The following is a 72,089-nucleotide window of genomic DNA, read 5'->3' as shown; positions in this document are numbered from 1 at the left end:
TTTTTTCATTTAGTGTACTGTTTGTTTATATGCCAAAAAACATACTAAACCTCACATATTCTAAAACATAGGATCATCACTATTACAGGTTCAGATGGTTGATCAATACAAAAAAAGGTTTGGGATTAAAAATTTGACATCCAGGGCATCTAAAAAGAGTTGTCAGTAACTTTGGGCGCTCAAAGATGTGAGGGCTAAATATCTCCTACAATAAAATAATCTTTGGGATCTTGGGGTTCCACCACTTTAAATTACCAAAACTGATGTGACATTCAGATATCGTTAATTAGAAAAGTAATTTTGTTTCCTTTTAATTTATTAAAACCGTATCCATTTTCAAATATATCCTAAAAAGGTATTTGGGCCCCAACCTATTTTAATTTTGCAAGGCAAATGCATCTCTAGTTATGAAACAAAATTTGGGGGCTTTGTCCAGTCATGGAGAATGAGGGGTTTTGGATTTTGCTTGTTGATACAGTATGGTAGTTTCTCTATAATCATATGAAATGCCTCATTTGTGCATACAAGTGCATAAATAAATTCTCCGACTTGCTTTATCCATATCCACATTAACACTGGGCCCTGTTTAGAGTTACTAGCCCATCTACCACATTTATTTTTGGGAAATTGGGAGGAAAAGTCATGCAAACATGTAGAACACATGCAAACTCCACACAGACGTTGACTGGATGCTGGATCTGAGTCTATAATGCTGGATCTATGAGACAGCAGGACTGTCCACACAAACACACACTTTACAGGTCAGGAATGTTTTATTTTATCTTTATTTCTTATTTGTAAATGATTTCCAGTCCTTTGTTATCCTCCAGTGTTTTTGTTCCAACCATTTTCTTACTTCCTGTAGCCAGTTAACTTGACTGATTAGAAATAATGAATCAGCTTTTTAACTGTTTTATACCAAACACAACTAGGCTGCACAACATTTTCAGGTCATTGACAGCGGAAGAGAGAAATAAAGGATACGTCCAACTGTAGCCCTGAATAGGTCAATTAAGATAATGGGCAGGTTAAGCTGAAAGGAAACGTTATGGCAATCAGGGAGTCGAAGCTACAGGACCCCAGACACATGTGGATTTATTTTTTTTAACAATGTAATGGAAAAAAGGAAAACAAAAAAAGAAAACACTTTCTTAACCAAAAAGGACACATATCACAAGCCCAAACACACCTATCAGTCTCCATTACGCTGCAGTAACCAAGTGGTACAGCACATAATGTAAATGTCCATTGATAAGCTGTCTCTCTGAAACTAGCTAAAGACATTGTGGAGATTAAACCTGTGCCACCGTGCCGCCGCGCATGATTGATACGAGCTGCCTTTGCGCAGCTGCCGACTAATATGAAAGCTCTTCTGGCATTCATGTCAGTTTTTTTTAGATATATTGACTGTTTGCATTTGGGCTTTGCTCAATCATATCTGTTACTTCACTACTTGCAGTCTACCTGTTTCACAGCACAATAATCCCCTGAAGTTCCATTTCACAAATTCAATGCAGTGATAATGGCTGCAGTTATTAGAAACACACAGACAGGAATGCTTGGAAAGGAGTGCCTGTTGATTTATCTCTGGGAAACTATTTTTGTTCCATAAAGTAAAATACAGTCTGCAACTAGCCGGAATACATGTGCCAATTAACACATATTATTACTGTTATTAATTATGAAGCTCTTGTGCCCTTAAAATGGAAACCTTCTCGTTAGCTATTAATAATTGTTACAACTGGAAAGCATTCTGCAAATAAACAGGAGAGACATCCATACATCAAATGATAATGAGAACAGAAAAAAAATGATAGTTTTGCCTATTATTTGCATGCACTACCTCACTTGGTATTGAATTGATCAGTTTAGACTAGAAAATCGTCAGTCCAACCACTGCCCATTCTTGGGGTCTTAGGAGGCCACCTTATGACCCAAAGGGCCTTGGAAAAGCTCCAAATGTAGAATTAATCAACATGGAGTAAAAGCAGGTGCTCCGGTTTCATCCCACAGTCCAAAGACATGCAGGTTAGGTGGATTGGCGATTCTAAATTGTCCCTAGTATGTGCTTGGTGTGTGGGTGTGTGTGTGTGTCCTGCGGTGGGTTGGCGCCTTGCCCAGGATTGGTTCCTGTCTTGTGCCCTGTGTTGGCAGGGATTGGCTCCAGCAGACCCCCGTGACCCTGTGTTCAGATTCAGCGGGTTGGAAAATGGATGGACGGATGGATGGAGTAAAAGCAAGTTTGATGACCTACATGCAAAAAAATAAAAAAAAAATTCAGCTACTGCACAAAACACAATATATCATTTTTTGTTTGACACGTACTATATTAACGACACAAGACTATGACACAAATGTATCCTGTTCACGAAAAACAAACTTTAAAAGTGAGAAAAGCTAAACCATAAGTTTGGTGGTTTAACTGCCACCATTGACTGACTGTGTGACTGTGTTAGAGTCACTGCACTTAATATCACTGCCAATTAAAATTATGGAATTTATTATACCCTCACTTTAAAGCATTAGCAACTTTAAGTAAGCATGTCAGTTAATTATTTAAAGGTAAAGAAAGAAACACATTAGGAGTTACTTTCAGTTGTTCAGCATAATTGTAACAATTTTAATCATCATTAATACATTCTCATAAAATAAAGAATGAATTATAGACATGTGAGGGTGCACAGCATTCCCTTAAGGTAGTAATGGTTTCATAGATTTCTTTCCTCTTCTTAGCTCCAACACATTTCCTTCCATTCATTTTCTGAACTTGTTTTATCCACTACAGTATGTCAGAGAGTTGGAGTCTATCATGCCAACCAAGTTTCCTGTAATGCCCACCCTAAGCCAATTCAAAGTTGCCTGTTCTCTTAACCTGCTCACCATTAAGATGTGTTGGTGGATGGGGCATGAGAACCAGAGAAAACTTACAGAGACACAGAGAGAACATGTTGGGTCCACACAGAGGAAGAAGCCCTTGGAACTAGGAGTCAGCTGTGATAAAGAAAAGAATCTCCATACTAATTATTTTATGCATAATACTTTTCTAGAACTCAAAATAATCTGGGGATAAATTGAAACTTTTTGTAAAATATGGCAAAACAAATTCATACTCAGGTGGACAAGTTGTTATTCTCGTTTTTTGCATGGAGAAGACTTTGCCAGACATGAGGTCCAATCCTATACTTAAGACAGTGGACAGTGAGCTTCGGACTTGTAGGATGGGAGGAGGATAATTCATATTTTACAGATCTTCATTTTAATTGATCCAAAAATGTTTTATAGTGTGTCATTAATGGCAAATTCTATTATAAAATCCTATATATAAATGTGTTAAAAATGCATAGACAAAAAGTCTATTATAGCAGCCAAGGACACAAAGCAGGAAAAATTGAGCTTAAAATTTACTGTTTATAAAAGAAGAAATGGAAAAATCCTGTGGTGTCAGAGTATCAGCTTAACGGAAGTGCAGTCTTGATAACAGTTCTAATGATAATGCTTGTATTCTAATGATAATATTTCTATCATCTGTTTAAAGCACTTTCTTACGGTGCTTATTGTGTAAGGCATCCCGGCTGGGAAGGAGGAGAGTTTCTTACGCAGACAGGAGGCCAGAACAGAAAGACAGACGGGTTTGCCAGCTGGATGAGGAAATAACTTTCCAGATGAATGTGTGGCTTGGACTAGCAGAAGCTGGGAGTTGGGAACAATTCCATCACCCATGTGGCAAGTGGCAGTGGTCCTTGTGTGGCAGCCCAGTCAGTACACCCGCAGGGGTGCTTGGGAGTTGGAGCCCAGAAGTGCAACTCTGTTGGGGTCCCTGGATGCCGGTAGAAAGTGTTGTTGGAGGACGAATTGATGTATCTTCTGTATAGCCTGGAAGTGATTCAGGAAGACATGGTGTGGCACTCAAAGCTTTCCCAGGTCAGGCTTAAAAAGAAGCCCACTCCATCATAATAATAATAATAATAATAATTAATTACATTTATATAGCGCTTTTCTCAGTACTCAAAGCGCTATCCACACAGGTAGGAACCAGGAAGCGAACCCACAATCTTCCACAGTCTCCTTACTGCAAAGCAGAAGCACTACCACTGCGCCATCTATAATAGGGAGCCAGAGTCGGGAGGCAGTGTTTGACATTCAGTGGGAGGATTTTGTGTCAGGTCTTTGAAAGGGTGAATTTTGGAAAGGTGCTTGGTTTAATAAATATTTTTTATTTAGCCTACAGGTGTGTCAGGCTTTATTGTGTCTGTGGTTTGGGGCTCAGTGGCACCCCCTGGAGGTTATATAGCATATATAAATAAATGATAATCCACTGGTGGTACAGTGGTTAGCACTTACACCTCACAGGTCCAGAGGTATGCATTTAAATGCTGGCTTGGAAGCTGCATGTGTGGAGTATGCATGTTCTCAATGGATCCCAGTCTTCCTACATCAGGAAGATTTACTGCATGGAGAAACATGCCCTTATCTTGTCTCAGAACATTACTGTCTCTGTAGTTCTGAAGTTATTTATAAATCAAGGAGGTTTTCATCTGTTATTTTCTGTGACATGGCTGCCACAAGATCCAGGGACCCCAAGTCTGCATTTAAATGCTGGCTTGGAAACTGCATGTGTGGAGTTTGCATGTTCTCAATATGTCCCAGTCTTCCTATTAGTAAATTTGTCACATTGTGCAATGAACTGGTAACCTGTCAAGGATGTTTTCTTTCATTCAGTGCTGTTGCGATAGACATTGGCTGAACTGAATGAAAAAGGTAAAATAATAAATGACGAATTGAGCACATGATTAGAAAACGAAAACATCTCCATTAAGTGTTATTCAGTCCAATTCCACTTAAATGTTATAACTGCGCCTGTCACAGTAGGACTGCCAGACAGAGATAGTGCGTGTTGAATCATGTGAATTCATGTAATACTCAGGTTGTCACTAAAGTAACCAATAACCAGTTTACCCAATAGCTAGGTCAGGGATTGGAAACATAATATAGAAAGGAGTACAAACTGAACCAGACATCAGGCCAAGGAAAAGTGATAAGTGAGAAAAATCAGAATAGTTCAGCGTTACATACAGTACAGGGTTATTTCAGTAGGTGAAGTTTTTTTTTTTATGAGCAGTAAAATGAAGATATTTGTCTTCACAATGCTGCACACAAATCTGCACATGTGTGTATGTGTAAAATATAGTACATGTGAACATGTGGATCGATACACACATAAAGCGTACAGAAAAGGGATGTAGTGGTGTGTGAACTAAATCCAACAAGCCACTGTGTGCTTGCGTGATTTTTTATTGTTTTACAAGTCTCTGACATAACCTTTTAATATCAATGACGGATATGTGGATTTTAATAGCTCAAACACATTGCTCCCACTTACCGTGAATAAAACAGATAGTGCAGATTTAACCCTGTAGCTCTGCAATTTTTAAACTGTAGGCAAGATGACAGAAAGAAAATATGTTATTTTTCAGCTAATTTGTTTTTTTTTTTCTCTTCCATTCAGTGTCTGCCCTTATGGCCTGTATGTGTTTTCAACAAGTAAGCTGATCAGATGAAATAAATAATACATTAGAATGGGTTTATTATTAAAAAGCTTTCTTAAGTGCCCTAGTATTATATAGAGTTGGCTTTATTAATTTATTTTCTGGAAAGTCTTCAAATCCATCAGATAAGAACATTTAATCATGAATTGTTTTCCTATCTTGTTTTCCTTTTCACCATTTATACCCTATCTTAATCAGTGTGCACAATTTAATTACCCAAAGCAGTGCAATCATTTTCTTTAAATTAGCAGATTCAAAACAAAATGCATGGTGTGCAGTTTTTTTTTCCTTAAAAACACTCTTGCAAATTTTCTAGTATATTTAAAACTGTCTATTGGTCTGTTAATGTAATCCAGTCCAGGAGATAAAGACAGGCATTTTTAAAGCTGTCATATTATATTCAGCTTCTATGCCCTACGTTTCCATATGATTAGGCCTTACGCTCCCCTTGAGTTGGGTGATCTGGCACTCCAAACAGATCAGCTTGAAAACATACATTTGAAGTACAAAATGCACACAAAACTACTGCTGTCAAATTAACGTTTAGGGTGTGTGGTGTGCACCACCAATCTTAATATGCTCAATTATGCTGTGAAAAAATATTTTATTTAGATATGGGGCAAATGAATTCTTTGTTTCTTTATTTCTAAACAACATGTTTTAAAAAGTTTTTGAAAAACATAATATTCATTTAATTATAAACAGTAGTTGCTCTCTAAGCTAATCCTCTTTAATAAAATCCCTGTGTGCGTCCAGGTGTCTGTGTGTGGGTGTCTTCTGGTGAAGTGCGCATGCGCGGGGCACGGTGCGATGCGCGATATTACTGTCAGAGAAAGTTACAGGCGTTTTACGGAAATACAAACCAGTATTACTGCGAGACGAAATTAAATGTACACAATACAGTGATTCATATTACAGCCACATACAAGCCAGTATTACTGTCACAGGAGATTAAAGGCATATTACCAACGCGCACGCCTGTATTACCACCAGAGAAAATTAAAGGTATATTACGGATGTACAAGCCAGCGGACGTACAAGATAGTATTACTGTCACAGAAAATTAAAGACACACAATACACGGCGGCAGCCCATGAAGAACGGTCAGCTCAGCAAGTAAACATCAACAAAAGAAAGGCTGAAAGAAACAAAAAGAATGAGGTCAAAGTCCCTTGCCATTTAATATAGACTGTTCCTATTAATGTTTATGCAGTACTGTTCTAGCGCCCGTTATTGTAACGGGCTAAATGACTAGTGAATATATAACATATGACGTTTGCATGGTATGTATTGTAGTTTGTGTCACTAATGGAGGGAATGGACTTTGTACTGAACTGTTGAATTTTCAGAGGCTGATAAAGATATCAAAGCAGTCATCCTGACAGCATAACATGAAGGCCTGACTAAAGAAGTATCTCACTTCATTAAATAAAGTATGTTATCAACAGAAGCATGGAAAAGAAAGGAAGGTCCAACAAAAACAAATCTATGATTACAAACAGTATACTTCAACAGCACAATTTCTCTAAAGAATACATATGTATTTGTAAAAAATAATAGCTCAAATATCACACTGACACAGTATTCAGGCCCTTTACTCTGTACTTATTTGAAGCTGCTTTGGTAGCGATGACAGCCTGGAGTCTTCTTGGGTTTGAATGAAAAGCTTCACACTTCTTCATTTAGGCATTTTCTGCCATTCTACTCAGCAGATTCTCTGAAACTCTGTCAGGAGACTGTCGGTGGTCAATTATTTTCAGGTCTTTCCAGAGATGTTCAATTGGGTTGAAGTCAGGTCTCTGGCTGGGCAACTCGAGGGCATTTCCAGAGTTCTACCTAAGCCACTCCTGTGTTTTCTTTGCTTTGTGCTTTAGGTCATTGCCCTTTTTGGATAGTGAACCTTTCGCTCAGTCTGAAGTCTGGAGCACAGTGGAGCAGGTTTTGTTAAGGATATCTCCATAGTTTGCTCTGTTTAGTCCCTGATGCTGCTACCACCATACAAAAACCAATAGAATGGTATTGCATATGTGATGAGCGATGCCTGGTTTCCTCCTTCATCAGATGAGAGAATCTTGTTTTGCATGGTCTAAGAGTCCTTCATGTGCCTTTCTACAAACTCCAATTGGGCTTACATGTGTCTTCTGGCTACTCTGCCATAAGGCCCAGATAAGTGGATTGTTACAGTGATGGTTGTCCTTCTGGAAGTTTCTTCCATTTCCCCACAGTTTTCTTTGCAGCTCAGCCAGGATGACCATCATATTCTTGATCACCTCTCTTCAATGGATCCTGTCCCAAGATTGTTTGGTTTAGTTGTGTGGCCAGCTCTAGAAAGAGTTCTGGTTGTTCCAGACTCTTTCCATTTAAGAACTATGGAACCTTCTATAATGCAGGATTTTTGTAGACTACCCGATATCTGTGCCTTGATACAATCCTGTCTCCAAGTTGTGTATGCAACTCCTTCAACCTCAAGGTTTGGTTTTACTCAGCTTTAGGACCATCTATAAGCAGTTGCACTTTTCCTAATCATGTCCAATCAACTGAATTGACCACAGGTAGACACAAAGTCTTGAAACATGTTAATGATAATCAGAATGGGATGCACCTGTGCCAAAGCAGAGAGTCCAAATACTTGTGTCAATGTAAGGTTTCAGTTTTTTTATTTTTATTAAATTTGCAAAAATTTCTAATATCCAGTTTCACTTTTTCAATAGGTTTTGCTTGATTTGGGAAAAAATGAATTGAGATGATTTTAGCAAAGGCAGCAATATAACAATATGTGAAAAAAATGAAGGGGTATGAATACTGTCTGAATCCACTGTATGTATATATAAATATATATATATATATATATATATATATATATATATATATATATATATATATATATATATACTGTATATACATATATATATACTGTATATACATATATATATATATATACACATATATATAAAGAGAGAGTGAGGGATTTGAACATAGATAGATAGATAGATAGATAGATAGATAGATAGATAGATAGATAGATAGATAGATAGATAGATGCATTCATACATGCATATTTACATTCTGTACCTGGAACCATTTGCAAATGTTATGCTTCAGCATATATAAAGCAGAATGCTGTAAAGGTAGTAATGTTGAAGCAAGCTACACTGTAATCCTTTATTTCTAAATGTTTGTAGGTGTTTTTGGCAGCCATGTATGCACAATGGTCATCAAACCAGTGTATCAACCAACTTTTGGTGTGCAACGCAGGGGTAATCTCTGAGAAGTCAGCAGTTGTATGTGTGTAGTCTGGAAAAATCCACATGATGAGTCACCTACGGCATGAGAGGGGATTGTCGCAACTGATATGATTGATAGGACATGGAGAGAAATACAACATTGAATTGATGTCTGCTTAGTGATCGCACTGAGATTTATTAAGGTAGGCAGACAAATTTCATCTTTCCTCTTCATTTCATGCAAAAATTACAGTGAATCATTTAGTATTTGTTCACCCCCTCCAGAACTAGATTAAGTGATCTTTAAAAAGGATGGATGGATGACAGGATTTATTGTTTCTTGGTTTGTAATACTTTAATATGGATCTGTACTTTTTTGGATATCTAGCACATTACATGAGAGACTTCAGATTTCTTCATAAGGGCAGGTGGCTAGATGATTGAATAGCTTAACATTTTGAGGATGTCTTTACACATGGAAATTATGGATGAGGAAAACTACAGAATATACGTAAGAAGACAGGTTTCTGTTGGACAAGTGAGTGTGGTTAGGGTTAAGGGTCACCAGGGTGGGACTTTTATCTAAAAGAAACTACGAGCCTTCCCATAATCCTGCATATGTTTTTGTCTTTTCATCCATCCTTACTTAAACCAATTCAAGGTTGTTGAATACATTTATGTCTATAAAATTCCCCATTCTCACTTTTTTTTTTCCCTTGCTCTGCCCTGCTGTTTCACACATCCATTAAAACCACAGAGGCAGCAGAACTAACCACTGGGCCTTGCTATGGTGCTGCCTCTCTCAGAACTGAATTGCTGTAAACTGTGTGCTGAAGCAAATTAAGTCTTCCTTCCTTCCATCTTCCTAAGTAGAACGACTGATGAATAGAACTAACCTCAGTTACTGAGCATGGAGAGCACAGGAGGTGATTCAGTTACTGTAGACAACTAATAGAGAAGCAGCACAAGTGGCCCATGTGTGGGCTCAATGAAGTAGATCTGACCTGGGCAAATGGACATGCTTTTCATAGTCATTTTTTGATTGTTGTTCTCGTATTACTGTCAAAATAGCCATACTGCTTTGTTCATATCCTTGACCAGCATCTAATTTGACTTTTTGAAGGGGCCAGACATTTTATAAAGGAGTTGTACAATTAGTGCTAGTGTCATTTGGTGACCAGGCTAGATAGAAGCCTATTGGGGGCTACAGCAGTGTGAGGTCATCAGTGGCCTTTCATTAAAAATGGCTGTCAGTGTTTGTGTCATGGATTTACTACATCCATCTGTACAGTACTGCAATTCATTTACATTTACATTTATTCACTTAAACCGTATTACATTACATGACTTATAGTCGTAGAATATGTCGAACTTGCTGACTGTAGTCACTGATCTTAAAACTTATATGATCTTGTATCTTGTAACTTACTTTCCAGCTTAGTTGTGAATGCTACTTTTTGTGACAGCAAATAATGTGTTGCCTGACAGAGCTGGCGCTGTATGAAGGGTTAACAGGTATGGCAATCTCAGGCCTTTTTTTCCATTTTGTCGTGGTGCATAAAACACGAGACATTAGACAGATGAGCTTGTGTTCTGGTTGTGGGGTTCAAAACACTTGTGTTCCTTATTCATCATTGCTGCATTATATACATTATATTTTTGGATTAGCATTCATTGGTTGTCAGCAGTCATGCCAACAAAATCAAAAAAGTACATTTTCCAGAAATTTACATCAAACCTATTTGATTTTGTCAGAGAGTGTTGTGTACTAGGTGGAGTGAGTCACTGAGTATGCCAGACCAGATGACTAAATTCACGGGTGCGCACTGCAACTATCTCTCTGTAAATGAGGGATATGACTGAATATTACTGGAAAAGCTGTCAGATGTGACACAGCCCTTAGCAGATGCCTTTATCCAAAGTGACGTAAGGCCTTGTCACATTACACAAATTTTCCAGACATTTACATGCGATCATTTGCATAATCCTTACAAGTTGGAGTGGTCATGTACTGTGGCATACCCAGTGACACAGTCCAAACAGTTGTTGATTTGCTTTGACAAAGTCATAGGGGTGAGTGGGCCATGCCTATGCAAGAGCTAACAACCAGTGAGCACTTACCTGGAAGTACAATGCATAGCAGTGACGAGGAATAAGGAACACAAGTGTTTTGGACTTTGCAAAAAGAAGAGAGGCTCATCTGTCTGATGTTTTGTCCATCCATCTATTTTCCAACCAGCTGAATCCGAACACAGGGTCACGGGGGTCTGCTGGAGCCAATCCCAGCCAACACAGGGCAAAAGGCAGGAACCAATCCCGGGCAGGGTGCCAACCTACTGCAGGACACACACAAACACACCAAGCACACACTAGGGCCAATTTAGAATCGCCAATCCACCTAACCTGCATGTCTTTGGACAGTGGGAGGAAACCGGAGCGCCCGGAGGATACCCACGCATATACGGGGAGAACATGCAAACTCCACGCAGGGAGGACCCGGGAAGCGAACCCAGGTCCCCAGGTCTCCCAACCGCGAGGCAGCAGCGCTACCCACTGCGCCACCGTGCCGCCCTCTGTTGTTTTGTGTATTATGTATTGTGATAGACTGCCTAGGGTTGTCCTCAATAGGATCCATGATCACTTGCTCACCTACCAGCGACCGCAACAGTCTGGTTTTACGCCTAAGAAGTCTACCATCGACCGCATCCTGGCACTGAGGGTTCTCATGGAGCGCAAATGCAAAAATCAGCAGAGTTTCTTTGCAGCCTTTGTCGAGTTTCGTAAAGCATTCAACTCAGTTGATCGAGCTGCCCTGTGGGACATCCTGAGGGTTTGCCGGATCCCCTCAAGGTTGCTGGATATCATGGCCAGCCTGTACACTGGTACTGTGAGTGCTGTGCAGAATGGAGGCAGAACCTCTGTGTTTTTCCCAGTTGATTCTGGGGTTCGTCAGTGGTGTGTTTTTGCTCCTAATCTGTTCAATGCTTGTATGGACTGGGCGTTCGGCAAGGTCGTGGGGTCCAGCGGCTGTGGGGCATCTGTTGGTGAAGAAAGATTTTCACAGATCTTGACTTTGCTGACGATGCTGTGATCTTCGCGGAGTCAATGGAGGCTCTGATCAGGGCACTCAAGAGATTGAGCGAGGAGTCTGAGTGTCTGGGTTTGCGAGTGTCCTGGATAAAAAACAACATCCAGGCCTTTACTGACCTCTTGGGCACAGCCATCAGCAGTGTGTCTGTCTGCGGAGAGAGTATTGACCTCGTCGAGATGTGTAGTTACCTTGGCAGTGACATTCATGTCTCTGGTGACTCTTCCTGTGAAGTCAGTAGACAGATTGGGAGAGCATGGGGGTCATGAGGTCGCTGGAAAGGGATGTGTGGCGTTCCCGATATCTATTCAAAAGGACGAAGGTCCAGGTCTTTAGAGTCCTGGTGCTTCCTGCCTTGCTATATGGCTGCAAGACATGGACGCTATCCAGTGACCTGAGACGAAGACTGGACTCCTTTGGTACTGTAAAATCCTTGGGTATCGTTGGTTTGACTTTGTGTTGCTCATGGAGTCCCAAATGAGGCACATTACCTGCATTGTGAGGGACCGTCAGTTACGGCACTGCGGCCATGTGGCGCCTTTCCCCAAGGGTGTTCCAGCTCATAAGATCCTCATTGTTGGGGACCCGAGTAGCTGGATCAGGCCAAGGGGTCGCCCACGTAACTCCTGGCTGCGTCAGATAAAGGGTCATTTCCGGAGGGTGGGACTGGACCGCGTGTCTGCCTTGGGGGTTGCCAACTGGGATCCCGGGTTGTTTCGTCGTGTGGTGGGTGCGGAAACGTGCTGTACCAGTGCATGCTCCCCAACTTGACTTGCCCTGATAGACTGAATAAAAGGAAAAAACAAGGGGCAGAGATTGTGGCTTAACTGCCTGAACCTGCAACATCAACTTTACAAAAGAGTTTAAACATAATTGAGTAGCATCATGTTAGGCACTATTTTCTAGTGGTCGTTTTCACCACATTCATCTCCAGTTTTGGCTTATGGTAGCATTACTTAAATAAGAGAGACCTACAGTAATCTGTCTTACATGGGAAACAGTAAAAAAAATAAAACAAAACAAAAAACAGCATTTAATCACTACTTCAACTTTAGGCTGAGTAAACTGGAAGCAGAAAGACATTGCTGACCCAAATTAAAAGATAAATGTCAAAGAGCTGAATTTTACGGTAGAAAGTGAAAAGCAAAAAACCTTAAATGTGTGGTTCTGTCTCCCAGGCATCAGCAAGGGACAAATTCTAGAAAAAAAAATGTTTGTAGCACTGAAAAATCACAGCCTAGAAGCCTCAAAAGATATGCCACCTGGGACAGCCTGTAAAAATCTCTGTTCCCTGGTCCCCTGTCCTGCCAGCAGTGATGACAGTTGTTTTGGCTGCTGTTAGCTAGTGGCAGCTGTGAGAGCAGCCATTGATATGAAACCAAAACCTTGAACGCTGAGCTAGGGCAGGAGCAGCGGGGGAGGATAGCCATGCAAAGAGTTAAAGCCAATCTGCAATCATCAGTTAATCACAGCTAAAAAGGAGTAATGGAGCTCTCGCCAGCAAGCCTTGGTGTTTTGCTGCAGATTAAGTAGCAATTTGCATATTACCTTTATTCATTTTCATCTACCGCCAAGGCAGTTTGTCCTTTTTGGACACAGTCAAGCGTAGCCTCCAGGCAAGTTTGACAAATGAATTTCCATGGCGCTGTTTTTAGGGTAGAGACAGGGCATCGGTCTGACAGTAATTGATAGCCAACGTGGTAAATAGTGCAGAACTTTTTTAATAGAAGAACAAGAGATATTTAAATATTCCAGTAATGGAGAAATATGAGGTCTGGAGAGGAGGGGCTGTACGCAGCACACGTGTGTACTTGTGTGTGTGTGTGTGTGAATCCCAGAAAGACTTCACTTTGCAAACCAGTTGAAGTTAAAGCACGAAATGAAACTGCAGACCCCACAAAATGTGCTCTTTTAAACCTAATTGAGGTCTTGTCAGCTAGCCTGGGAGACTTTTCATGCTCTTTCTTACTGTCTCCAGGAGTCTCTGTGGCTGTGACCTGCAGCCATTATGAATAACATAAACAAGAGTACCTCTGGTGGTCACACCTTAAGCAAACACCCAGAGTCCTGCTGGACATACTACTTAGTGCAAAGTATCATAAAACATCTTTAACACACCACTCTGTATTGCAACACAGTAACTCTTGCTGCAGGGCCACCCATCTTACTCAAGCCAGAGCCTCCTCATAGGAGTGCATCTTATAGGGCTGTTGCCTTTTCTCTTCCATATCTGAATGTTAAGCATTCCCACATACCTTCCTACTTCATCCATCTCTCTGTCTCCTCCATGCTTCCATTCGACATGCTTGTTGGGAATTGTGTGTATGAATTGGTGGATTTATGCAGCAAACTCAAAATGGTGGACCTAAGTGAGAGCTAGAAGTAAGTCTGTGAAGTGTAGAAATTCTGTCTTGTAGATGGCAACAATCACAATGTACTGTATATTTAATTCCAGAATGTGAGGTGAAGCCAATAAATTCAACTCAGAGTTGACAGAAACCCAAATGTACTTACTTACAGATCACATGATACAACAGATGAAGAGGCCCAAAACCAAGGAGTCCATACATTTGAGTAATTGTATACAAAATACCAAACTTTGCAATGTTTCTCAAAAAGTATCTTTTTCTTTGGACTTCATAATCAACAGACCTTACCATATGTGGACTGGCAGCATCACATCCATCATCCATGCTGACTCTCAAAACAGAACCTCCACAGGGTAGTGTGCTGAGACACCCTGCCACAACTGTGTGGGCAGAGTCAGCTCCCATTCTATCATTAAATTTGCCGATGACACTGTCATCATAGGCCTAATCAACAACAATGATGAGATAGCTTTCAGAGAAGAGCATGACCTATTAACTCAGTGGTGCAACAAACTTACCTTTAATATAAGCAAACTAAAGATCTGGTCATTGACTTTAGGAAGCAGAAGGCTGACCATACTGCCATCTACATCAGAGAGGAGGGTGTTGAAAGAGTGACCAACTTGAAATTTCTTGGAGTGACTGTCACTGATGAACTGAACTAACACAACACATTTTGGCTTTCATCAAAAAGGCTCACTAGTGAGTCTCCTCCCTCAGACATTTGATGGCAACTCATATTTCTCCATTTTCACAGTCTTCTACAGGTGCGTAATGGAGTCGATAATCACTGGCCTTATCACATACCAGCGCAGCATTTGCTTGACTCAAGTGCATAAAGCATTACAAAGAGTGGTGAATGTGGCACAGAATATGACTGGCGCCAAGCTACCTTCTAATTCAGTACATGCACAAGACTTGTTGCCTTAGAAAGGAAAACATGATTATTAAAGAGCTCAGCTATCCTGTACAGCCACTTATCTCACTCCTCTCTTCTAGACCATCGGCAATCATAGTAGCAAATTCAGGGACAGCTTGTAACTACAAGTCGTAAGGTTGCTTAACAGCCATAAGAACAAATATTGTAACATAAAATCTCTCACTCTCTCTCTCTCTTTCTCTCTCTCTCTCTCTCTCTCTCTCTCTCTCTCTCTCTCTCTATATATATATATATATATATATATATATATATATATATATATAAATACTAGGGGGATTTGCCCCCTGCTCGCTTCGCTCTCCTCCCCCCACCCCCCCCCCCCCAACGGCCTGCGTGCCAAACATTTCGCATCTCTGCCGCTCGCATATGTGGATTTCACTTTCACCAAACAACAAATCTTTTATTTCTCGCGGATACGCCTCTTTGTTGGGAAGAAACACTACTTTTCCCTGATGCCAACACGAATTAGACAATCTACAAGTCTCTGACTTAAAGTTTAAATCCAAACAATATATTTGTTCTCTTTTCGCTGTTCCATTATTTCACCGAGTAATAATTTCTGTTTGTTTGCGCTAATGCAATCTTTACTATCATTTTTTGAGACTTTCAAATTTTAGTACTTTCATTATCTCTACCCTGCTCTGCATGTGTATCGCGCCAATGTTTTTGAATTCTTATATATATAGGGCGGCACGGTGGCGCAGTGGGTAGCGCTGCTGCCTCGCAGTTGGGAGATCTGGGGACCTGGGTTCGCTTCCCGGGTCCTCCCTGCGTGGAGTTTGCATATTCTCCCCGTGTCTGCGTGGGTTTCCTCCGGGCGCTCCGGTTTCCTCCCACAGTCCAAAGACATGCAGGTTAGGTGGATTGGTGATTCTAAATTGGCCCTAGTGTGTGCTTGGTGTTTGTGTGTGTCCTGCGGTGGGTTGGCACCCTGCCCAGGATTGGTTCCCTGCCTTGTGCCCTGTGTTGGCTGGGATTGGCTCCAGCAGACCCCCGTGACCCTGTGTTCGGATTCAGCGGGTTGGAAAATGGATGGATGGATATATATATATATATATATATATATATATTTATATATACATATACACATTTATAATGGCTAACACGGTACAACACCTTAGTACTACAGACATACCTAGGTGGATGAGTTTAAATACTTGGGATCAACAATACAGAGTAATGGGGACTGTGGAAGAGAGTGCAGGCGGGGTGGAATGGGTGGAGAAGAGTGTCAGGAGTGATTTGTGACAGACGGGTATCAGCAAGAGTGAAAGGGAAGGTCTACAGGACTGTAGTGAGACTGGCTATGTTATATGGGCTGGAGACGTTGGCACTGACCAGAAATGAGGAGACAGAGCTGGAGGTAGCAGAGTTAAAGATGTTAAGATTTGCATTGGGTGTGACGAGGATGGACGGGACTAGAAATGAGTACATTAGAGGGTCAGCTCGGGTTGGACTGTTGGGAGACAAAGTCAGAGAGGTGAGATTGTGTTGGTTTGGACATGTGCAGAAGAAAGATGCTGGGTATATTGGGAGAAAGATCTTAAAGATAGAGCTTCCCGGAAAGAGGAAGGCCTAAGAGAAGGTTTATGGATATGTTGAGAGAGGACATGCAGGTGATGAGTGTAACAGAACAAAATGCAGAGGACAGGAAGAGATGGAAAAATCTGCTGTGGCAACCCCTAATGGGAGGAGCTGAAAGAAGAAGACTTTCTACCTATTTTTTGTAATTGTTACTGTTTAAGTGTACGTCCATTCCATGTATATGGTGGGTGGAGGCTCAGGAGGCTGGGTCACCTGACATCACTGCTGCTGGCCCCTCCCTCTGAATTATCTAGAGGCCAGAGGGAGAGAGAGAGACCAGGCCAGTACATCACTGTGTTTGTTTGGAGTTCTTTGTGAATTTTGCTATTTTCTTTGGATTTTTCTGTCTTTAGGATTTCTGCATTGCTTTTTGCAACTCTGCACTGGGATTGCCTTTTGGTTAATTCTTTTTGCCAATTTTTGCTCTTTTAAGCCTTTCCTTGTATCTTTCTATTAATAATTCCTAGTATATAAAGATTCTTTGTTTGGCTTTTTATGCACAAGCTGGAATTTTATGGTCATTCTCCCTTGTGGAGCTTTTTGATACATTTTGGGACACTTCATGTTATTTTTGCCACCTGCCCATGTTTAGGATCTTCTAGGCCAAAGCCTATTTATCTGAGTAAGCTGACCTTGGTGAATCTCTTCTGGTCTGGCCAGTGAAGCCCCTAGCCAGCTTTGTGTCTATATTTTGGAGGCCTCACTTCCATTTCAGCATGTTTATAGCTTCATTACATAACAAGAAGTCTGTTGTGGGCTAAGTTGTGAAAACCATCACAATACATCCATCCAAGATGGAAAACAGGAAGCAAGCGGTGCAAAAAAAAAAAAAAGCCTAATGTAATTGTATGCAGGGATGAGACAGTTGGACACATACAATGATAGATAACTGTAGGAGACATGTGGACTGAATGGTCACCTTCCATTCATCTCCTGAAAACACCCTGTCCATTAGTGGTTTCCTTTGAAGTTATTTTCTTTCACTTGGCATCATTTTTATTTATTGATTACAATATTTTATATTACTGCTTTAACATTATTTTAATGACATTATGTCGCTGCCATTTTCAGGTTGTTTTTAAATGCTATATATGTTGCCAGTCAGATGGTTTTGGTCCATGGTATGGCGTGTGGTGCCAAAGATGTCATGTGGGTGTGAACTGTGATGTCACTCAGCATTCAAGTTTTTGGATTGTGAAAACAAAATCTTAAGTCACTGTGGATATGTTTAAATAGGAAGTTCCTCATCTTAGTTTTGCTTAAGGCTTCAAACTGGAACTCATTTGGGGTTTTGTCACTTGCATCCTTTTTGACTTTTTGTGGACAGTCTGTACCAGTGCATTGTAATATGATCCTGGGTGAGTTAGCTCATCTAGTAGTGTCCATATTGTAGAACTGAGGAAACTCTTGTCAGTCCCGGGACAGAACATTGAAAAGATGTTCACTATCAGAGCATTTGACAAATGTTCACTAATTTGCTCAAATATCTCATCAAGGTGTTGTTGTAATGATGGTAAGGCACTATCTTACAAAACGATTGCCTGCTTTGTTTCATTTTCATTTTGGCCTCGATGCTGTTGCCATTAATAGAATTTTGATGGTGAGATGGCATGGTGGCACACTTGCCCAGTATTTGTATGAGTTTAGAGTTGATTTTTGGCTTTCCTGATGTCTTTGCAGGCATTCTTTGGATGCTGCAAATTCTGATCAGCTTCATTTGACAGACACTGTGCCCCACTAAGAGGCAGAGGCATTGCACAGTAAAGCATAGATTCAGTTCTCCACCATCCCGTGATCCAGAGTGGATCATTTTATATGTCATTGCCCAGAATGTAGAAATATGGAAAAATTTATAACGTGCACTTTGACTAGCAAGCCACATTGGAAGAAACGTAACATGAAATTCTCAAACTCATGTATCCTGGAAGTATCAACCAACCTTAGAGAGGGTGCCAGTTCTTACAGTGCCCACACAAAGGGCCAATTTGGTATCACTAATTATCCCAGTCTGCATATCTTAGGAGATCCATTCCATCCATACATTTCCCCTCCTTCGTATCCAGGGGAGTGTCACAGGGTATCTGGAGCCTATCCCAGCAGTCATTGGGCTCAAGGGAGGAACAACACCTGGATAGGGCATTAGTAGGGATAGGGGTAGGCACATCTCACTAGGATCCAGGAGCAGAATCCATGTAGGCAAGAAGACAGTGTGCACAACAGCTGGTGTGGGCTTCACGTTCTGAAAGACAGCTACTGGGCCAGCCATGTTGGTAAAACCCAAAGACTCGCCTCTTCTCTTTCTTTCATTTCAGTTAACTTCACTATAGCAACATGTTGCATGTTGATTAGCAAGAAAGAATTTCTATTTATTCTGTACATGTGATTGTAATGACCCTATAAAACGATATGCATGCAGTAAGAGCACGAACCACTATGCCACCATGCCACCCACTTTGTAGAAAAGTCTACATGAAGAAATACATAAAATATAAAAATCCTGCTTTCTCTGCTTGCCTGACAACTGGAATGCACCTCTTGTTATGTTTGGAAGAATTATATAAACAACATAAAATAATAAAATGGGCAAATAAATTATGAAATGCAACCTTAAATAATAACAAAATTATATATGAGCATAAATAATTAAATGTGTCATGAAATATGTTTTTGTTACTTGTTTCTTTATTCCTTCATTTATTTACTTCAGTGACACTGAATGTGACATGAAATACACCTTGAAATAAAAATGGTCATTTTCATCGGTCAGAGGTGAGAGGGTGGGCTCAGGTGAATACTGTGTTCTGATTGGTGATTTGTCAGTGGAGTCAAGTGAATGTTATTCTTTTTCCATCACATTTACAGCGGACTCTTCACATACAGACTCCCGAGGCTGAATTCAGAACTTCTTGAATTAAAGTAGCCACTTTGTGCAGTTATTCTGGGCAGCTTTTTCTTGCACTTATAACTGCCATAGACAATTGTGCCAAAGAGCAAAGTAAAGCGGACCACAAAGGCTAATTAGAGAGACGGGTCAGAAGCCTTCCTAAAGTTGAATTCATTTCAATCAGTTCTAATAGATCATAAATCATTTTAATCGTTAACTAAAGTCTTACACAGGAAACAGAAACAATCTGAGAAATTAGTATTAGACATACAGTATATACACCAAATACTTGTGTGTGTGTATGGAGGAGTCTTCTCTGCTCATGCTCAACCACAGCCACTATATTTTTGCATGCATGTACTTTTAAATTTTTTTGATGCTTGCATGCACCTCACTTCTCACTATGAAAGACCCATGTGCAGCAAATGCCTCCGCTCAACAACAATGTCGTGCTTATGACACAGATGAAGAGGCACAATGTCGCAATGTGGCTTAACGACGTGTCTTTCTGGAGGTTTTTTCTCAAGACAAGGATTAATAGGACTCATATGCCAGTGATACGGCTAAGATATGGTGTCTTCTTATGAAAGCCAGTGGGGCAGCAAGCAGAGGTGTGTCCACGTCCTCTGCACTGGGGAATACTTAAGAGTTAGTTGACAGCTCTCCAAGTTCATGAAAATAGTAAAACTACTAGGGAGTCTTTGGGGTTTTTTTTGTCCTGAAGACCGCATGCAGCTAGTTTTGAATAAGGAATAGTGGAGATCACTGCTAAAAATGTCTCCATCTACAGTATGTGCTTTATTATAACAAGCTTGAGGGAGCCTGCCGTGTTAACTCACCATGGAATGACTGAGGAGTATAACAAACTTACAATCGTAAGTAAGCACAAAAAATAGTTTGAAACCCAAAAGACATTAATCAAAAACACACTTGCAAAACTGTAAGTATAATATCCCAATACTAGGATGATGGCTGCTTTATGTTGCTGACTTATACCGTCGCTTAGATAACATCATTCACCATGACTTCCGAGTTCCATTAACTGGTAATTTGCAATTGTGTTCACAGTTGTCATACACAAAACGCACCTGTGGTAAATCCTAAAGATATAATTGTGTAAATTTTTACTATTACTATTTGCTTAAATAATCAAAAGTTCAAAATCATTGAGTTCAAAACTGATTTTCCACCTATTAGAAAATTGTCTAATGTTAGTAAAAAAAGTTAACAATGTTCTGAATTCACCATACAGACTTGCTTAGTTACAACTCTGAGCATGCGCTTCTCTGAAGATTAACCAATCAAAACACAATATACCCCAGAGGCCGCCCTCTCAACTTTGACAGTGTGGGGAACAGGCCAGACACAGACAGGCAGACATCGTTTTGTCACCCAACACACGTTTATTTACAGATTATTTACAATGGTCAACACGCACAAACCCAGTGCCGTAGCACCAATCACGCCAAAAGTCCACGCCCTTTCACAATGCCTTTCTCTTCTGGTCCACCTCCACTCCTCTCCTCCGAGCTTTGTCCTCTTCCACCCAACTCCAGCCATCGAATGGTGTGAGACGGCCCCTTTTATACACACCCAGATGTGCTCCAGTTATCTTCCGATGAGCTTCCGCCGGCACTCCCCAGTGTGGCGGAAGTACTGGCTCCGCACCCGGAAACACTCCGGGTGTCCCTGATCCTCTTCCCCCCCAGCACTTCCGCCACACCTGGTCCAGGGCTCCGTAGGCATCGGGGCGGTGGCATGGCGGTGACCACGGGTCCGTACAGGCCTGAGCTTCAAAGCTCTGTACCTGTGGTCCCCAAAGCCACCAGGGCGGTCGCCCCCTTGTGGTCTGGAGGAGGCATAAGCCCTCCTCTGGTCCTCTTGGGCGTCCCGGCTAGGTACCACCCCCAGCCACGTGCCACAACGGGTAAAAATGAGAGTTTTAATTTCAAGCTGTATTTCATGTTGCATGCAGTGTCACTAAAATAAACAAATGAGCAACAAAAATATTTCACAACCTATTTAATTGTTTTTGCTCACATATCATTTTGTTGTTATTTATTTATTGTCACATTTCACAATGCGTTTATTTATTTTTGTCTGAAATTTTCCTCCATTGTCATGCAGTCTGGCCTGGCAGGTATGAAGGTGGCCAGTTGAACCTTTTGGGTTGGAGTTCAATCATCAAGGTACACACACACCACTGAGCACAAGAAGACAGAAAAACAGCTGTGAACATAACCCTTCTGTTGAGTGACAGAAAGTCATATTCATCTAATAAAAAGCTGGACTGCTATCATTCAGTGAATAATAAAAACAAAATGCCCCCTAGCCCATGTCCCCACCTGGAGGGGAAACCACGGACAAAAAGACTTGTAAAACCCGTCAACTTTACTACATGCTTAGCAAAATGGAATCAGACTTTGCTTAAGGCAAACAACTAAAAAATGGATTTAGTGTGTCAAACTTTTTTTAAACTTTGGCCTCGTAATATTTTTATATGCTACAGATATTCTCAAGCTGTCGTGCTTGGATTCATCTTGTTCTTAATGGTGTTGACAGTTTCAAAGTAGGATGAACACTCATTGAGCAAAAGCAAAGAAATGTGCTTTTGCAGCCAGAATTGTGGTAGGCACCTACTGTAGATTAATGCCACGTGGGAGTGCAGTCTGAGGTGGCCCAAGAGCAGGTCTCTAAGACCTCACAAATTAAGACCCCAGAAGAGCTGGAGGTATGACAGTAGCAGAGCCGAAGCTGGTCAAGCTGTCATTCAGTTTGAACCAATTACTGCCTGTGGGCGGAGTCAGTTGCATAAATTCAAACGGGGGCAAATGTTCATGTCCTCCCAGGATGTCTTCACTTCAGCTGGAGGTATAACAAACCAATGAGGCCCTGAACTGCGTTTTCAGTTTCTGCTTCTTTTTTTATTTTATTGGTAAAATATATATATAGAAATGTCTGCTGAAAGACATGACACAGGGACAAACTTCTAGGCTGAGGTTGTTAAGTAGAATACAGCATTGTCTGGTGAAGGCCCGATAGATGATTAGTGTGTCTTGACTGTGCCAAACTGTTGACCCAAATCAGAACACCTAAGGAAGGAGAGATTTGAGAGCTTAATGCGTCTTCGAGAAAAAAAAAAAAAAAAAGAAATCCAAATAAGACACCGGCACCGCATTGGGGCTGGAGGAAGTACCAAATTGAGATTCTGTCTACATTCCTGCAGAAAGCCGAGGTGAAATGTTTGACATTAATTGATAGCAAACGTTGTAAACAGTTCATAACACCTTATCTATTTCCTAGTGAAAGTGCTCGTCTCTCGGCGGGAACGTGATTAATAGAGGCCATCACTCACTGTCCCCACACGCTGAAAGGCAGCCGGGGGACGTCCCTCACTTGGACAGTGATAACAAGCAGCAGGAATAATGAGGGATGTCATTTCACTTTTCATTCTGATGGAAAGTCGTTACGGGAGTCAAAGCTGGGGCCACGCAGCCATGAATCAAGCCGCTCTGCTATGAAATTAAAATAAAATCAGGCAGACCGCCCGCTTACCTGCTGCATTTAAAGAGACAGACTTCCCTTTTTTTTATTCATCCCTCAAGTCTGCCTGAGCAATCGTCTTGCAGTCCAGTTTGAGCCTTAGTGGTGCAAAAATATCAGCAGATTCATTAAGCAGACCATTATGTTTTTGTACTTGAGGCGTAACCTTAGAACTTTACTCCATGTGTAGGGGTGTTTAAGATGTGTGCAAAAGCCATTGTGTTTTGTAAAATAACATTCTTAAACTCACTTAACCCAATTCAGGGTCATGAGGGGCCAGAGGCTTTCCCATCACCACTGGAAACATCCCTGGATGGTGCAGCAGCATATCATAGGGATCACTCACACACACACACATCCACACTCACATAGGGCCAGTTTGGAATTGCCAATTAACTTAACACACGTCTTAAGGCAAGTGGAAGTAAATCCCACAATGATACAGGGAGAACATGCAAACCCCACATAGCCAGTGTGGCTTTTAAACGCAGGATGGTGGCTAGCTTCTGCAAATCCATGATTCCCTGTTTAGTTTTATTTCCTCTCTTATTTTGTTCTTGACAGAATCACCTTACCTCAGCAACCCGTATAGGAACTGGGAATGTCAAGTGGTGAAGGCATTTACAGTATGTAAAATAAGATGGGAGGGTATAAGGGAGTAAATTAGAACTAAGCCAAACATCACTTCTCCATCCATTGTCCATTACATATTTGGGTGCCTCAGCCTATCCCAGCAGCATTAAACACAAGGCAGTATCTGACGAGAGGGCACTCAGCAGCAAAAAAACCTGCAAAAAACAGGGGTACTGGAATGTTGATTTCGACAACTTTCTACATGAACAGCCAGGTTTTCTAGAGGATTCTCAAGGGTACAAGGGCAGTATGGTTGAACTTGATGTAGTCAAGTGTGATCACTGCTTTGGAACTGCACTACTAATTCAGTGACTGCATTTTCATTTTAGTCAGTTTTTTGTATAGCATTCTGAGCCCGCACTAATTGAAGAGAGCAAGTTCGGGTAAATGCAATTACAAACTTTACAAATTACTTATTATATAATAAGGACACATAAAGACACTGATTTGATTAAACAGACAGGAAAACAAAACATTAATTAATTGCAATGATACTTGAGGAGGTAGAGAAAGGTGATGAGGATGGAGGCAGCCACGCCTGTCCATCTCAGCCTGTCGTCATTACAATCCTCATCAACAAATGCTGAAGAAAAGTGAAGAAACCTTGTGGCGGAAGAGTGCTGAAGAGGGAACAGTGACACAGATGGGAGATAATAAAATCTCAACCGAAGACTTCAGTACCCGCAGCAGAGTGGTACGACAATGGGGCAATGTCAAAATGATGAGTTGACTGCTGCCAAGGTGTTCACATATTCTTTAGTGAGCTTGATACTCCTGAAAGTATTAAGCACAGGTCAGAGGCATCAGTTTCAGGTCACACTCATCCTCATGACCACACTTGTTCACGTTTAAATGTTGGTTAATATGATCTAAAAATCTTCAGGATGTCGGAAAGAAGCCATGTAGACAAAATAAGAACAGGCAAACTCCACACAGCAACCAAGATGGGATTTGAACTAGGGACTCAAGCTGTGCAGTAGCAACCCTCACTAGTGTGCTGCCATCCAGCTAAGATGAGTGAATCAAAATTCAGGTTACTGTAATGTACAACATCAAAGCTGGGTATAAGGGGTGTTGGGAAGATTTGACAGGATCTAGTATTCAACAAGAAAGAACTTGGAGTTGGAGTTCATATTTATCTGGGTGCTGATGCCACTGAGCCAGACAATGTGCAGCATGTAGATGGACATCATCAGCTGTGGAGTTAAATGGTAGGGAATGGTAGTGGAAGCCTAAAGACACTGAAGTGCAATAACCGAACCTTGATGACATAACAAGTACTGAAGGCAGCAAGAGATTGGATTTGTCATTTTGTAAAATGGACAGCATGGGCTGGAGAAGTATGAATGGAGGAAATGGAAAATGGAAGAAATCTTGAGAAAGGCAATTCAGAGAGAAAAACCATTTCCAGATAGGCTGGGCATCCAAAGGGTGTCAAAAAATGGGGTAAATACAATACAATACACAGAACAGAACACAAGTTATCCTCTTCTCAGATCTAGATGGCCAATCTGTCATTGCCACCTCAGGAATACAATTGTAATAGTACAAGTAGAGAGCAAATTGCAAGAGTAGATTATATCACATAAGAGAATTCAGATTTGTTCAGAGTCCTGGAGACCTCAGCCAACAAGCTTCCTCCCCATTACCGGCCATTCCACAGTCAATTCAGTGCTGGGCCAGCCAGTCTGATGAAAAGACCTTTCTACTCAATGATTCCAGTGCTCCTAAGAGATTCGGCTGCCAAAAATAATATAGAAACACTAATGAGAACCTAATATTTTCTTTGTTGTATCCACACATGTGGACAACCAAAAAGTCCATGATGCTGTTCTTTAAAATTCAGCTCAGTGATGTTACATGCCGCACACTTCCAGTTGGCCTTACCTAGCAACAACCTAGCCACTGTCAACAGAAAGTTTCTAAATTGGCAGTCCCCATAAGATAAACAAAATGGCACAGTGGAAAAACGCATTTCATTATTAAGATCATTGAAACAGAAAACTAAATAATTGAATTTCTTGGCCTCCAAAGCCTTGAAACTATTGTTTAAAATACTTATTGAGACTAAGGAATAGTTGTAAAAAATGAAAAATAAAAGGCAGATCATGACACTTGGTACACCGGATGTGTTGATACTCATTAGTTGACATTCTGGACACACAATATGCACAGAATGACTTGCTCATGCTTAACTGCTAATGAAGAATGGATTCAGCTTGCTGATAGCTAATCTGTTTAGTGCCAGCTAGTGTACAAATTTCCATTCTCTACTTTTTGATTATGATTAGGTCCATGATGGTTTTCCTGCATTGTTGATGTCAAACCCTGGTCAGATCCTTCGTCCTTTTCTAAATGATGTCCTGCCACAAAGGTATTGTTGTATACAGGAGTCATAAATACAGGGAAGAGGGTGTAAGGCCTCCAACAGTTCCCACAAAGCAGGCCAGGACTATCATCAGACTGCCCAGATATGGCCTAACCCCAGGCAACTGGCCCCCATCAAGCACTGGCAGGCTTTGGCCTACAAAGGTCTAAAAACAGGCCTTTGCTTTAAAAGTCCAAAATACTTTAAAATATCCTTGAAAATATGCAAAATATCACTCATGGGAGAGGAACTGTATAACCTCTGGCTAGAAGAGACAAGTCCAACAAGTAAATAAATACAAGAGTTTATTAGCAATTAAAAAAAAGCAAAAGATGCAAAAAGGAGCACAAAAGCATTACCTAAAAAAGCAACAGAGTGCAAACAAGTCCCAGTACTAAACCCAAGAATAAACAAATGAAGAATGCCTGCAAAATGTTCTCAGAACCAGAAGATCAAAGAAAGACACTACTCCATTCATCCATCCTTACATTTTCAAACGTACTTATCCTGAACAGTGTTGCAGGGGAGCTGAAGCCAGTTCCGGTAAGCATCAGGTAGAAGGTAGGAAGAATACCCAGACTGGTCTGCAGTCCATTGCAGGGTGAACACACACACACACACACACACACACCAACACACAAATACGCAATCTGAAAACTCCAATAAACTCAATGAACCACTGCCAGGACCTTCTCTCTTACCTCAATATAAAGACAGAGAGAAGACCCAGCAGCAGCATTGACAGGGTGGCCCTGCACTGTAGCATATCTCTTTCATTTTAAGTTTGAAACTGTTGCGATCGCTCCTTGCATGTTTTTCACCCAGATTTAACCTGCATTTAGTCAAATACACAAAATTATTTTAGTTTGTACTAAGAGTATTAGATTCTTCATGACTTGTCTGAGACAAGGCCCCTATCAAAAGTAAACATTGACAGAATTATTGAGCTAATTTTTGCCAAATTTTCTGCCGGGGACAAGTAAAGTTCTATCTATTGATCTCTCAATCTAAAGAGAGCAGCCAACCCACCCGGCTGCTTGATGGCTGTTTGTCTTTCACAATGGCTACCTTCTATGTTGTTGAACCTTTTCAAATATCCCAGACGATGAATCTTTGTTTTTGACACCTGGACACAGCTGACGAGAAAAGAGACAAAACTTTGGCTGTGTTCAGGTTGTACCAGAGTCTCTTGTCCTGATGATGTGCTGCTTCCTGCGCCTTTGCAGTTGTTTGTTTCTAAACATTACAAATCATTAAAAGGCAAGCTAAATATTTTTTTCCTGCAATACTTCAGTTTTTTGTTCTTTTATGTGAAGGTGGGCTTCTGGACTAGCATTTCGCTGTAAATTATGCTATTTTTGTAGGGAATATGTGACCCCTGAAAAATTTAATAATTACAGTAGCTCAGATATGGTAGTGCTTTGGTATTTCCCCTCACTCTCTAATGCATAATAAAATGCTCGGCCACCTTTGAAGCCCCACAGGTATTGGCCTCCGCCCTTGTGGGGTTACCTCTAGGGACATCGAGATGCTACTTGATCTATTTGAGCTTGCTAAGTGTTGCCCTCATTTTCTCATGATTATTTTTCTGTAATTATTTTCCTTCAAAAAGTAGAACTATAAAGAGTATAGCCAGATTGATTTGCAGTTACTAACATCTTTGCATGTACAATCCAACTATATTGTTCAAGTACAAGTGCACTGCATTATTTTTGGCTTTGCAAAATGTTTAGCTGCATTAAGAAAGATGTTATGTAATGTTAAAAGGGACTGTCCCTTTATTACCTAACAGTGTACGAATAGGTACTAGAGGCTTCACACAAACTAGTGTGAGAATTTGAAAAGCTTGCTTTTTACAGTATCTGCCCCTAAACCTTGATTATAACTCATTTCTGGTAGAGAAGCATCTTCTTCTGGCCCACCTGAACACTTTTGCCTCCTCAAATACATACTAAATCCTCAATTTCATCAGAAGGTGTGTGCTTCATTATCCTTCGGTGAGCCTGGGCAAGTGACTGCACTTAAAATAATACAACAATGTTGATGGTTCAACCTGCCATTGCCTCACTTGTCTTACAGCTGCCATAGGATAGTGCCCCTGTAGAAACAGACCATGTGAAATAAAAGTGGCTCCTCTGTTGACATGACTGCTCTCAATAAGTCTGCTAAACACTTCCTTGCTCACAGTCCTGACTTGCTCCATCTTATATTAGTCACATTTATGTTATAGTTTCTGATCTGGATCAAATGCTCAGCACCATGTCCGTTTTTTTCCTCTGCATACTCTGGTTTTTCTCCTACATCCCAGACCCTTGCAGATTGGGTTGATTCCATCATTTTCTTGTAATTGTAGTGAAAGTGAGAAAGAAGATGCTGTAACGAAACTGGGAAATGCATCAAAGTCATGGACAGAAAGTGGACAAGAAGAACTAAACACCTTAAAATGTAAAACAAACTCAAGGTCAAAAAAGGCCACACAGTGATTCAGAATACAAGAAGAACGAGAAGAAGCAGCAAAGGTTTTGTTTTATTGTCTTTTTTTTAAGAATTGTATCTAATCACAGATACCTGGAGCTGCTAATATTTATAGTGTCACATTATTGATGTCAACTGTCACGCCGTGTAGAGCCACACTCCCCACAACCAGGAGAGGCGTAGCAACGGAAATACAAAGTGGCAATGCAGTAAAAAAAATTAAAAAAAATAATTAATAAGAAGAAGAAACATTTCCCAAGAGATAAAGAAAAATTACAAAACTCAACCGGAAAGACATTAATCAGACATTTATGAGAGGGCAAACATAATTTCTCAAAATTAATATTAACCCTAAGAGGGACGAGAAATAAATTTTACAAACTGACGTGGAAGTGTGATACACTGGACGCTTCCTCGAGGTTCAGTACTGCACTGTGTCCTATACTGCCAGGGCAAGCTTCCCAAAACCTTGACTTCGAGAATGGCTTTAGGAAAATTAATGAAAGTAGTGTAAAGACACTTCATCCTCATCAAATTCCATCTTGCAAGGTAATACAGTTGCTGATCTGTTTGATCCCCATCGGATGGGAAAATGCTGCCCATAAACTCCCAAGTGCAAAACAAGAAACACACACAATAATGGAATTTCTAATTCATTTAAAACTGTTACTTCCTGCTCCTTTACTTTACCTGCCTGTTTCTGAGAATCAAGTAAGAAAAAAAGGTAACTACAGAGTTGTGACCACTGTAGGGAAAAGCTAAGAGTGAGAACAGTGCAGCTGTGAAGCTGGTGGGCTTGCCCAGAGTGACTGCTGGTCAGTTTGCAGTTATCAGTATTTGGCTGCTCCAAGATGGCGAAGCACTGAAGTGCACACTATACTGAGTTCTAATGAATTTATTAATTTACTTACTTAAAGTGACTTGAGTATACTTCAGTCACTTATGTTCCTACAATGGGACCACGGGCATGGTTGGGGTTGGACACTGGTGGTATCAGTGGTGGGGTCTGAACTAGCAGCCTGGCTAAATGTAACACTAAAAACATATGAGATGCTTGTCTATCTATTTGATTTATTTACAAAGTCACCTCTCCTTCTTAAATGCATAAAAAACCACTACGGCAGGACTGCTTAGATTGGTTGCAGAATTAAACACTCCATAATTTGGTTATTTTTCCAGTCACCTGTACATTTCTTCACAGGCCTGTACTCACTTTATAGCTTTTTGTCTCTACGATGGATTTGCCTTATGTTAATAATTCTGCCAGTTTCCTGTGATATTATACTCATAAAAAGCAAGCTTTTAGTATCATGAAAGTTTCTAGTTTGCCTGTAAGTGCATTTTGCTCTCTTCTCCCTAGTGTGATATTTAAGTACTCTCCATTCTATTTTGATTAGCATATAAAGCCAATTATTTTGTGCCTTAGGCTTAAATGCAAAGTTGGGGAAACTGTACCACTCTCAAAATGGCACTCGGTGGTACAAAAAAGCAGACTGATGAATTTAGCAATTTGTGGGCAGAAGCCGTCCACAGCTAGTGATTTTGAAAAAGCAGCGTCTCCCTGCCCTCCCTGCAGCAGTCTCTGTGTACCATCCATGGTATACTTCTGCTGCACACGTACAAACACAGGCAGTCCTTCAGCGAGTGTGTGTGTTTTCATGGCCACATGCTATATATTTTGACCTTCCAATCTCTTAAATCGAATTGGAGAATAAATAGAAATAAAGGGTAACAGCCTCTAAAGTCATCAGCTTGGAGTCTGAAATGAGTGGGGATGTAAACAGAGCGAGATTGGATTTATGCAAATCCATAGACCCTGACTGTGTAGGAGATGGGTGCATCGTGGCCTGCCTTAATGAAATGGCATTCGGTGTATTAACCACAGCTATTTTATTGGCTCTTTGGGGGCAGCCAACAGCTGTATGACATTACATTTGACTGTGTGGGCCACACATGAGGCCAAGGCTTAGCTATTATGAATTGGGAAATGACTTTACAACAGCCTTGCATATTGTCGTTAATTTACACGCTTGTACACTCCCTCTCCTCCTGTGTAGCAATTGCTAATGACAGATTGCAATAGCCTGAAAACAAGAACCCATTTTAAAAAATGATGTGGCATTTTGGTTTTATTTAAAAATATCCTCAAACAATACAGTATGACGCTAAGCCAAAAGTGCGGAACTCAAACACAAAATAGATATGTCTTTGGGACAAACAAGGGCATGATTTGGAAAAAAATATATCATCAGTTTTTTTTTTTTTGTACATTACAATGTTCCCAAAATGTATACTTTTAAAGTCTAACATACTTAGTTATTTATTAAAAAACAATGTGTTTTATTGATGGCCTACCAAAATAATTTAGCCTCAATTATAAGCTGGGAACGAAAGAATAATCACAAAACCCCACAAACAACCTTTAATGAGATATGCATGCAAAATGGCAGCTGACAGCCCATTAAGTCAACTTTAAGTACAGAAGTTGCAAAAACTTAAGATAAAGTTTCTGAGTAAAAGTAGATACCTATGAAACAACATGAGGACAAAGACATGTGACAATGTCACAGGTCACAAAGTGGAAGGTCAGATCTTAAAAAGAAAACAGCATTGTTCCATCCATTTATTCAAAGTGTGTTACAATTATTATTTGCACAAGATAATCTCAAGGTCAAGGTACATGATAACAGCCTCCTGTAAAGAGAAAGGAGTGCAAACTCCCAAGACTACAGATGGAGTTCATTGGGCACAAAACTTCTTACTAGAAGACCTTCCAGCTGCAGGCTATGACTGAGTCCTGTCGTCACATTCTCCACAGTTGTGGTGGGGTTTAAGTGAAAGTCAAAATGCACATAAAGTGGAAGAGGAACTTCTACATTGCGACTCCCATCAGATTGACTGGCCGGTTGTTGTAGCGACGAGATATGTCAGCTTCAATCTGTAAGGCATAAAAGGAGACCCAGCAGCCAAGGTGTTTTTATTTGTGTTCCAGAAAGGGAAATGTGAATACAGCCTTCCAGTGGCTGGCATTGTAATGGTCCAATGTAACTTACAAATTAATTGTAAATAAATAAATCAATACATGAAGTCAGTCATTTAAAAATTAATTATTAAATTATTTTCCAAAATTTATAAATAAATTAGGAATTGATTAACTAATCTGAGAATGCATTTATTATTAATTCATTTTACTCTTAATGCTGCATACTGCTGAAAATGTCAATAAAGCTGAAATGAATAACAGGGCCAGAGATGTTGCAGTTTTCAGCTGAATTAGTAACATTACAGTTGTAATGACATTTAGCAAAATTACTTCTCCTTAAAACAGAAGAAGGATTTCTTCTTTTTACTTCTTATTCTTAGATTAGTGTTAAGCTCTTACTGTTTATAAAAGTAAGACTAATACAAACAGAGCCTGTTTATATGTGGCATGTGAAACCTACTCCCAAAGGCCCATCTTACCTGTTTCTGCAGCTCCCTGGTCCTCTTGATCAGCAGATCCAGTTGAGGCTCCAGTTTTGCTTGCTCAGCGAGAGCTTCTTGTCGTTTCTCTACCATTCTCTGTTGCTTGAGAACCAAAATATCAGCTTGTTTCATTTTCTGTTGCAGGATATCTGTCACCCGGTCCACATACCTGATAGAAGAGGACAGCCAGCACACGTCTGGTTTAGACTTTTATGCAGTTGCTTCAAATATAATTTTAAACACTGGAATACTGCTGTATCATTATTACAAAAGTATTTATTTTTGGGTGACTCCTTCCCATTTACAGAATTTCAGCCATTGCTTCATTCCCTGTCTCCCTACACAGTCATAGGTGTGGGTCACTACAGCTTCAATTATACTATTACAGCAATTTGAGCAATTCTGCTTTACTTTGTTCTGGTTAAAATATTGATTTTAGTAAAGATTTCGAAAAGTATGCTTCTTTTATATAATATTGATATGAACAGAGACTTCCCCACCGAGCAGTTTGCTTTTTTTTTTTTTAATTTTAAATATTGCTTTAAGTTTCCAGGGCAAATAAACACTTGCACATCTGTGAAAAAATAGGGTTGACTTCAAAAACACCAAAGACACACTTTCACTTAATTACACACATTGTGATTCACCCTTATCTTCACTTATTTAGTTAATCCTGTCAGGTTTGATGTACTTCTTGATGCATTTTCTCATCCAGGTTTTTAAAGGGTTTGGCATTTCTTTGTTTCATAGCAAGGTCAATGAAAAACATTACAGGATTTCAATGTTTAATATATAACTAAATTACAACAAATCCTATTGTTTATATTAGATGTACAGACTTTCAAGGTTTTCTCACCTTTCCTATAGATTACTATCAACCTATCCATCTATATTCTAAAACCACTGCATCCTGTGCAGGGTTATGGGGAAGCTGGAGCTTATCCCAGCAAGCATAGGGCACAATGCAGTGACAATCCCTGGACAGGGCACCAGTCCATCACAGAGTGAACAGACACCACACACACACACACACAAACACCAATTCAACTTCAACCAATCAACTTAACAGGCAAGTCTTTGGACTCTGAGAAGAAACCAGAACACTCGGAGGAAACCCAAGTGGACATGTGAAGAACATGCAGACTCCATGCAGGGAGGACCTGGCACATGAACCCTTATCAAAGAAGTTGAGGCAGCGGCGCTACCACCGTGCCACCCTATACAGTACTAGTGTATTTAATTTTGTGGTGGCACTTGCAGTAAATCTAAAAATACCGAAAACGTTCACAAAAGGTTTTCTGATTTTTTTAGGTGAACCACCTATGAGAGATAAATACTGCCATGTTCAAATGTATTTACTAAGTTCTTATAAATAATGAACCACATTCTCAAACACAACGGTGGGAATTAACTAGAGGTATGTTCAAGCATTTCTTCACATAAAACATTGTGGGAATCTAAAACAAAGTACAGAGTCATAAAGGTGAAGAAAAGACCTTGACAACATTTAAAAATAACCTGGAAGAAATGTTGGCAAAGCTCAGTCATTAGCTAAACAAACAAGCTTGATAGACTGATTGATTTATCTTTGTCTGCAGAATTCTTGTATTTGTGCTTGTTTGTCACTTAAAAACAAAAATACCCAGAAAAGAGATATATCTTTAACAAGGACAATAATATATACAGTGGGGCAAAAAAATATTTAGTCAGCCACCAATTGAAAATCTTTGGAGGGAGTTGAAAATCAGTGTTGCCCAGCGACAGCCCCTAAACATCACAGCTCTAGAGGAGATCTGCATGGAGGAATGGGCCAAAATACCAGCAACAGTGTGTGAAAACCTTGTGAAGACTTCTGTCATTGCCAACAAACAGTATATAACAAAGTACTGAGATGAACTTTTGTTATTGACCAAATACTTTTTTTCCACCATAATTTGCACATAAATTCTTCAAAAATCAGACAATGTGATTTTCTGGATTTATTTTCTCATTTTGTCTCTCATAGTTGAGGTATACCTATGATGAAAATTACAGGCCTCTCTCATCTTTTTAAGTGGGAGAACTTGCACAAAATAAAAGGTGGGCGCTTTAAGTTAAGAAGTGTTTTTTGAATATTGATTGATGAAAAGCAAACAAGCCTTTATTTTACATGTAATGTATGAGAGACTTATTCTTTACTTTTTAGTACACATTTTAACTTAATATAAGCGTGATTTTTAGAAAAGTATTTTTTTAGTCATTTGGACAATAGGAAGTGGGTTAAATATTGATTACAAGATTTGTACCAGACAACAAACAGGTGAAGTTAAAATAAGCGTGGTAAAAAGAGACAACAGGCCTCCAAAAAGTTAAACTGTGACAGCAATTCATTTCTTTTCGTCTCTCCACTGTAAAAAAAAAAAAAACACCAAAAAACCTCACACTAGTGTCAGGGCGGTGCTGAGGTGTCACCTGCTACACTCGGGTCCCAATTCAAGTGATTCATCGTGTGGTGGATGCGGCAATGCGCTATCAGCACATACTCCAACCTCTCTCTCTCCATCTGAATGTGAATTCAAATTTGCGTCTACTGAATCAAAACGGATGTTAGTTAACTGTTTGGGCCAAATGTTTCAGAATTATAACTATTGCTGTATATGAAGCTTTTGCTCCCGGTCAGCTTATATGATCAGGATATATAGCAGACAAAACACAGTTACACTGACTGAAGTTGCTCAGTAAAAACTTTAAGTAGTAGACATTTCACCTTAATTCATACTATATCCATTCATTTTCTGAAACCACTTAATTCAATAACCCTGTCGGTAGTATAAGGCATAAGGCAAAAAACAAAGATGGAAAACTCAAAACACAGAGCTCAGTCAAAGGTCAGAACTGCCTTCATTGTAAGAATCTGACTGACTGAACCAGCAATTACTAAGTTTCCCCAGGGAGTATGTCTGGAAACCCCTGCTTTAGAGTGCTGTCTGCAGTTTAGTTCACCGAATCACAGAAAAGATATATTTTATTTATTGATATTATTAAACTACAGTGACTCAGAAGTGTATCCAAGTAGTATCAGGTGTAAGGTAAGAACCAACTGCAGAAAGACATACAAGTTGAATATAAGGCACATTCACACACATACACAGCCACACACTTACAATGGGCCAGTTCAAGATCGCCAATCATTCTGTATGGTTTTAGACTGTTAGGCAAAACCTGAGTAACCATTTAAAAGCCACATGAACACAGGGACAATGTGCAGTCCCTACAGAGATCCTGACTGACTAGGCGATTGAACCTTTGAGGGCAGTGAGGCAGCTGAGTTAAAACTGTGAATCACTCTATGGCACCTTCTGATTTTGTTTGCATCTGAATTGTTTTATTTTGTATCACACTTTGATGTTATAGGATGTATTGTTTTCTTTGCATAGTGTCTGTGATGGTGTAGTTTATAGAATGCTTTACAGAAATTAAAAATTAACTGACAGAATTTGTGCACGGAGCAAAAGTCAGTACAAGTCTGATGTAAAGGTTTCTGTCAGAATGGATGTGAGCATGGAAAACTGCTATTTTTGAAAAAAATTTAAGGTATTACAAAAGCGAATCCTATCGATAACCTAAAACTCAATACATAATGCATTGAAGGACATTAATAAAAACTAAATGGAAATGTATTTACTATAGAAAACAAAACACATATCTTGGATGTGGAAGGTGATGTGACCCTACCCTGTTGTAGCAAACTCCCGATCAACTTCTGAGAAACAAATGAATGAAATGCTTGTATCAACAAGCTTCCAGCTAAATAAGAATGATGATCATGTGTAAACTTTCTTAAAGTACGAAGGTGCTTGTATAATGTGAAAAGATTCTCAAAAGCCGTAAGTCCACACCTTCTTGTTACAAAGACTGTATTCACCTACACCTGAGTCTACTGTGTTTTTTGCAAAAGACAACCCAGATTAGCTTGTCTTATTTCTCGCTGACATGTTTTTTATGTTACTTTAACTTACCGGGGGGAGGCTAGGATCATAAACAGGTGCTGCATCTTCTTAGTGGTAAGCCTTTCAATCATGCTCCTAACTTGCACCAGCATGGCTAACACTTTGTCTCGAGTCTGGCTCTGGATAACAGAAGGAGCCAGCTGGAACTGACTCATGGACACCACATCCCCTTCTTCACTCATCTCAGTAAGCCGCTGTGATAAGAATGTCTCCAGCTGCCAAGTCAAAGGGAAGAGGAGTAGAATGACAGAATGAGTGAAGGGGGGCAGAGGGGCTTTAGTCTTTTAACATTTTTATTTTATTCAAAGCCCTGTTCGGCTTCAGTGCACTTTGATGTCACGCTAGAGAAAGCAAATAAATTTAAAAGGTTAGTGTGACAGCTGAGGTCACCAAATAAAAGACTTAATTACCAAAATTATAGCCAGAACAAAGACATCAGGCAGTAACCAAGTTTGACATTGCTTCATATAATACTTTACACTAAGATTTAATAAGCAGCTTAAATGTGACAATGAAATCACAGCAAATGTTTGTGGCTTTTATAAATAAAGTGCTCCCAGTGTAGTAAACACATTAGTAACAGATGTCCACAAACACAAACAGCGATATACTTTGGAATAAAGACAGGGGTTAGATAATAATAATAATAATAATTCTTTACATTTATATAGAGCTTTTCTCACTATTCAAAGTGCTACATGACAGTAGTCTGCTGCAAAAACTGGGAAAAATATACAACATTTAATAAAAACTGACATAAGGTAATCCCAAATCTTTAAAAACTAGCATAGCAGCATGCAGGCTGCAATATCAGCCAGGTGCACACCTCTAATGGCTGTAAGCGCAAAATAAAATAAATAAATGACTAGTATGCTTACATGGGTCTACATATACATGTAATGTGTATGCTTAAATGCTTGATGTACAAATATTTACTGTATATGCTTAAGTGATTACATAATATATATATAAGCAGAAAATACCTATTGTATGTGTTTGAGTTAACAATCTGTCTTCACTGGGAATTAGCTTTCCTTGCTTTTCTGTTTCAAGAACTTTAACTTAGGTCTCGAGTCTACTGTAGACCAAGTAACATGTGCTTGACCATGTGTACTAACTGGAGACTATAAATACATACCAAATTATCTAAAGTTTGCCAAGCAACGGAGGTGAAGTAAATGGTAAAAGTGCTTGCACACAGAAATATAGTACAAAAATGCTGTAATATGGTTAACATACACAAATCAGCATCAAAATTAAAATCTGAATTCTTTACACAGGTTGTCCAAATTGGAGTTTCCGGTGTGTGTTTATTACTATGTCCATATTCACTGCTGTCGTTTTTACATGTTGCATAGTTTTATGATATATGTTGCTTGAGAATACAATTCCCATTTGTCATCCATGTACTATACATATGGAAAAGTATTCTATATGTGCGTTTTGTTAAATCTGTGAAAGAAAGCCAGCATACACTGCTTTTTTAGCCAGTTTCTCTGTACAGCGTGGCAGTAGATGTACTTTACCTCCATGAGTTCATCAATAAACTGGTTCCTGGTTTGTGAGTATTCCAGAAGAGTGAGGGCATCCTCTCCACAGGCTACCCCTTCAGGAGCTGAAAATGACAAATAAATCAACACTGACTGTATGATAGTATGGCAGTTTTTCATTAAAAAAAAAGGAAATTGTCTAAAGTTCAAAAAGAGTACATATCTTTGAAGTGCTCTCTGGCCATTTTACAAATATGAAACTGCCTACAAAAAAAGTGACTTTTTGTTTACTGTTTAAACTGTGCAGAGTAATGCAATGATTTAAATTACTATTACTGTTTAGTTGTATCACATTTTCTATAAACTTAAAATCCTAGAAGTTGAAGAACTACAACAAAACAAAGAGATGAAGCTTTAAAGCTACCAAAGATTATTGCTTTTAAAAAAAGAGTGTGTTTTTGATAAGCTGCATATAGATGATGGAGTACCATTCAGCAATAGTCTGAGAAATGGCAGTTGCAGCCTGAACCACTTAGTAGTTAAGGTTGAGGGCTCTATTCCCACCCCTCATTTACGTCTACTGTGAATTGTGAACTTCCCATTGGGATTAATAAAGTATCTATCTATCTATCTATCTATCTATCTATCTATCTATCTATCTATCTATCTATCTATCTATCTATCTATCTATCTATCTATCTATCTATCTATCTATCTATCTATCTATCTATCTATCTATCTATATACAGTTTTATTGAAACTGTCCTTAAAGCTAAAATGGCTTACATTTTGTTCACTTTGAACAGCACCACACAAAATAAGGGCTTCTTTAGAGAAGCTACATGAATAACTACTTAATAAATTTAAAAGCTGTCAGTATTCAATAGCTCATTTGCTTGCTTCTTAATATAAAATCAAGCAGTCTGGCATAGTTACTAAAGTTTGACAAATGTGAATACACACATTTAAACCCAAAAACTTAAAGGCTGAGAAAGAGCACAATATGGTATTTCTACAAGGAACACCAGAGGAAAAACAAACAAAAAAGGTATGTTTTACTACCACCTTGTGGAAAAATTGTGTGCTGCTTCAGAGCCCCAAATCAGTTGATTGATAAGGAAACCAAAATATCAAACTGAATGATTTAGTGCAAGTTTTACAAAGATAAATCTAATAATAAACCGCAACAAACAAACAAACAAATAAATACAAAAATAACAGGAATGCACAGATAGTCTCTATAAAAAGATCTTTTGAAAAAGGCACCACCTAGTGGTCAAATGTAGAGAATTACTTCAGTAATAAGACTTTACTATTAGTTTGGGACATAAATCAGTGTGACAGTAGCCCATGACAAATAACACTGTGATGAAGGAAGATATAAATATATTTGCTCTTACAATGAATGATAAAATCTAAGTGTATCCTTTTATAAGGAAGGTATTTGCAAACAGTTTGTCAACATAAGAATGTTACTCTGACTGTTTGAGTTATTCATCCTTCTTCTCAATCATTTCTGTGCATTCCAGGATTACAGGTACCCAAGATTAATTTCAACAAAAATGAAGTGCAATGCAGGAACCAAACTGGGGTGGGATGCATGTGCATGGCAGGGAGGACAACGTGCACACTAACAAGAAAAGCTGAATGTAGATGGGGTGTACCTAGGTGAGAGAAAAAATGCTGAATATATTAAAATTATCCTAATATTCTCAAACCTGCTTTTGGAGACATTCTCTATCCAGGTAATGCTGGTTGCAAAGCATGAACCAAACCTGGATAGTGTGGCTATCCATCACAGGGCACACACAGTCACACTAGCCAATTTAAAGGTACTGATAAACCAAATACCATGTTTCTGCAGCCAGGAGAAGGAAACACCCACAGACTTGTGAAGAACAAGCAAACTCTATACAGACAATAACTAGGTGTGATTCAAACCCAGGACACTGTGCAAACACAGGTACACTGCTGAATATACTGCTTAATTAAAAAAGTACCACCTAAGTTCATCCATATTGATGTAGTAAACTAAAAAATGTCAGTAAGGATGTCCTAGGACATATCAATGTCGGTGCCTATAACAAAGAGAATAAGGCTATACATATCTGAATTTTAGAGCTATACATTTGGGCTCATCTATGAAGAATTGTCTTCTGATTGACATTACTTCTGGACTATAATCCTTGACTCTTCTGTTACAGTAACCTTGCATAAGACTGCACAGTTATATGAATCACAATAACCAGATGGATTTGGGTCTGTTGTAAAACACGCACATCTCTCTATATGGGTTTGCTTCCTGGTTCCACCCTGTATGGATAGCGTTTTGAGTACTGAGAAAAGCACTATATAAATGTAATGAATTATTATTATTATTATTATTATATAAAAAAAAATCTGTCTGCTTTTCACGTGAGATACTTAATGGATTTAGATCGGCTTTTTTTCTATAATTTGCTTGAACATTCTGGTTGATTTTGTAACTTCTCTCATCGTGCTAAATACCATAGTTCAGTTGTGGCAGAGAGAGCGGCTGCGGGCCAAGGAGAAGGGGAAACGTAATGTAAGGAGTGGGGAGCAGGGCGGGACCCTCCTCACTCACAGCCTCTGTTCGAGTCAGCCTACCTTTTGCAGTTTGTCCTGTTTCACTGCTATTTGGGCAGAGCTGCAGGGGACAGCTAGTCATATATAAAATTGGGCCACTGACCAAGTCTTGGAAAGGATGAAACAGTGCTGGAAATAACGAAAACGGTTGCAAACTCTCAAAAATTATCATGGAATTTTAAGCATCAAGGCTTGTGAGTTTATATGTGTAAACCACCAGGGAACAAATTCAGACTTGGAGGACAGCAATGGCCTCAGACGTTATTTGACAATCAGCAGTCACACTAAGCTTGTGATGGACCTCCTTGCAAATTCTACTTGATGATGAGCTCTTTCTGCATTTACAAGAACCACAGTCATGGTAAATTTTGGCTTTCCATAGAATACCAACTCAAACTTGTTTAGTGTTTGAAGGGATAGACTAAATTCACTTAGCTTAGTGTCTGCCATATCACTTGTGGTGAGAGGACACACATATTAAAGCCCTCCATTTCCCTTTCTGCCTCGGGAACTTAAGGGCATTAACACTTTCAGAGAATTTAATGACAAAGGACTCTGTAGGTTTCAGTCAAGGAGTTCCTCGTTCCCCATTCCGTGCTCCTCCTTCTTCTTTTATCTCCAACTGAGGTCAGTGCTAAGGACACGTGGAGTCTCTATCACTCCCTTTTTGTCTATATCAGTTTTCTGGATTTTCTTATTCCATTTTTCCCCGTAAGAAACCAGTAGCCACCATTCAATCTCATGTTGATCATCCATCTCATGTTAACATATCCTGGAGTACTGTTTTTAAAATTATAAAAATTACAAAATTCTTCAAAAATCATAATCTTCAACATACAGTTTCAGGTTGTGCACAGCATGAATTTTACTTCCCATAAGTGTTTTACTATGGGCCTTACCCCAATCCCCATTATAAATTCTGTTACTAAATGTTTCTGACCCGTTTCTCCACAAGTTCTGGAGCAGGGTCTTCTGTTTCCCTGATTAGTTCTTTGTTGCCATTTCTCTCTCCTAAGTGCTTTTGCCCTCACATCTTTCTACTCCTATATCTTTCATTTCTTTAGTAGGTCTCTTTTCTAGGCACTAGTGCTGCAAAGCTGGCTGTGGCCTCCCACTGGACAATGACTAACTTCCTTGGGTTTGCTCACTGGAAACCATCTTTTTATAGCTTAACTCTTCTCCAACTTTCAGCCATGAAAATGAATGGCCACTCAAGTATTAATACTAATAAATGGCAATCCGTAGTCGATCAGGTACACCGCACAGAAGTTAATGGGAAAATGCAATTCCTTTAAGGCCTGTCTGTTTTGTTTATTTCAAATAAAATCTCCCCATTTGATGTGGCATTGCAAGCTCTGAACTTCTACATACTTTTCAATGAAATTTTTAGCACTCACAGGATGGGGGACTATGAAGGTGGGGCCATCAGGGAGTCTATTATTGTGCACTGTTCAAAATGAATTATGTCAGCTGATACTGGCTTTGGTTTTTTTTTTCTTCCAATAAGAATATGATGACAAAAAAAGTAAATTATACTGATCAGCATCTTTGGACTGTACAAGCTGTGTCCTAATGAGCATAAAACAGATTATTTATTTTGAAAGTCAAAAGACATTCACTACTAAATCAGCTACCAATACATCTACAAAACCAACTATTCCCGGCATAACACTATATTTAAGAGAACAGTACTGGATCACCACAATAGAATTAAATAAGGGGCAGTTAGGGTAACATTATGTCCTTGAACCAGGTGGCAACTCGATCATCCAAAATAAGTCCAAACAAACACTTAAGAGAGAAAGCAAATCAACTACAAGGCAACCTGGCCCAGACTTGATCTTCTGTCCTAGGATTTGTTGTGTTAGGTGACAACACTAACAATGGCTCATCATGTGTTTCTTTTAAAAATCTAACACCTAAAAGACTGCAACACTACAGCAATTCTTAAAATAATTTTAGAAAAGCAAAATCCACTAGAACAGAGTAATTTTAAATAAAGAAAAACAGCTTACAGTTAATGCCCGCATCCAGTACATCGATCTCCACAGTGCTATCTTTCTCTTCACCCAAAGTTATGCCTTCTATGCTCTCCCCCTGTGCAAAAGAGGAAAGTAATCACAAGTTAAAATGATATACTGTACTGTTTTTCTGTGTGGATTAAATGCACAAGTAATACAAAGTCACCTCCCGATACAGTAAAAGTCACCATGCAGCAAACATACCGCAGTGATTCCCCAGTCAATCCCACCGTCCTCCAAAGAAATGCCATAATCTGTCCCAACAGTAACTGCATCAGCAGCACCTCCCAAGTCTCCCCAGTCAATCTAAGAGAGAGAAAAAAAAGAAAAACAAACAGGATAAGTTGCCAGTCTATTGCAGTCTGGGTCATAGTGATGCATTCAAATCTTATCCCCAATTATAAAATTCACTTTCTAGTCTGTATTTCATGAGATTCTTCTATGGATATAATAATAATAGCAATAATAATAATATTAATAGTACATTTTGTTTATATAGCACCTTTCCCATGCTCAAGGCATGGAAGACAATGGAGACAATGTACAGGGCAAACCATATGTACAGATCTTCCATCCATCCATCAATTTTCCAACCCGCCGAATCCGAACAAAGGGTCACGAGGGTCCACTGGAGCCAATCCCAGCCAACACAGGGCACAAGGCAGGATGCTTAATCATTTATGATGAGTGGATTCCACTGACAGAAAACTACACCCTAATGGAATGTCACTGTTTAATTATCCATTATGATGCACTAAAAGTTTGTCAATGTTGGGTCATCTTTGAGAGATATCCTTCTATGATGGCATTCTGCAGTCCATGTCTTGACTGCACCACATAGCACTGATCCTGGTTTGTGTCGAGTAGGCAAGAATGAACATCTAAAGGCATATTGTTCGCTAGTGTTAGGAATTCAATGATAACATGATTGATGATTTTGGGGTTTTTGGCATCCATATTGAAATTATTCTGACACAATAAACAAAAATAATTTATAAATGGCAGAAAGTTGTACCTCAAATATTTTAGTATGCAACTGGCAATTTCCAAAATCAACCCCCATTCAATTTGAGGTTCTAAAAATATGATTACCCCTTGCAAAAACACAAAAGACTCAACACTTGTATATTTGACCGCCTTCTGAATGCTTACACTATCCTCAGCAACAGTGTCTGTAAGTGTCCCCTCAATCAGTGGCCTCTCAATAACACTGGGTGGGCTCCCCGTTCTCCACTCATAAACGGTTGTGTTTCCTTTATGCTGACAGTATCTCAGCATAGGCAACACTGGTTCCTCTGACCTTGAATGAGGAAAAAAAAAAGACACTACAATGGTTAAACACAAGATGATAATTTCACCATTTGTAAATAATGAGACCAAACAGACGTGCTTACCATTCACACACAAAGCTGGTAAAGGCAGCATACAGTTCAATTATCTTAGAAAGCCCTTGTGTTTCTTTGGCTATGTCTGATAGAATTAAAGGCAAATCCTTCACCAGTGCTAGCAGCTCCCATTTTATGTTGTCACCCTGCATAAAAACACAATATATATTAGAAGGTAAATACCCTTACATTTAACTGAAACTGAAAAGTAAATAAAAAACACTGAAACCATTCATAAAGGCTGCACTATTTTATTTGCTCAACAGGTTTTTCTCACCGTGATGCCATACTGCTTGCAGGAGCTGTAGAACTTGTCTCTCATATCTGCTGTCCCACTCTGGCATTCCAACTCTTTCCGGCTAAACTCCTGCTGAGCCTGCTGGCATTTACTGATTTGCTTCTTTAATGAAGGCACCTCATAGGTCACATTGCGTACCAGCAAGCTTGACACCTCCGCTGAAGACACAAAGTTACAGGTTTTCTAATAAGGACAGGCAACCACTTTGCAATAACCTCAGTCCACACCAGTTTTTATCTTACCTAGATATGTGTTGTCTTTTTCATAAAGAGAAACAATTTCCTGCCAATCCTAAAAAAAAGAAGAAAAATGCAAATAAATGAATAGTGTCATGCTTCATGAAAATCACTCAGGTAATGTTGAACAGTATGACGGAAAACAGCCCAAGGTGCATCCATTATAGGCTAAAATTTTAACAGAGTGACATCAGGAGCTGAGATTACGCAGTCATGAAATCTACTGCTTCAGGGTTTCTCAAGTGGTGTAGGTTTTTTTCCAGCCTAATTTGTTGATAAGAATCCAGTCCTTGCCAATAACAGAGCTAGTTATTTAATTTTATTACTCTCATTCTGCCATGTCAGGTCATTCTTATTTTGTTGATTGTTCTTTCCTAAGAATATCATGCAAAAGTTTTATGAGCTGAACCATCCTTCACTTTTTTCTATTGCACTTCTTTCCAAATATTTTATTGAAACAGAAACGGCACGGTGGCGCAGTGGGTAGTGCTGCTGCCTCGCAGTTGGGAGACCTGGGTTCACTTCCCGGGTCCTCCCTGCGTGGAGTTTGCATGTTCTCCCCGTGTCTGCGTGGGTTTCCTCCGGGCGCTCCGGTTTCCTCCCACAGTCCAAAGACATGCAGGTTAGGTGGACTGGCGATTCTAAATTGGCCCTAGTGTGTGCTTGGTGTGTGGGTGTGTTTGTGTGTGTTCTGCGGTGGGTTGGCACCCTGCCCGGGATTGGTTCCTGCCTTGTGCCCAGTGTTGGCTGGGATTGGCTCCATCAGACCCCCGTGACCCTGTGTTCGGATTCAGCGGGTTGGAAAATGGATGGATGGACAGATACTTCATGATGAACACACAGGTAAATGGCGAGTTGCTGGTTCCTTTATCATTTGAGATAGATAGATAGATAGATAGATAGATAGATAGATACTTTATTAATCCCAATGGGAAATTCACATTTGCATGTTATTATTAACTTGCGGCTGTTTAAGAAAACAAGCAATTAAAAACAGGGAACACAATGGTATAATGGGGCACGGTGGGGCAGTGGTGGTGCTGCTGCCTCCCAGTAAGGAGACCAGGGTTGACATCCCCGGTCCCTGCATGGAGTTTGCATGTTCTCTCCGTGTTTGCATGGGTTTTCCTGGGTGCCCTTGTGTCCTCCTACTGTCCAAAGACATGCAGGTTAGGTGAACTGGTGACACTAAGTTGGTCCTAGTGTGTGTGTGTGTGTGTTTGCCCTGAGATGGACTGTTGGCCTGTCCAGGGTTTCTTTCTACCTTGCACCATATTCTAGCCGGGAAAGGCTCCAGTCCAACCCCAATCCCACACCACCCCAGGACCCTCGTCTGGATTAAATGGGTTATAAGATGACAGGGCATGAAAATAGTTTTAAGACTAAAAGAAGCACATAAGAGTTGGGAACCTTGAGAAGTGCTTGAATGAAAAGCATAAAGATTGGCACCTGAGCAGTAATTTGCTTCAGCAGCATTAACTGTCTTCTAACTAACAAATTGGGCTAGAAGAAAAACCTGCAGTGACTGTGGCCCTCCAGGACTGAACATGAGGATGTCTGCTGTGTTGCTCTCATGAGTTTATTTTACCTTCATTCGCTGAGAAGAATATCTTCCAAATATATTTTTAGAGGAGGCTTCTGTTCCTTTAAGGATGTCAATGATTCGTAAACAATGAAAATAATGGATATCTGAGAAATAAGCAAACACGTGAGAATTAACTTTAGTATTATTTCAGGTTTTAGCACTGTATTTATATCAGATAAGAAAGAATAGAAACCCGACACACCGTGATAAAAGCAGCTGATAAAGTTTGTTCCACCAAAGAATGTTGCTGCACCTTTCCCTTGTACACCTTGTGATGAAAGGTGAACTTCCTTGAATATTATTCAGAATAAAAAGAACTGGAAGAACAGTATTCTTCACTGTAACTGAGGCATCAGATTACTGAAAACAGCAATAAAAAGAAGCAAAGCCCCCCAGTCATATAAAAACACACACAGAAATACAGTAGGTCAAAATACGCTAATGGGTTGCAAGCAACTTTGGCAGCAGGCCGTACAGTTTGATGATATGTTACAATTAACACCTACAATGGAGAAATATTAGTATAAGTAACTGACAAGATAATAAATCACATGTACATATTTTTTCTGACATTTATCTGCCTATTAATCGTATAGTCTAATAAAGTTGTGCAATTAACTATTTCCTATGACTTGCAGCATAACAAATAGTAAAAATATGTGCATTCATAGGTCCACAACATTATACATCCACTCAAAAGCCATTTACTAAAGTGACTTTAAAGAGAAAAGTCATACAAACGTCAAACTTCTTTGTCAGAAAGGAAATAGCAGTGCATTAGCACCAAGACAGTCGGCAAGAAATGCTCACAGTTTTGTGCTGAATATTATGTTGTTTGCTTACATTTTCCTACTGATATTTCGGGTTAAGTATTAGTATATGGATTGAAAACTAGTTAATTAGACATTGGCAATTACAAACTGCATTTCTGTTATGTTTTAGCCAGGGTTTATTCGGTGGATAATTATATATTCTTTTTCTGTTACTTTTGAATTATTTTTCATGTTTTATGCAATTTTTGCTAATATTATGTTTAAATATTATTAGGTTGTTTTCCTATATTCCTTGTGTTTTGTGGGTGCAACCCCTAGAGGTGGGCCCAACCTGGCGTCACCGCTGCTGGGACCTCCCTCTGCCTTTATATTCTGGTGTAAGGGTTGGCCCCGGCAGATAATCACTGATGTTGTAGAGTGCAGGCTATTATGTATATAAGTAAGCCTGCGATTCGCTAGCGAATCGGAAATCCAAGAATGGCAATCAGTTTCTGTTCCGTCCTGGATGGATGACATATCATGGAGGGTGGGTGCATCTGAGGAACCGTCATTTAATTACATACACATATCTGTAGTAAAGCGGTCTCATTTTGTGGAGACGTGATTCCGTTGCCTTTGCTGACACCGACTGCTGGCAGAGTGGAGCACACCAAGTTAAGCCCTGCGTCCATATCCGGTTTACGCCGTGTAGTTTGGATGTCTGGGGATTCCGTACTGTAATACCGTAATGTGATTCACATATGCGCTGAATCCTCTCGTTTTTGTTTTCTCTGTGGCGGGCTCGTGGCAGTGCGCGTGTGCCTCGATGCGCCCAGCGCCCTGCGTCCATATCTGGTTTACAACCTTTTTGGTTTTCTCTGTGGCGGGCTCGTTGCAGTGCGCGTGTGCCTCGATGCGCCCTGCGCCCAGCGTCCATATCCGGTTTACAACCTTCAGTTACTAATATGGATTATTTGGATTGTTTTTTAGGTTTATGAATTTTTGCTTCTGCTTTAGGGATATTTATTATTTGATTACAATTTGGACTTATTAGCTTTGGAGCACCTTTTTGGGCAAACCCTTTTAGTTCCTCTTTTGTTTATATAAATAAAAACTTTATTTATGAAGATTCTTTTTACACCTTTTCCTCTGTAGCCAGAGGGTTTTCTGTTTATCCTCACCCTTAGGTGATATTTTTCTTCATTGCAGAAAATTTAAAGTATTTTTTTTAGCCAGTGTCCTATTTGGGTCTGGGCAGGCCTTGAAGTCTGCCAGTTGAGTTTGGGGTATGGCTGCCTGGGGTGAGGCTTATTTTGGAAGACAGATTCAGTTATCAAGCCTAGTCTGGCTTGTTTGTTTTTGAAGCCTTGGTTCTGAACTATTATAAGTAACTTTTTAGCTATAAATGTTTCTTAGTTTTTACTTTGTGTTGCAACATTGTTTACCCATTGTTATTGTAAAGCACTTTGAACTACTTTCATGTATGAAAATGTGCTATAAATTAATATGTTGTTATTAATGCTGCTGCATTCACAATTTTAAAACTACAAAAACAGTTATATACTGTAGGATAATACTAAAAGAACAAAAGTTAAACATGTCAAAACGGTGTGCTTAGAAAAAAGCAGAAACATCTCTGTGTGGTGAAATATGATAAAAAACACAGGACTAAGAGACACTAGACCAAGACCACTGTAACTGTAGTTATACAGAAACGTGTGGGTATGACAAGACAGAATGGCATTGTTTAATGTTATTATTATTGGGTATTTGGCTTTATCTGTATCTAAGATTACTTACCTGATCAGGACATGTTATTACAAGTGTCCACAGGTACTTGTTATAGTTAGAGAGCCCAGGCAAATTAAATCTCCTGCTCAGGGTCATACAGGGAGGAACTGAACTGGTGGAGGTTTAAAGTCAAGTACCTTAGTAACTGCAACATACTGTCTAATAATGATGAAATAAGTTGTAAGTAAGAATGTGCCCAAGTGTCACAGTACAACTATGAATGCTACCATTTCAGTAATAGAAAACAAGTTCTGCATACTCAAAACAAGGTCACTACAACATTTTTCTAAAAGGAAGCCATCAATTTAGGGTGAAGATTGACTACAGGCGTCATGTGAACCTGTCATTACCACATATAAGAGAGCAATTCTCACATTTTTGCTTTAATGCCCAAACAAGTGGCAGATGCCAATCATTGATGGAATACAAAAATTCCAACTCTATCAGATGACATTACGAAATGAAGACACCGAGCAGATATTTTCTACATGTGCATATATTCCTTAGGTCCCCACAATAAATATTTGTGGCTCATAGTGGGGCCAGAATTTCATTCACATGTTTGAAATTAATATGTTCACATTCACATAGTGAAACTGCATGTGAAGTTGTTTTTTAGGCATTTTTTTCACATGGATGATGACTGCTGTTTGAAATGAGTTGGCCTGAAATCTCTTTTCCAAAATGTAATTGATTCTAAATCCTGCAAAACCTTATGCTTTCACTTAAAAATCCCCAATGACACCAGATCCTGGGTTGAGAGCTTTTGTACAACATAAACTACAGTAGCTGACAATGGCAGAGCTGTGGCGTTCAAATTGTTTCTTGGGTCACACAAGACTTTTTTGGCATTTATGTGGCCAAACATTGTCCAATCAAAAATCTCAGGGCATCCTCTCACTTCACATAGGTAGCAAAGGCTACTGGGGCAAAGTGACAATCATCTCTCACAGCAGTGGGATAAAAGAGCAAAAAAGTAATGTAAGATAAACCCTCTTGCGTTACTTTCTGTCCCCAAAGACGTGATAATAATGACAAATAATAAAGCAAAGCATTAGGATTTGAAGTCAGCTTCCACCCACAGGTCATCTTATTGTGACTCTAAGATGAAATACAGCAGAGCCCATTTATGCAGTTTTGTTCAGTTCCCTTGAGGACTGCCATGTGGGAGGCTGAGAGCTTTTTAGTAATTAAGTCGTGCAGCAAGCTCAAGCTAAACTGCCCCCTGAAGTATTCTGGTATTTTTAGTTTTTCATTAGGATGTAATCATCACACCTACAAAGAACTTGGCCAAAATGAGTTACTACAACCAAGGTGAGGAATACACAGACGTCTGATTAATATTTCAGTCTCCTGTTAACCCTTTAAAGCCCTCAAAAGCCAGAAAATGACAACTCTGGGATTCTCAAAAGGTACATTTTAAAATCATATCACGGTGTTATAAATCATTTAATTGACCAGTTTTCGAGAGAGTATTCCTTCAGACAACACTTCACAAGGCGGATAAAAAGAAAGATGCCTGCTAGTGCTTCTCATGTGGGACGGGGTTATTGGCTTGATTGACAGTGAGATGGACAGGACTAGACACTTGATTAAGAGTGTCCTTTGAGGAAGGAATGGAAACAGAAACTTCTAGAGAAAAAGTATAAACCAGAGCCTCATGCAACCTTTATTTACCTTGGCTTCAGTAATGCTCAAGAGTGTGATGGTGTATAGCAGAAAGTGATGGCTACTACCGATTCTGTGATACCGAAAGTATTGACATTGCAGGAGATCTCCTTAAGGTGTCTGTACTCTTCACTAACTAGAGCCTACTAGCGCTGGTCAGTGGAAGGTGGTGAATTGGTACAAGGCACACTATTAACTTAACCTGCATGATGCCTTGACCATTTTATCATTGCGCACACAATAGTGTTTAAGTGCATATATCTCATGAAAGTGGCTGTTCTGTGAGATGCTGGTCAGGTGTATGAGGTACTGAGACTTTTGTTTGCAGACTGTTTATGTATGTACAATATGATTAATTGACTTAAGATATGCATATTCTTTTTTTAATATTATTAATTTTATTGTAATCATTCCATACAAATAGATCAATTTTTACAAAAGATAGGATTGAAAACAAGTCACCAATGAGAGAGAGAGCATGGCCAACAGAGTAAAACTTAAGGCTTGTAGACATACCTAAATTGATGAGTTTAATAGGGCAATAGAGACAAATGGAGAAGAAAAAGAAATGTGGAGATAATTGCTTCCTCGGTGCATTAAGAGCGTATTCTAAGATATTATTGATTAGATCTTGCCAGGTTTTGAAAAAATTCTGTACAGATCCTCTAACTGAATATTTGATTTTTTCCAATTTCAAAGAGTATAAAACATCGATTTCCCATGCATGTATATTCTAACTAATAGCTTTTTCTATAGCAAAGTTTCCTAACCTGTGTGGTGTGGCGGCATTGCAGGTGGGCCATGGCCAAAACCCTGCCCCCTGCTCACCTCCTCGATGATCACACTCAATTAACAGCTCCAGCATCAGTGGTAGATCGCAGCAGACCCTGGATGAGACCCCATCCACTGGTCTGATGATTGCACTTAATTCACAGTGACGACATTGGAGGTGGATTGTGTCCAGTCTTGGATAACCTTCCCAATGCCCTGCTCTGATGCTTGTGCTTACCAAAGAGGAAAAGCAATCACTTTTGATTCATCTAACACTCTGGTGATTGTGTGGGACCAATCATCCCCACCCTCACACTTTGACAGCTGCACTCGATTCACTCAGGGAGATCACCCCACTCAGACGAGAGTGCTAAATTCATAGAGGGGCAAACCCTGTGGGTCACAACCATGTGAAAAACTGTGTTGTGACTCCACAAAGGATAGGAAACACTGCTCTATAGCTAATATTTTCTTTATTCTGTGGTACCCGTGTTCAGTTGCTAGAGTACTGGCAGGATTCTCTACAGCTACCAGCAACAACATTAAAATTAAGTAAGAAGATGAAGAGCACATTAAATCTGCCAACTTCTAATCGACCTACCACATTCTAGCTGCAGATATGCAAATGCGTAAATAGAAAAACGTTCATATTATAAGCTGGCATGTAATTAACTTTAGGGGATTCTTTAATTTGGGGTGGCGCAGTGGGTAGTGCTACTGCCTCGCAGTTGGGAGACCTGGGTTCGCTTCCCGGGTCCTCCCTGCGTGGAGTTTGCATGTTCTCCCCGTGTCTGCGTGGGTTTCCTCCGGGCGCTCCGGTTTCCTCCCACAGTCCAAAGACATGCAGGTTAGGTGGATTGGCGATTCTAAAGTGGCCCTAGTGTGCGCTTGGTGTGTGGGTGTGTGTGTGTGTGTCCTGCGGTGGGTTGGCGCCCTGCCCAGGATTGGTTCCTGCCCTGTGTTGGCTGGGATTGGCTCCGGCAGACCCCCGTGACCCTGTGTTCGGATTCAGCGGGTTGGAAAATGGATGTATGGATGGATGGATTCTTTAATTTAGTTTACAGGGTAAAAGATTTGAGTTGTAATTTGGGTCAGTCCCTTCCTTTTAAACTTTGTTTAGCCTTTCACGCTAACTACCAGTGTGCACAGGCAGGAAATGTGGCGTACAGGTTAAGGCAAAGGGAATTTAAATCCCCAAGGTTGCTCACTCAGTTTTTCCTTTTCACTCACTGTTTGATACACTCCAAATGTAAAACATAAATATGTACAACTTTAACAAAGCTCGAAGAGCTTCGCCATGGTATTCACAACAGAAAGACACTACATAAACATATATACACTGTCAAACTTGTGAGCATGGCAAGTGTTTGCTGTTGTTGATTTGAAAGCTTAGCAGGGAAACAATCGCAAAGTAACACAGACATTCACACACTCACACACTCTCTGCTTCCATCCTCAGATCAGAAGTGAAAAACATCCCCAAGAATGACCATCATTAAATTGGGCTTAAAGGTTAGAAGTGCAAACTTTCTTATGCCTCTTCTCTCTCTCTCTCTCTCAGTGTATATATATATATGAATATAATATATACAGTATGAATATAATATATATATTAAGTAATAATCCTTAGACGCGACAAGACTTTTTTGAAGAGAGATTTTTTCAAGTCCCGCAAGACGAGACTTTTGCCTTGAGATTTTTTCAAGTCCCCCTCTTCTCTCAACCATTTTCAAACAAGACCAATGTCCTCTCACCTCTCATTCGTGTGAATGCTTTTGTCAGACACACTTCCTGCTCCCTCAGCTCTTATACATTTTAACGTTTTCCTCACGTTAAGTTCCCAATTAAAGAAGACATATGTCCAAATCTTATTGAAGAATTTCATCCCGAAGGGTTATCAACAGAAAAAATGAGTACACGGGCAATCCTAGCACAGAGAAACGATGAAGTCAAACGAATTAACACCAAAAATGTCAATTGGTTACATGGCAAATTGGTTAAATGCGTCCAAAAATGTCAAACAGTTTCATGGCAAATTGGTTAAATATGCTGAAACAGTTGGTGGTGATCAAGCGGAAGATGAAAACAACAACTTACAATATCACGCAGAATATCTACAACTGTTAACAACGTCCGGTCTTCCAACGCACAAATTACTGTAGAAAAAAGGATGTATCCAAGAAAGGTAACATAGTACATCTTCAGGGGATAACATTAGACAACAAAGGTGATCTTGATATGCCATTCGTATTAAAACGTTAACAGTCTCCGGTTAGAAAAGCTTTTGAAAAGGCAATTAACAAATCTCAGAGTGAAACATTCGAAAAAGTCATTTTACTTATATGCTGCGTTGATGCATATGTAACAATTCCCATGAAAATAAAAATCTATTTAAATTGTACATCTGCATCCCGATACGCGAGCAACATAACTGCAAAGAGGCTAACATGTAGCACAGGCCAGGGGGTTGGCGAGCGAAGCAAGCAAGGGGCAAAGCCCCATAATAATATATATATATATATATATATATATAAAAAACATGTTTTAGTATATGCATGTAACTCAGATATTTTTAGGCCAGATGTTAACTCCTGATCAAGTTACAAGTGATGTGAAAAGCAGTTAAGGTATAGCTATGGTGACATTCCCCTCCAAATTAAACCGTAGGACTGTTTAACTTCTGCTTACAGCCAGACATTGATAGCGTACTCAGCTAAGATCCACTTAAACCAGTATTGACAGCAGTCAGCAAGAAGTTGTTTTTAACACCAGTGTGTCTTGATTTGTGAAGTACGTCTTGCATGGATTCTTCTGGTTTATGCAAGACGTTTTTATATCTTCATCCTTTTATTATGAAGCTGCACACTTGACTCTTTGACATATCTGAACTACTGTATAACTGAGATTAAAAGGAGCTTCAGAGAGCTGGAAGGTTTATCATGTGTTTTCATTTTGTACAGATTATGATGATTACAAATCATACAGAAGCAATATGAGCAATAAAGCCATCACTTTCCTTTTCTAAAAAAATCTTTTTTTTTTTTTATTATTTTGTACACACAGTATGCACTATGGGAAGTTTACATGCCACACTTACACGATCCAGACAGCAGTTGTTTAATTTCCTCATTCTCTGGCATGTCCTGAATGGCAGCATTGATCTTCTCCCGGATAGTCACCAATGACGTCTGCCATTTCAAAATGCAGTGACGCCTGTCCACCAACCAGTCTGCAAAGATTAAATCAAATGCATCCCATGTAAGAAATTTCACAATTGCATTACTGTAATCCTAATTAGCTGACCAATAGCAAAATCCCATCAATATTTTTAAAAGGCTTCCACTTCAACTACTTGATCCATTAGCGTGTTTCTAATTTCTGTAACTCTTTGAGTTAGTGGCTTCTATCAACCTGTCTGAGTAAGACCACCAGAATTTTTATGCTTTTGCTTATATTTGGGACAAGAACTGCTCAAAAAGCTACAGATAAAGTCTCACTAGCATAACAGTCTTTAAACATAAAATCACTTGCTTAGCATTTTTATATACATATACTGAGATACTGGGTCAATATACACCCTTAAATCATTTTCTAAATCACATTGCATTGTTCAGCATTGTACTTGTAATTAAAATTCCTTGTACCTGCACATATTATGGGAGGAAGTCAACCTTCTTTCAGTTAATCTTTACTTGTCATTGAACTGAGAAAGTGTTACTGCCAAATAAAAGTCATTTCTTACCTAAGAGTTTACTGGTCTGGATGTCAATGGGAAGGTTCTGATAGTCCTGAAACAAGTAACAATTTTTCATTTTAATATTAAAAGTCAAACTAGCAACAATCAAATCAACTATTCATTTTTATACTGGCCATAAAGAGATGGCTAACAGAAATGAGCACATCAGTCACTCACTCAGTCATCTCAGTTTCCATCTACTTGTTCAGGCCAGGAATGCGGTGGCACTGATAATAACTACTGGTAGTGTAAGTGGGGTGGATTGTGTTGCTTTCCTGATATCTCACTTTTTCAGTGCCTGAACCATCTTCAGTATTAGAGTTTAACCACAGCATATGTTATGGAACTAAATTACAATATTGTGGAGAATAAAAAAATGAATTTATTCAGAGACACTTTGACATACAGCAGTGATATAAAGTATATCAGTTTATATATATATACAGTAATCCCTCGCTATATCGCGCTTCCTCTTTCGCGGCTTCACTCTATCGCGGATTTTATATGTAAGCATATTTAAATATATATCACGGATCTTTTGCTGGTTCGCGGATTTCTGCAGACAATGGGTCTTTTAATTTCAGGTACATGCTTCCTCAGCTGGTTTGCCCAGTTGATTTCATACAAGGGACGCTATTGGCAGATGGCTGAGAAGCTACCCAATCAGAGCACGTATTACGCATTAAATAAAACTCCTCAAATATATTGTGAGCACAGGGGCTGTTCGCACCCCTAGAAGATATGGCCACTCCTCAAAAAACACTGATAGATTACCTTCACATTGCTCTCTTCCTTGCTGGGCTTAAATGTGGCTGTTTTGTCAAGCGATATGCTTCCTGCATGGTGCTTCGCATACTTAAAAGCTCGAACGGCACGTATTGATTTTTAATTGTTTGCTTTTCTCTGTCTCTCTCTCTGACATTCTGTGCTCCTGACGGAGGGGGTGTGAGCAGTGGGGGGGCTGTTCGCACCACTAGACTATACGGACGCTCCTCTAAAAAAATGCTGAAAGGCTACCTTAACATTGCTCCCTTCCTAGCAGCTGCGTTGTCCGGCGGTGCTTCGCATACTTAAAAGCCAAACAGCCCTATTGATTTCTGATTGTTTGCTTTTTTCTGTCTATCTCTCTGACATTATCTGCTCCTGACACGCACTCCTTTGAAGAGGAAGATATGTTTGCATTCTTTTAATTGTGAGACGGAACTGTCATCTCTGTCTTGTTATGGAGCACAGTTTAAACTTTTGAAAAAGAGACAAATGTTTGTTTGCAGTGTTTGAATAACGTTCCTGTCTCTCTACAACCTCCTGTGTTTCTGTGCAAATCTGTGACCCAAGCATGACAATATAAAAATAACCATACAAACATATGGTTTCTACTTCGCAGATTTTCACCTTTCGTGGGGGGGTTTGGAACGCAACCCCCGCGATACAGGAGGGATTACTGTATGTATATATATATATATATATATATATATATATATATAATGGCAAGCGGCTGGGGGTGGCACCCAGCCGGAATGCCCAGAAGGACCGGAGGAGGGATTACGCATCCTCCAGACAATGAGGGGGCGATTGCCCTGGTGGCTTTGGGGACCATGGGAACAGAGCTTAGAAGCTCAACCCTATAGAGACTGTGGTCACCACCAGGGGGCGCCCCAATGCCTGAGGAGCCCTGGCCCTCAGCACTTCCTCCACACCCGGAAATGCTGGGGGGGGAGAAGACCAGAGACACCCGGAGTGCTTCCGAGTGCGCAATCGGTACTTCCGCCACACTTGGGAATGCCGACGGAAGCTAATCGGGAGGCATCAGAAACATGTCCGGGTGTGTATAAAAGGGGCCGCCTCCCTCCATTCGATGGCTTGAGTCTGGAGGAAGAGAGACGGAGCTCGGGAGGAGAGGAGACAGCCTGAAGTAAGGAAAAGGCATTGTTGAGGCCTGGACTTTGGGGGAGTTTTGGGGTTGTGTGTGCACTAATTATTGTAAATAATGTATAATAAACGTACGTGTGTGTGTGTATATATATATATATATATATATATATATATATATATATATATACATATATATATGCACTAGCTGCATGTGGTCCTTGAGACAAAAAACAACCCAAAGACTCCCTACCAGTTTTACCAGTGCAGTGGACATGGACCCACCTGTGCTTGCTGCCCCACTGGCTTTTGTAAGAATACACTGGCGACACCATATCGTGGCTGTATTGCTGGCATGTCTCGAGAAAATACCTCCAGATAGACAATGTTTTTAGTGAAAACATCAAGCCTTGCCCTCCGTTGCTGAGGCGTTTCATATGCACGTTGTAGAGCCGTGGTGTTTACTTCGTTTTCACATTGTGTCTCTTCATCTGTGTTAGTAGCACGACATTGTTATTGTGTGACTTCGCTTGCGGACGACAGGTCTTTCGTAGCAAGGTGCATGGAAGTGTCGAAAAAATGTAAGAGTGCATGTATATGCCAGCTAGTGGCTGTGGTTGAACATGAGCAAAGTAGAGCAGACTGCTCCATACACACACAGGCCATATATATACAGTCAAAGTAAAAAGTATGTGAACCCCTAGGAATTCTCTATATTTATGTCTAATTCCCATATAAAACATGGTCATGTCTTCATGTCAGTGACAATAATGAACAAACACAGTCTCCTATATCTAAAGATACACAGATTTTCAGAGAATTGTTGACCATATTGAATAAATCATTCAAACTGTGAAACTGAAGGTTGGAAAAAGTAAGTGAACCCTAAGCTAATGACTTTTTAAAAAGCTCATTGCAGTCAGAATTTCACACACCTGGAGTCCATTGAATGAAACGAGTTCAGAGGTGTGGCCTGGAATGACTTTGATTGATAAAAAACACAATAAAGTTTGAGTTTGAGCTTTTGACAAGAAGCATATCCAGATGGGAATCACGCCTCGCACAAAAGAGCTGTCTGAAGAGCTACGATCGAGAATTGTTAATCTACATAAGGCTGGAAAGGGTTACAAAGTCATCTCAAAGATTTGAGATATTCATCAGTCTACTCATAGGCAAGTTGTCTATAAATGGAGACAATGTGGTATTGTGGCTACTCTGCCTAGAAGTGGGCACCCTGCCAAGATGACCCTAAGAGCACAACGCAAAGTCAGCATTGAGGTAAAGAAGAACCCTAGAGTGACAGCCAAGGACTCGAAGAAGTCATTAGAACTGGCTAACATCTCTGTTCAGGAGTCAACTATATGCAAAACATTGAACAAGAAAGGAGTCCATGGCAGGACACCAAGAAGGAAGCCACTGCTATTAAAAAAGAACATTACTGAACACCTGAAGTTTGTGAACTTGGACACTCCACAACGGTGCTGGGAAAATGTTTTGTGGAGTGATGAAACCAAAATTGAACTATTAAGGAGGAACAAGCAGAACTTCATTTGGTGTAAAAGGGGCACTGCATATCAACATCAAAACATCATCCCTACAGTAAAGTATGGTGGCGGGAACATCATGATTTGGGCCTGCTTTGCTGTATCAGGGCCTGGACAGCTTGCCATCATTGAGGGGAAAATGAATTCACAAGTTTATCAACAAATTCTCCAGGATAATGTGAGGGTGTCTGTCCGTCAACTTAATCTCAGAAGAAGCTGGGTGATGCAACAGGACAATGACCCCAAACATCGCAGCAAATCCACAGCACAATGGCTTCAGAAGAACAAAGTACGTCTTTTGGAGTGGCCCAGTCTGAGCCCAGATGTCAATCCTATTGAGCCATACACAGAAGACGACCAAAGAATATGGAAGGCAGTTCTGCAGGGAAGAATGGGCTCAAATCCCCCCACACGATGTGCAGGTCTGATCTGCAGTTACAGGAAGCGCCTGGTTGAGGTCATTGCTGCCAAAGGAAGGTCAACCAGTTATTAAATCCCAAGGTTCACTTACTTTTTTCACTACCACTGTGAATGTTGAATGCGTTTGTAAAATAAAGACATGAAAGAGTAGAATTTTTTGTGTGTCATTGGCTGAAGCTCATTGTGTATATCAGTACCTGTGACTTAGATGAAGATCAGATCACTTTTTATGACCAATTCATGCAGTAAACCAGATAATTCCAAAGGGTTCACATACTTTTTACTTTGACTGTATATATATTCACATGTGTGAGCCTTGGGGACATCTTCCTGGGTCTGTCGAGGTAAGTAGTACCACCCTCGAAGAGAGGGAGAGCCGTCGCTGACACTCTCCTTTCCCTTCCACAGTCTTGACAGGCAGCCCCAGGATGATGCCTAACTCCCGCCTTCAACCCTGAGATGGCTCCGCTCCTTCTGGTCTGGACATTATAAAAACAAGCCTCCACCAGAGGATGGGGGCTCGTTCAGGAACCATCGATCCATTATCCAACCCGCTATATCCTAACTACAGGGTCACGGGGGTCTGCTGGAGCCAATCCCAGCCAGCAGAGGGCGCAAGGCAGGAAACAAACCTCGGGCAGGGCGACACACCAAGCACACACTAGGGACAATTTAGGATCGCCAATCCACCTAACCTGCATGTTTTTGGACTGTGGGAGGAAACCCACACAGACACGGGGAGAACATGCAAACTCCACGCAGAGAGGACCCGATAAGCGAACCCGGGTCTCCTAACTGCGAGGCAGCAGCTCTACCAATGCCACCCTTTCAGGAACCAACAGGCAAAAAAGATGGAGCACACTTTAATAATACTGTGTTTTATATTTTCCTGAAGCTGGCTGAACTGACCATAAATTTGATAGTGCTTGTGCACACAGAAGCACTAAATGTGCCTACGATTAAATGGAGTAGCCCAACTGGTACCCCGACTATTCTTGCTGGCTCTCTTGCCATCTGTTCACCTGTCACTATATATAAATATATTTATATGTGGTATGCTATATGTGTGTGTGTGACCAGGGCCTTGTGTCTACCAGAGGCTTTTTCACCAATCCACACTTTCCCAGCAAGATGAAATAATCGAGTCATCGCACCAAACACAGGAGTGGGAAATAGATAGATAGATAGATAGATAGATAGATAGATAGATAGATAGATAGATAGATAGATAGATACTTTATTAAAATACCTTGTGCTATTAAACTACCTGGTGCTGCATTGTTGAGAATATACTCAGCTCTCTGTTAAAGAGCTAAGCCACTTGGGGGCTTGTGGTGATCTTAATCCAGGCTTGATGCTATGTATACGTTTGTGTTTGTGTTGTTATTTTTAATTATAGTCAACTGTTCTAAATGGACAGGCAAGTAAGAATTTCATAAGACAATACATTTGGAGTTCCTAAGAGGTAACACTACAATTCATCTCCAGAATTTTTTTTGATTAACCTTGATCTTATGTTCGGTTTTCCTCATCTCAAAAATACCAGATGTTCAAGTGAGAAGTCAAGCAAAATGACACCTTTTATTGGCTAACTAAAAAGATCACAATATGCAAGCTTTCGAGGCAACTCAGGCCCCTGGCATATTGTAATCTTTTTAGTTAGCCAATAAAAGGTGACATTTTGCTTGACTTCTCACTACATTCATAATGGCTAACAGTACAACACCATCGTACTACAGATGTTCAAGGTAAAGAAGACAGAACTTTCATGGTGCTGGAAGTGCTGCACATTGCTGGAAATGTTCTGTCAGTCCATATTAGCCGGTTTGTTCAACGCTGTGTTCTTCTGGAGAAGCAACCTGAGCTCAAAAGACGTACAGTGTCTGAACAAACTTATCATGAATGCCTGACCCATCACTGTGCTAACCCCGGACATTCTTATAAGATGTCTGAATATTAAAAAGAGTTAATTCAAACAATGGCAGATGAAGTGTGTTCATTTAGACAGCAGTAATTGGTATCTAAATTACAAAAGCCACTAGCTATTTAATCTGAATTTGACATCCCACATCCCTTTTGCTTTGACAAACCTAAAGCTCCTTACACTGCTGGTTAGTTTGTTTGCAGGATTGCCCCCGTCTCACTAATAACAAAGTAACGCACCGTTACGTGTTCTCCAACCCATATTTGCCGTCAACATAAGGTGCAAGGCAGGATCCAACCCCCGACTGCGAAGGGTCACCCCGCATACTGATTCACCCAGGGGACAACAGACAGCCAACATTTAACTTAACAAACGTGTTTTCGGAATCTGGAAGGAAAACTTTATATTGTCAATAGAAAAAAGTGACAACGTTCATGGCAGTAGTGCGTGTACGTGAATATTTGCATAAAGTAACTCCCCTCAACACTGGGCAGCATTGGTGACGTCTAGCATTTTAACTTGCAACACTTGCTTGTGAAAAGACACGCGAATGACAATTAGTAGGATTTAAAAAAAGAATAAACACTCTGTCAGACTTCGTTTGTATTTGTTTCATACAAGGCTTTAAAAATATTGCGTTTTATATTGCGCTTCAAAGTAAGTTTTCTGAAATGCCGCATTTTCCTTTTCATTCATTCAGTCCTCAAAGGTTGAAATAAGACACAGAAGATCATACCTGCATGACGATCAGACCAGATTTTGACGATTTATAAAAGTAGCATTAAGCCAGCCCTTTTCGGCGTCGCCAGAGTTTACGCGACACTCTATGACGTTGCCGAATGACGATGACGATGGCCAATCAACTAGCACAATGGATCACTTGCAGCCAATGGCAGGCGAGCATTGGTTTGTACGATGGCCAATGAGGCAGTGTAACGCTGCGCTGCGTTCTCTCCGTTATCCAATTGAAGCGAGAGGGCGTTGTCTCAGTCACTGATTGCAGGTGAAGCAGCTATGTGTCTGTCTTTACAGATGCGCTCGATTCATTGAAAATCGTATTTAAACATTATTTCCCTCCTCACTGCTGCATAATTTGGAGTTGCAAATATATATTGTCCGGCAACAGATCTTTATTTATAAAAGAGTGGGCTGATCAGAGCCTGTTTCTGACCTTCTTAATGAGCGAGGAGAGTTTGACTTTTCATGATTTGGTAGTATTGGCCGGGGTGGGCTCCTCTGTAACAAATACTGAAAAGTGACAACAAGGGCTATTCCTGTTAGATTTAAAGTGTTTTTTTTAAAGCACACTTGAGTTATGAAACATTTTCTTAATTGCACTCCTCTAATTTCACTCAATGATGTCGATATTACACGGTATAAACTGAAAACAAATACAGTTTTGATTGTTTCACGTTATTTTATACATTTAAAAAAAGCGTAAAACAGTTTTCTCCATCATGTAACATCTTTTCTCAAAATACATTTTAATCTGTCACTTATCGTTTTTTAAAATTATTTTTGTACTGTGATTCATTAAATATGAATACCTATGTTATTAATTTGTTTGAATTAATATTAAAATCTATGCTTTTAAAGCAAAACAGTTATTTTGTTTGATAAGAAGGTTCGTGTATCTTGCTGGGTCAGCAGTCAGGGCACAACACAATTCCGCGGTTCTCAGTAAATGGGACAGCAGAGCCATTAATTGACAATGTGGTCAGAAGGAATGGCTAGCTAGAAAAAAGCGACAGCTTAGTGCCACAATCATCATGAAGACCTAACTTGGTGGATCCACACACCACTGCTCTGTATTTAGCCTAAAGCAGTTTGCCAAACCCTATCAGAAGACGTAGCCTGTTTTATATGTTTGTATTGAAAGTTTCTGGGTTTGTCTGGGGGTAAATTGAAACAGGGCATTTTCGCCAGACCTGATATTAGAAAACTGATTTCTGATGCAGAATTTGATGACGCGATGAATGAAATGGAATGAGAGGCTTGATTATCATTTAAAGAGGTAATTTTTAAGTTTTTATGTAACAATACAGATCCAAATTATAAAGTGTGGGATGGTGCAGCACCCAAAACCCCAGACACAACTTCGCAAACACAGGTTCTGAGTTCAAATCATAATTTATTTTATAAAAAGTACCTGCAACAGGTTTCTTAAACATATGCTCAAGCATAATAAACTTAATTTCTCTCTCTGTTTTCTTCCTCAACACTTCCCAGGTGAGCTTTGCCTATCCTCCACTCCCAGCCCTAACTCACCTGAATGAAGTCAGGGGTCTTCTTTTATCGTAGACCTGGGAGTACTTCTGGTTCTTGGGCATAGCCCATTGGAAGCACTTCAGGGTCGAAAGGAAGCCCCACAAAGTAGGGGTCACATATCCATGCAGCACCCCCCCCCCTGGAACCCAACAATGCTGCCTTATGGGACTACAGTTCCCATCATGCCTTGCGGGTGTCCATAGAGGTAACATCGCCCCATGGATGCTGCCACCTATTACACCAGGGGAGCATGTAGCCTTTTTAGGTTGTCTCCCCCTGCCTCCTGGCTGAACCCATCCTGACTGGGATGCCAGCCCAGGCATGCTGTCCATCTCAAAAGAAAAAGTGAAACATTTAACAGTTAAGTTTTAGGAAATTCACTTTTTGGATTCCGCAGTTGTAGTTTTTCCCTGACAATCTTGGAGTGGTGAGTAAAGAGCAGAGTGAAAGATTCCATGAGGATATGAAGGACATGGAAAAGAAGGTACCAAGGACACTGGGATGTCAGTATGATGGCAGACTACTGCAGGATGGTTCACAGGGACTCACCAGAAGAAGTGGACAAGCGATGGGCCATGAAATGAACGAATGAAGAAGTGACAAAAACTAGAGAAATGATATGTAAGTCATATACAGCATATGTACAGTATATGTATATATATGAATATGTATTGTTGTTTTCTTTATATATATGTTTATCAATAGAAAGCAGAATGCATATTTTCATGTTAAATTGATTTAGAACAGATCAGTTCAACATCATATTGTTTTCATGATTAAATGGTGTAATTTGTTAAACTGTAATCAACATTCTTTTGATGTAATGGCAACATTCTAATTATATATTTTACTGTGTTCATGAATACACAGTATAAACAATAACTTCACAATTAAAACAACTTTGTTATGAAATGAATTTTAGAGACCTGTGGTATGGTGAAGAAATGCAACAATTACTTTATTAGAAGATTTCAGATCAGAGCTCTAGTAGAGCTTATGTTAAGTGGACTGATCCGTACACCACACTAAACTTAAGTAAATTGGTGTGACTACTAGGGGGCATTGCAGCTCCCCAAACCCCAGACACAACCCCACAGACAGAAGTCCTGTGTTCAAGTAAAAGGTTTATTATAATAAGTTAAGGTCACAAAAGCACAATCACTTTTCTTTTTCTCTTTGTCTACTTCCTTCTTCCTCCTCCTACACAAGCTTTGTCCTTCTTCCATCCGATTCCAACTCGCCTGGGTGATCCAGAACGATTCCTTCTACCCGAGACTCAGGAGAACTTCTATCCCGTTGGAAGTACTTTAAGGTCAAGCAGAACTTCCTAAAAGCAGGGATCATAAATCCCAGCAGTCCCCCCCTATCGGCACCCAGGGAATCCCACAGGGTTGCTCCATGGCACTACATTTCCAGTATGCCCTGCGGGTGTCCGTTTGGGTACTGATGCCCAGGGATGCTGCCAGCTAGCATATGTTGTCCTCCCCAATCACTCCATTATGTTGTCCTCCTGGCCGGGTAAGGGTCCTTTATCCATCCCTGCTGCAATGCTGGCACACGCCACAAATTGTTGGCACTTCATGGCAAAGACAGGAAGTGTCCTGCCTTTTCTGTCTCCTGGCCTCCCAGATAAGTAATGGACCGGAACCAGTCCTGGCAGGGATGCCAACCCAGGCATGCCATCCATGACAATGGAGATCTTCTCGTATAAATTTCTTGTCCCCATCAAAGTCACAGAAATTCATGTTTTAATCCATACTCTTATTACCCTTGAGGCAGGTGGCCGAGTACATTTTCTTATCTTGGTCTGCACAGGAGAAGACAAAACCAGGAATGGCTGATTTTATGGCCGTGCCATCTCTGAAGTATTTTGGTCAGTGGTTGCTGCTCTCTTGTTTGCATGTTTTGATGAACTTGTGCAGATGTCTGAAGGTATGTTATTTATTTTGATACTCACAGGAGTGTTACTAAGTTATTAACACCCTAAAGTGACTTTGTCTCTTGGGAAAGTCTCATATCCACTAAGTCCTAAACTCCAATGCTAACTTTAGATTGTTCTCTCATGATGTACAACCTACGAGCCTACGAGCCTGCGTATGTTTAAGTCTATTAAGAAATGTCAAGTGCCGTAATCATTAATGCTGATAAAACAAATTCTTTGCTTAAAATCATTGTTGATAAGTGATTTTTTAACAGTATAATTTTGTTATATACATAATGTCTATTTATCCCTAGTCTTAGTTCATTTCTTTTTTTGATAATTATTGTATATGTCATTTTATTCTTTAAAAAAAAGGATTGCATAAGCAAAGGCAGCCAATTACAGTGATGAGTAACCTTACAGATGTGTCCAAATGAATTGGTGCCTTTCCACTATTTAAAAAAAGCGGAATAAGCTGAAACTAACAAAACTAATTGGCATCCACCATTCTTTATTTCAGGTGGCATGGTGGAGCGATGGTAGCATTGCTGCCTTGCAGTAAGGGTTCTTGTCCCGGATCTTCTCTGCATGGAGTTGGCATGTTCTCTCCATGTCTGTGTGGCTTTCTTTTGGTTGCTTCGGTTTCCTCTGTCTGTCCAAACACATGCAGGTTAGGTGGATGCTACATTGGCCCGCGTGTGTGTTTGCTGTGTGGGTGAGTTTGCTCATTGATGGCCTTGTACCCTATGCTGGCTGGGGTAGGCTGTAGCCCCTGACCCCTGTGACCCTGGTCTGGATTAAGCGGGTTAGTAAATGACATGACATTCCTGCTTTCATATTCCATAGAGTAGACATTTGACAGCAGTGTAGGGTGAAATGGACTTGGACACAACAATGCCATGCAGATGCCAAAGGACATTTCAACCAAAAATTGAGCACTCTGGGACTGAAGTGCATTCAGCTAGGTCATAATGCTGCTCTCTCCATGAAAGCTGTGAGACTTCTTTGAAGATGAGAGCTGCAGGAACAGGAGATGATAAACTCAGCAACCAGGTACTAACAATATACACATCTTGGAAGAAGGCCTCACTGACACTGATAGAACTTTAATGACGAGCCCAGGATTTGTGGCAAGGATTCTGACGCTGTGGGATGGCAGCACTGACCACTGTGCTGCCCACCCCGTCCCTCACTAGTCAAGTGCCACTTTCCTCAGTATGCTTTTGTCTTTCTCAAAATTTCCCTTAAACTTGACCATAAGGAATGAGAGGGACATGATCCTGAGCACCTGTTCAGTGCCTTCTTGAATTTTTCAGATTGTATTATTATTTACCAGTAACGGCGCACTGCACGATAACATGCAGTTAATACACTTGACTTGAGCATTCGGCCCTGCTGGCTGCTGCCGAGAGTTGATTCTACAATAAAATAAAATTAAAAAGAGGAATAGCCTTGGAGGTCAATCATCACCCCGAAAGCGGATAGTAGACGTCACGTAGTATATGTGTACCAAATTTTAGGTCACTAGGCCAAACGGTTTGTGAGTGACAGGTGATTTAACTCTTTGAGGGCTGAATATTTATTTCCAAAAACATAGTTTGTGAAAAGCAATGGTGTCACACAGAAATCAACATAAAACGTCTGTTGCTGCATGCTGTGGCTGCCAGTTTGCCAAGAATGTGTGGTAGGCTTGCTGCCAGGCTGACTATGTGCCTGGGGCAAAGTTGCAGTGCACTGCAATCTGGCTTCTACCTCTTATCATTGTTAAATGGCAGTCCTTCCTGGCGAACATTGTCAGTACAACGACTAGCTGGGGACCAATCAGCTGAAGCTGGAACCTCACACTCGTTTTTCAATCACTTGTATCAAAATCTGAGTCCGACAAGTCATAGTCCAGTTCAGAGATAATAGGCAAAATGTCGTCCACGGAGTATTTTGCTTTACGCACTCGCTTTGATCTCTCACCAAATGTCAGTGCCATTTTTGCCGTTGTTTGCGCCTTGCTACTCATGCGAGCACAGGAGATCTCGGTAAAACCAATGAATCTAACTTTCCTTCTAGCAACAAGAGTCCAACTAAAACATAATGGTTGTTTTTGTCACAGTTTACAGTTGATTACCATCGACAACTCCTCCTTTTGACAAAATTCGACATCAGCCCTGAAAGAGTTAAAATCCTGGACAGACAAACAGACAGCCATGGTAGCGTATTATATAAGAAGATTGTCGTTTGTGCTTCTCCTTTTTCTTGCGTGTTTTCTTCTGCTTTGATGTGTCTGTGGTGGTTCTGCATGGCCCTAACATCAAGACAAATTCCTCTTAGTCTGTGTACTCCTTTCTTGTTTGTAAGCGCAATACAAAGTGTGTCCACAAGGTGGCACAATGGAGCTGTTCTCCTCCCTCCATTCCTGGTCTTAGCCAAGGGGTCTCATCTGAACAGCTGTGTGCTTCAGCAGAGCTCAGCATTACCTCCTTCCACATGACCAAACCAACCCTCGACACCCGCAGCATGCGTCACGTATCAATTAAAGTGTGTGAGAAATTTCTAGACTTGTACAAATAACAATAAAGGTACAAAAGCAGAAGGAAGAAATTAAAGGCTTAGGGAAGCTTACTTCTGAAGAAGTCTGGCGGAAGAATTTGAGACCTCAGAACACCAGAAGCTAATTCTACAAGAGGGTGGGGATCGCTTTGTGAACGGCTTCCTCGTCCTTCTTTGTGTTGATGTGACTCGTGATTTGAGTTAATGATCAAGGACAAATGTAACAGACAGAAAACTTAAAGTGAAAGCGCACTTTTGACTTCCTCAATCCCATACAGGCAGGGGTTGAAAGGAGTGAATGCCGATACGAGAACACCGTGGGAGCCCAGGTAGTACACTGGCATGAAATCCACAGGTGCAATGTGGAGATAAGGTTGCTGTCGTGTGCAAAAAAGTCTGAACACTTCCATTCAAATGATAGGTTTCTGTTTATCATGTAAGTGACGAGAAGTTAACAGAACCTCAGAAGAGCTGGTGTCACCCCTCCGTGCAAGTCTGCGTAAAGTGTCAGCTGGACCTCTACCCTTACTGTCAGTCTCCCCCCATAATATGGAAAACTATCCTTAACAATAGCTCTGCCTCCACTAAAATCTTGATTTTCTGATGTATTTTTGGTTTTGGAACACGTAGATTCCAGTTCTGACAGTGATTTTCCCAGTTGAAATGTATTTAATTTGGTTGAATTATTTTTTGCATCTTTTCTGATACTGTTTTGTTTGCGGGCACTGCCATTTTCTGCAGTGGTCACTACTGCATTACAAATAAACAGCCCAGAATAAGAGACCGTGACATCACAGAGCCCTGACTATAAAGGTCACACCAAACATTTCTTATTCATATTGCAGAGATTGGCACATTGTTTTGATTCTGTTCTTGGCAAATGAAATATCAACTACTGTTTACTGATATTACCTGCTATGTTGGGCAGCAACCAACATTTCCCCACTTCTGTCCATCTTGGGAAAGTTTTCTGTGTGGTGCACCAGCTATGGTTCATTGTCTTCAGTTCTTTTCCCACAGTTCAGCTCCAGGTATTCTTTGACCTACCTCTCATATGTTTGCCTTCTGGGGTCCACTGTGAAGCTGATCTTGTGATGAAGTCTCACTCTCCTCTGATGATTTGTCCAATCCATTTCCATCTTATTCTGATGATGATGGTGTCCATGCTCGTTTGCTTGTATCTAGCAAGCAGGTCTGAATTTGAGATGGTTCATAGTCAGAAAATACAAAGGATCCTTCTCAAGCTACTGGTGTGGAACGTAGACAGTTTGGAAATGTCTTATTCCGTCATCCACCAGCATTCTGATCCATACAAAGTGTAGACATACAGTTAGGTCCATAAATATTTGGACAGAGACCACTTTTTTCTAATTTTGGTTCTGTACATTACCACAATGAATTTTAAATGAAACAACTCAGATGCAGTTGAAGTGCAGACTTTCAGCTTTAATTCAGTGGGGTGAACAAAACGATTGCATAAAAATGTGAGGCAACTAAAGCATTTTATTAACACAATCCCTTCATTTCAGGGGCTCAAAAGTAATTGGACAAATTAAATAATTGGAAATAAAATGTTCATTTCTAATACTTGGTTGAAAACCCTTTGCTGGCAATGACAGCCTGAAGTCTTGAACTCCTGGACATCACCAGATGTTGGGTTTCCTCCTTTTTAATGCTCTGCCAGGCCTTTACTGCAGCGGCTTTCAGTTGCTGTTTGTTTGTGGGCCTTTCTGTCTGAAGTTTAGTCTTCAACAAGTGAAATGCCTGCTCAATTGGGTTAAGATCAGGTGACTGATTTGGCCATTCAAGAATTTTCCACTTCTTTGCTTTAATAAACTCCTGGGTTGCTTTGGCTGTATGTTTTGGGTCATTGTCCATCTGTATCATGAAACGCCGCCCAATCAATTTGACTGCATTTAGCTGGATTTGAGCAGACAGCATGTCTCTGAACACCTCAGAATTCATTTGGCTGCTTCTGTCCTGTGTCACATCATCAATAAACACTAGTGTCCCAGTGCCACTGGCAGCCATGCACGCCCAAGCCATCACACTGCCTCCACCATGTTTTACAGATGATGTGGTATGCTTTGGATAATGAGCTCTTCCACGCCTTCTCCATACTTTTTTCTTGCCATCATTCTGGTAGAGGTTGATCTTGGTTTCATCTGTCCAAAGAATGTTTTTCCAGAACTGTGCTGGCTTTTTCAGATGTTCTTTAGCAAAGTCCAATCTAGCCTTTCTATTCTTGAGGCTTATGAGTGGCTTGCACCTTGCAGTGCACCCTCTGGATTTACTTTCATGCAGTCTTCTCTTTATGGTAGACTTGGATATCGATACGCCTACCCCCTGGAGAGTGTTGTTCATTTGGTTGGCTGTTGTGAAGGGGTTTCTCTTCACCATGGAAATGATTCTGCCATCATCCACCACTGTTGTCTTCCGTGGACGTCCAGGTCTTTTTGCGTTGCTGAGTTCACCAGTGCTTGCTTTCTTTCTCAGGATGTACCAAACTGTAGATTTTGCCACTCGTAATATTGTAGCAATTTCTCGGATGGGTTTTTTCTGTTTTCACAGCTTAAGGATGGCTTCTTTCACCTGCATGGAGAGCTCCTTTGACCGCATGTTGTCTGTTCACAGCAAAATCTTCCACATGCAAGCACCACACCTCAAATCAACTCCAGGCCTTTTATCTGCTTAATTGATATGACATAACGACGGACTTGCCCACACCTGCCCATGAAATAACCTTTGAGTCAATTGTCCAATTACTTTTGAGCCCCTGAAATGAAGGGATTGTGTTAAAGAAATGCTTTAGTTGCCTCGTATGCAATCGTTTTGTTCACCCCACTGAATTAAAGCTGAAAGTCTGCACTTCAACTGCATCTGAGTTGTTTCATTTAAAATTCATTGTGGTAATGTACAGAACCAAAATGAGAAAAAAGTGGTCTCTGTCCAAATATTTATGGACCTAACTGTAACACGGCTCTGGTGAAGTGTTGATACTGTACTGAAATGACCTCCACTCATTGTTTAGCACCCTGAAGGCATTTCTGGCTTTGTTCAGTCTGCTCTTGGTGTCACTGCCTGTCCCTACATGATGCCTGACAGTACTGCCTATGTAAGTAAACTCGTCAGTCATAGTTAGGTTCTCTCCATCCACCTCGAGTGATGAGAGATTTGAAATGTGAAGTGGCAGAAATTCTGATTTATGCTAAATTTTCAAGCCCACTTGTTGTGCTTATAGATTTTAAGGTAAGTCTTTTCCTGCATGTGCTGGTGTGTGTGTATGAAAGAGCAACGCAAGGTCATCTGAATAGTTAAGGTCCTCCAAAGTAGAGAACCATTAGATTCCACTTGCTTGATCTTCTGTTGTGCTTCACATCACCCAGCTGATGACCTGAGCAATACTGACATTACACATCTCTGTTTCACTTGGCAGCCATATTCACTGTTGTCCACCTTGCAGGTAAAGTTGTTGTAAAAGCTCTTGATGAGAAGAACTGTCTGCTATGGTATGTTGTAGTTTCTCAGTATACTCCAGGGGCTTTAACTAAATCAATAGAGGTGATATATAGCTGTCTCTACTATTCTGCGTACTGCTCTCAGATGTTGTATAAAGTACAAATCTGACAACATATCCCTTACCTTTGAGGAACTCAGTCTGTTCTTTTCTCAGCTGCTTGTCCACAGCTTCAGAAATCTGTTGAATGATGATTTTGGCCAGATTTTGCTCTGGATTGACAGAAGGGTGATTCCATGCCAGTTGGCCAATGATCCTTCCTTTACGGATCTGGTGATGATACCTTGACTCCAGTCTTCTGGTAATTTATTTCCTTCCCAACGATGGATTTTGGCTTGACGACTGTGTGTTTGACTTCCCAGTTACAAATCTTTGCCCGTTTCCTAGTCCCCGTCTTATCTTCTGGTCCCATTCTAAATCATCAGTTTAAATTAATACATTTTTGGCTTCATGTCCGAGCTTTTGACGTCTGATCTCCGGGTCCCTTATTCAGTATTATCTGCCTTCTAGCACCTCGGGTAGAACACCCTGGTTTAATGGCCAGTGGCCTCTTTTAATTCTGATCCCAGCAGTAATTCTAAAGCATTTCTTGACCAGACATAGCCCTGGGGTTGACTGGCCAGAACCTCTAGTGGTTTCAGGTATCCCTGCCAGACTTCTGGCTCAAGTTTACCAAGAGGGCCAGACAACCCTACAGGGGCCTCAATTACATCTCTTGCTGGCACCCATTACAAGGGTGGCGTAATGTATAAATCTTTAGCCTGCATTCCCCATTGTCCTTCTAATACGTTCATGCCTTCTGGAATAATAATTTGAAGTACTCATTTGACTATGGCTCCTTTTGGCATCTTTGCCAAGACAGATTAGGATAGATAGATAGATAGATAGATAGATAGATAGATAGATAGATAGATAGATAGATAGATAGATAGATAGATAGATAGATACTTTATTAATCCCAAGGTAGATTGGCCTCTCTTCCAGGAAGTAACCTGAAGCCCCTTTTCTACAGGCCCTGACCAAGACCACCTTTACACCTTGTTTAGGTCTTTTAATCCATGTCAAGTGAAGGCAGTTCCAGAGCTTAAAAATCATTGGCCATGGACACCTCTAAGCATCTGATTGAGAACCTGAAAGGAAAGATAATTGAGTCTCAGAGAGCCAGGGAAGAACATCAAACATCAGACTGTTTCATGCACTCATCTTTCAGGTTCCACTGAAGCCAAAACAAGATCTGTAGGACCAAGAAAGAGAGAACTGTGAGAACCCCATAGCACTGTTAAGAACCTGCAGAAACATTAAGCGGGCATAGGGAGGGTGTTGCACAGGTTCAAGGGGTAGTGAATCATCAGGAGGAAACCTTACCTGTGATCTAAGGAGAAAAGTCAATGTCTGAAGTGTGCGACACAACCACAAGACCAGACAGAGGCAGTTTGGGACCAAGTGCTTTCGATCTGATGTAATAAAAATTGAGCTCTAAACAAGAATTAGAGGTAAAGATACTGTATATATTTTAATACACTTTGAGGCCTAAAGACAAGCAGATGATGCAGCAGGCCACCACAGCTCCATTGTCCACACTCTATGCCATCAACAGAAAAGACATTCTCCATTGGCTGCCTTGGATAGATAGACCT

At 40.2% G+C, this 72,089-nt stretch overlaps 1 protein-coding gene across 1 annotated transcript; it reads right to left on the bottom strand.

Annotated features, from left to right (window-relative positions):
- Positions 1-30,765: 30,765 nt before the first annotated feature.
- On the bottom strand, positions 30,766-61,049 carry cdk5rap3 (CDK5 regulatory subunit associated protein 3). The gene is made up of 14 exons (XM_051918990.1): positions 60,942-61,049; positions 54,455-54,500; positions 53,810-53,941; positions 45,734-45,834; positions 44,152-44,200; positions 43,889-44,067; positions 43,621-43,757; positions 43,379-43,526; positions 42,431-42,532; positions 42,221-42,302; positions 37,635-37,723; positions 36,118-36,323; positions 32,117-32,288; positions 30,766-31,592 (listed from the first exon to the last, which is right to left on the bottom strand). The coding sequence occupies exons 1-14, from the start codon at positions 60,945-60,947 to the stop codon at positions 31,527-31,529; spliced, it is 1,515 nt and encodes a 504-aa protein (XP_051774950.1). The 5' UTR covers positions 60,948-61,049; the 3' UTR covers positions 30,766-31,526.
- Positions 61,050-72,089: the final 11,040 nt, after the last annotated feature.

The sequence above is a fragment of the Erpetoichthys calabaricus genome, chromosome 14 (genome assembly GCF_900747795.2).
Source record: "Erpetoichthys calabaricus chromosome 14, fErpCal1.3, whole genome shotgun sequence".
In the NCBI taxonomy this organism is placed as follows: Eukaryota; Metazoa; Chordata; class Cladistia; order Polypteriformes; family Polypteridae; genus Erpetoichthys; species Erpetoichthys calabaricus.
Note: the sequence above shows the minus strand (reverse complement) of the source record. Positions and strands in the feature narration are given on the sequence as shown.

Excerpts from the sequence above, each read along its gene's own strand:
- cdk5rap3 (XM_051918990.1), bottom strand. Across the intron at positions 44,068-44,151 it reads AAAAGACAACACATATCTAG|CGGAGGTGTCAAGCTTGCTG; the intron begins GTAAGATAAAAA and ends TTGTGTCTTCAG. Across the intron at positions 43,758-43,888 it reads GCAAGCAGTATGGCATCACG|GGTGACAACATAAAATGGGA; the intron begins GTGAGAAAAACC and ends GTTTTTATGCAG.